General features: G+C 43.7%; 1 protein-coding gene across 1 annotated transcript; it reads right to left on the bottom strand.

The window, feature by feature from the left end:
* Window positions 1–38,056: 38,056 nt before the first annotated feature.
* Window positions 38,057–55,243, bottom strand: LOC122889700 (L-threonine 3-dehydrogenase, mitochondrial). The gene is made up of 9 exons (XM_044225053.1): window positions 54,803–55,243; window positions 46,899–47,097; window positions 44,770–44,812; window positions 44,474–44,544; window positions 42,385–42,534; window positions 42,111–42,283; window positions 40,997–41,087; window positions 39,141–39,410; window positions 38,057–38,552 (listed from the first exon to the last, which is right to left on the bottom strand). Exons 2-9 carry the CDS (start codon window positions 47,080–47,082, stop codon window positions 38,413–38,415), a joined length of 1,122 nt encoding a protein of 373 aa, XP_044080988.1. The 5' UTR covers window positions 47,083–47,097; window positions 54,803–55,243; the 3' UTR covers window positions 38,057–38,412.
* Between the last annotated feature and the right edge of the window lie 2,192 nt (window positions 55,244–57,435).

The following is a 57,435-nucleotide window of genomic DNA, read 5'->3' as shown; positions in this document are numbered from 1 at the left end:
ATCTATCAAAATCCTAGAGGAGAACACAGGCAGCAACCTCTTTGACATTGGCCACAGCAACTTCTTTCAAGACATGTCTCCAAAAGCAAAGGAAACAAAAGCAAAAATGAACTTCTGGGACTTCTTCAGGATCAAAAGCTTCTGCACAGCAAAGGAAACAGTCAAAAAAACAAAGAGGCAACCCACAGAATGGGAGAAGATATTTGTAAATGACACTATGACAAAAGGCTAATATCCAAGATCTATAAAGAACTACTCGAACTAAACACACACAAAACAGATAATCACGTCAAAAAATAGGCAGAAGACTCTTCTCCAAAGAAGACATACTAATGGCTAACAAACACATGAAAAAATGTTCATCATCATTATCCATCAGGGAGATTCAAATCAAAACCACATTGAGATACCACCTTACATCAGTTAGAATGGCCAAAATCAACAAGACAGTAACAAGTGTTGGAGAGGTTGTGGAGAAAGGGGAACCCTCTTACACTGTTGGTGGGAATGCAAGTTGGTGCAGCCATTTTGGAAAACAGTGTGGAGATTTCTTAAGAAATTAGAAATAGAGCTACCCTATGACCTTGCAATTGCACTACTGGATATTTACCCCAAAGATACATATGTAGTGAAAAGAAGGGCCATCTGTACCCCAATGTTCAAAGCAGCAAAGGTCACAGTCACCAAACTGTGGAAAGAGCCAAGATGCCCTTCAGCAGACGAATGGATAAAGAAGATATGGTCCATATATACAGCGGTGTATTATGCCTCCACCAGAAAGGATGAATAGCCAACTTTTGTATCAACGTGGATGGGACTGGAGGAGATTATGCTGAGTGAAATAAGTCAAGCAGAGAAAGTCAATTATCATATGGTTTCACTTACTTGTGGAGCATAAGGAATAACACAGAGGACATTGGGAAATGGAGAGAAGTGAGTTGGGGGAAATCGAAGGGGGAGACAAACCACTAGAGACTGTGAACACTGAGAAACAAACTGAGGGTTTTGGTGGGGGGGGTGGGGATTGGGTGAGTCTGGTGGTGGGTATTAAGGAGGGCATGTATTGCATGGAGCAGTGGGTGTGGTGCATAAACAATGAATCTTGGAACACTGAAAAAATAAAATAAAATAAAAAGAAGGATGCTGGTGATGGCCACACAACATTGTGAAATGTACTTAAAGCCACCAAATCGTGCATTTAAAATTAGTTAAAACAGTAAATTTGGCAATATCTATTTTACCATAATTTCTTAAATACTGCCTTAAAATATTATTCTTCTTGATTACTGCGGTCTTTTCGGCTCCTCCTCAAATTTTCCAGTTGTGGAGAGTACCTTATTTGTCTCACTCTAGTCCCAGGCCTGCCCTGGAACACTTGTCAGGAAAATGTAAACAGTTTTCTGGTTGTCTTATTAGTAGGATGACGCTTCTCCCCGACATGAGCGTGGCCCGTGGTTGCTGGTAACCTTCCGCTCCCAAATCTGGCAACTGGGGGATGAGGACTTAGTTTGGGGTGGGGGTTTAGAGTGGAGTGTGACAGATGGTAGATTTGGAATGCTGAGGGATGGACCGGTTTCCGAGAAGTCTTTGAGGCAGGATATAAGATGCCAAGGGGAGAGTAGGTTTATGGGAATTGGCCCGCTACAGGTAGCCGCAGGAGGGACACCTGGGTGGTTCAGTGGTCAAGCATCTGCCTTTGGCTCAGGTCATGATCCCAGGCTCCTGGGATTGATTCCCACATCAGGCTCCCTGCTCAGCGGGGAGCCTGCTTTTCCCTCTGCCTCTATCTCCTGCTCTGCCTATGTGTGCATTCTCTTTCTCTCTTTCTCTCTCAGTCAAATAAATAAATAAAATCTTTTGGAGTGTGGCTTCCCTCTCTGTCAAATAAATTAACAAAATCTCTGGAGTGTGATCAGCGTAGGATCAGTGTCTCCCCACTCTTTCAACCTGTGACACCCCAGGAAGACGAGAAAACGCACACCACATGCTGGAACCCAGGAGGCAGTGTGGCGATTGAGACAGCATATGGGCCCCGAGGGTCCTCCAGGATCACCAAGTGTCCCCAAGGGCTCCCAAGGGCCAGGGGTATCTGCACATTTGTGTTGTATTCACAGCACCCCAGTTGAAAAGCCTTTTTTTTTATGTCTTAAAAAAAAAAAAGGTGTGAGTGTGGTGGGTAAGAATCTAGTATTTGATTTTCTTGGATTTACATTTTTCAAGCTCTGGAACGATGGAATCAAGTTTACCGAGGGGGGTGTGGGAACTGGGCAGCTGGAGAGCCAGGGTGGTTATGACACTTGTCACAGTGTCCTTTATAAGTTCTCATTCTATGTAAACAGTTCTCAGAAATTCCCAGCTGCTTATGGAAAAGCAGAACTATCCCAATTGGTTATGTAATGGTCGCAAGACCTCAGAATGCCAACTCTTTCTGGCAGGGTTTACCTTGACCTGCCATTGACCACTGCCTTGTTTTTTATCTTATCTCACTTGAAACCCAGAATGGGCCCTCAGGCCAACCCCGCAGAGCACTTTCCTCTGGAAAGAGTCCCATTCCCTTGAGAGCAGTGGGGTCAGGGGGCAACGTGCCAACTCAACTGGGAACCTTCCCTTTGGGGGTGGTTCCATCATTCTCCTTGACTTTCCGTCATCTCCATGGACATTATTGGATTCAGTGATCGTGCACTGGACAGTTCACAGACCTGCTTGCCATGTTCCCCTTTATCCACTAGGAAAATTCCAGGGTCTCCCACCTCAAGTTTTACTGAGGGTTGACAGCACCAGGCGCTGTCAGGGGGCAATGAGAAGGTGAGGACGGACAGCCCCTGGGCGTGCTCCCGCTTCACTCCAAAGTAACTGCTATTTACCTCTCCCCTCATCCTTCCCTGCACAGGGGAGAGAACCCAAGGGTCTGAATCCTATCCCGCCCTGCCCACCCTCACTCCTTCTGGGGCCTGGCCCTCCAGTCCTGCCCTACGCCTCCCCCCACCCTAACCCCCGCCTCTTACACAGGAGCCCTGCCCAGTTAGCACCATCCTGCAGTCAGACCCACGCAGGAGGGTTGAATTCCAGCTGGGCTCCTTCCCAGCTGTGTTTGTCCCCAGGAGGGCTATTAACTTACCTGAGCCTGGGATTTCCCCCTTGTAAAATCCTTATAAAGTAACACCTATAGGTATAATCTCCTGCAAGGGAGTCCATGTCCCACACTCATCTCTGGGTCCCTGCATGGCTCTGCTACCTGGTGCCTACACAGGACTTGTCTTTATAATTATTCAACTACATTTTTATTTTATGCACTTTTCTGTATGTATGTTGTATTGTGCAGTTTCCTCAAAAAAGTAATAAAAAAAAAAGGCAAACCTGTAGAGGCCGCTTTTAGGCCACAGCCTTGAGCGATAGAATGGAGAAAGGGCCTGGAGTCACCACCTGGCTGAATACAGACAAAACATTATCCCAAGTGTTTGGTTCTATAGGTGATAAGAGGCAGTATCACCTGCCCTTGCATCAGAATTCCCAGGGTGCTCTTAAAGACACCCATTCCTCAGCCCCACAGTGAAGAAACTGCGAAGAAGGAAACTCTAGAAAATTCTCATCCATCAGGCACCTACTATGTCCCAAGTGCTTCCACCCATCAGCCTATTTCATTCTTCCCCCAGTCCCATGAAGCTGATGCCGTGATCGGCCTCATTCTGCAGGTGAGAAACTGAGGCTCAGAGAAGATAACATGGGCAGGAACAGTGGAGTCAGGATTTGGAACCATGACAGTGTGGCTCCCTGGGCCCTGCTCCCCCTTTTCCTACTCCCCTGGAAACCACACTTTTCCAGATTCACTAACTTAATATCTGGTAGAGCAGTATTTCTCAAAAACATGGACATGCACTTGAATCACCTGGGAATGTGCTAATTCTGACTTGGCAGGTGTGAGGTGAGACCCGAGAGTCTACATTTCTAACAAGCTCTCAGCCTAGCATGTTCTGTACACCCTGCTGTGAGCAGCAACACAAGAAAAGAGGCAGAAGTGCACATTCCTGGGACCCAGGAAATCCCTGGAGTTTCTGCTTAAGGGTTTCCAGCTAAGGTGCTATAGACTGAATGTCTCCCCCCAAAATTCATCTGTTGAAAACCTAACCCACAATGTGACAGTCTGAGGAGATGGGGCTGCTGGGAGGCAATTAGGTTAGGAAGGTGGATCCACAAGAATGCGATTAGAGCTCTTATAACCCCAGAGAGCTCCCTCACTCCATCTGCCATGTGAGAGCACAGCAAGATGACCATCAATGAACCAGGAGGAGGGCTCTCACCAGACACGGAACTTGCCTTGATCTTGTCACCTTGATCTTGACGTCCAGGCTCCAGAACTGTGAGAAATAAATGTCTGCCATTGAAGCCAGCCATTCGATGGTATTCTGTCATAGCAACCCAATCAGACTAAGACATAACGGAAACTAGATGACCCCCCCAAGCCTGGGGGTGCCCTCACCACACTGCCTCCATTCTGCCAGCATCAATCTGACACTAAGCCCAGCCCTCTGCCTGCCCTACAAGAGGATTTGAGACCTTGGACACTTCCCTACAAATATGAGAGTTGTCAGGGGCAAGCTCATCTCAGGCCACATGCCAACTTCTCCCTCAGCTCTGCTATGTCCCAGAAGGTCATGCTTGAGACCCATGGTCCCCTGGGAGGTGTGGTCAAGACCCTGCTCCAGAAGTTTCTCTCTCAGGGATCCCCTGCCCCAACTAGGTCTCTGGTGTCTTGGGGAATAAATGCTCTTTGGCACATTACCACTTTCTCAAGGAATTTGCAAAAATGAGGGCCCTTTGCAAATCCTTGTTCTTATTGTTGTTGTTGTTGTTTTAAAGATTTTATTTATTTATTTGACAGAGATCACAAGTAGACAGAGAAGCAGGCAGAGAGAGAGAGAAAGAGAGAGAGAGAGAAGCAGGCTCCCTGCTGAGCAGAGAGCCCGATGTGGGGCTCGATCCTAGGACCCTGGGATCATGACCTGAGCTGAAGGCAAAGGCTTTAACCCACTTAGCCACCCAGGTGCCCCCTTATTGTTGTTTTTAATGCAAATTCGCTCCCTACTTGGCTGGAAAAAGGGACTGAACACAGTATTTACTTGTCACAACCAGGCTTTCTCCAACTAATTGTCCTGCTCCTAAGGATTCAGGCGGACTCTTCCTTGAAGCAACTTTTGGGGTGTGGCTTCCCAGCTCAGCCTGGCATCAGTGTCTTCCCACTCTTTCCACCCTGTAGCACACCAGGAAGACAGGAATACATACGCCACCTGCTGGAGCCCAGGAGGCAGTGCCGCGGCTGAGACAGTGCTGGCCCAGAAGGTCCTGGAGTGTCCCCAGGGGTCCCAGGGGCCAAGGGTGTCCGTATCTCTGCACGTTTGTGTCGCATTCACAGCGCCCCAGCTGAGAAGCCCTGGACAGAGATTCTCTCCCTCCTTTGAGGGCATTGGTTTCCCACACATTCCACGGATGCCATCTGTCCTTGTAAGTGGCTACAGCTCACATTGTGAGGGCTTTAAGGTGATCCTCAGGTGGATCTGAGTTCCAAGCTCTGTCCTCAGAACACAAGCCTGCCCTGTATCACTAAGAAAGTGCCTTGCCCGCTCTTGTACCCCCCCCCCCCAGCATCATGGCTTCTGACAGGGAATAGTGAGTAAGCTCTCTGTCCCTCTCTCTCTACACCCTCCCCAACCAGAATTGTTCATCACTCGGTCTCCTCCCCTGGCCCCTGACCTGACATCCTGGAGAATGTTCTCTGCACCTGCTCTGAGATGCCACACAGCAATGGGCAGGAGTGTCTGCCTCTGAATCATGACAGAGCCTGCTTCTAACACTGCCCCACACAGTACAGGGCCTGCCCAAGGCCCCGGGGTGAATCTGTTCAGGGGCACATTTGCAGGCACAGTCATCCACAAAAACAGCAGACTGGCTCAGGGTTTGCATTGCCTTCAGACCACAAGTGGGGTCCTGCTGGTGCCTGCTCCCTCCATCTGACCCTGGCAAGCTGAGTGCCACCCCTTGCACCTGCCCCCATCCCATCTGAGTCAGTGCCCCCCATTCCAAAATGGTGGTTTGGCTTCATTTCCCAACCTCAACCATCATAGCCTCCCCCCTTCTTCTTATGAACTTAGTTTCACAAGGAGGGAGAAGTCAGGGGCCTCTCTGCCCTCTAAGTTCTGGAGCTAAGATTTTGCGTCAGTCACTCCTGCAGTACCGGCCCATCCAGCCCGAAGTGCTTTCCAGGATGCATAGTCGACATGCCTCCAGATGCCTTTCTAGTCACAGCTTGTTTCTTTCTTCTGGCGGTGTGAGGCAGGAGCCCTGGCCGGGAATCCTTGCGACGCTCCATAGCGTCCCCAGGGAACCTGCACCAGCCAAGCCCCTGCGACACCTGCCCCACAGAGCAATGCTTGGCTAATTGCCGTCCTTCCTGCACCTGCGGCCTGCCCCAGGTGCCCCCTTACTTGACAACAGATCCATAATCCAGGGACATGGGTCAACCGCAGGTTCCAAGTACCTACCTGGGGACCTGGGCTGCCTCCCTGCTCAGGTGTCAGAAGCACAGGGCCCACCAGCGTTCCCATGGGGGAGGAGAAATGTCCCTGGGCCAAGAGTCCAAGAGCAGTGGATCTTACTTGACACCAGATCCAAGAGAGCCCTGGGCAGGAAAGAGTTTCTGCCCTTAGATCCACTGTAGGGCCTGGTCAAAGAAAAAATGAGAGTCAAAGGACCTGTCAAGATGAAGGCCAAGCACACCTGCAGCCTTAGTCACACTGTGGTCTTCAAACACGACCCCACCCCCATCCCAGGAGCTGCCAGCAGCTTCCCGGGCCCCCCGCGGTGTTGACTCTGGCAATAAGGGAGGGTGCTAGAGCACACAAGGTCTGAGGGGCAGGGCGAGGGCAGAGCAACTGATAAGCTAAGTGGGGTTTGGGAATGGCTCCAGGCAGAGGCACATGTGCCACCACTTTGCTTTTCCCCCACCAAGAGCTGGAGCTATGAAGGACTGCCCAGCTCAGGCCTGAAACCCTGGGCAGAGGGTAGAACAAAGCGGCCAGCCGTGCCCCCAAACAAGAGCTATCTGAATTTTCTTCCAAATGTACTAGTAAGGATCCCCTAAAGCCTTGGTTCTTCACCTTCTGGGGTTGAAGGGGACCTTTGAGAAACTGATCAAAACCAACACCTTCTCCCTGAACAAATGTTGCATCTTCTGCATGGCTGAGTTTGGTGTCCGGTCCCTCATCGACCTGGTTGATCCACAGGCAGGATCAGAGGATGGGAAAGCTACTTGGAGGGTGGGGCGAGAAGCGGGGGGAGGTCACTGAGTGCCTGGAGAAGGGGGAGCAGAACTGGGACAAGTGTTAACTAAGGTTAAACCCTGAGGTGAGAGGAAAGATGGTGTTAAAGAGCTGAGTGAATTTAAAGATCTGGTTGGCTTTATTCAACAGTTCTTCAAGTGGGCAGCATCCCTTCTAACAAACAGAAGGGTGCTCTGAGGAGTTCAAAATGGAAGCCTTGTGTAGGCAGAAAGGAGGAAGATAAGCAAGTTAAGGAGCAAAAGGTAAGAAAAGATTGTTTTAGGCAGGTTGCCTTCCTTTAGGGGGAAGGGAAGAGGGTCTTATCAAGCAGATGACCTCATTTGTGCTGGTCAGGAAATTCTGGACTGTTGGGTTTAAAATTCCACTCCTGGGAGAGGCTAGGTAAGCTATGAAGTCTTTCTTCTTAACAATGGGAAGCACTCTTTCTCCAGGATGGCTGCTGAAATAAAGAAAGGATGCCATATCCTAATCTGGTGGGGTTAGGTGTTAGTGAAGCATCTTCAGCTGGTCCTGACTTGATCACCTGTCCAGGGAAGAATCCAGCAGGAGACCAAGAAGAACACAATTCATGGAAGGCTTTGGGAATAACATGGAAGTACCTCCTTCCTTCCTTTTCTCTTTGGGTCTTAGTAAATAATTTAACACCATCATGTTGAATTTTTTGTGTGGCTCTCAGGTTGCCAGACAACTTTCAAACTTGGCCATTGTAATGGGCAAACTATAAGGTTTTGCCACCCCACAAACCGTGCCTCCAGGGGGGATCCCTCTCCCCTCAGATGTAAGCAAGACCTTGCCCCTAACTATAATAGAAATCAACCAAAAGGGATGGGATGTCACTACCTTAATTAGGTTACATTATGTACTACTCCAGCTTGCTAGGGGACCTACTCTGGAGACTGTCACTGCTGGATGGATCATTTCATTCATGTTGGGAAAGCTAATAATGGCAAGACACTTCCAAAAGCCTCTACAAGGTGGGAGTAGTTTCTGGGAGCTGAGGGTCACTTTTGGCAATAGTGTATAAAACCCAGGGAGGACCCTTGGTGATATAATCTCAAGAAAATCTGCCAGCGACCTTAGTGAGCTTAGAAGCAGATTCTTTCCCAGTCAGGCTTCCAGATGAGAACCCAGCCCTGGACAGCACGTTGAAGCTTTGTGTGACCCAAAGCAGAGACCTGCTTAGCATCCATTAAGATTTTTACCTGGACTCTTGATCCACAAAAACTATGAGATAATAACAATGCCTTATTTTAAGCCACTAGGTTTGTTATGCAGCAATAGATAACTAGTATGGCCATGGGCCAAGAAAGTAGCTTAATGGCTTCTTGTCCCTGGGTGGTGGTCACTGGAAATGTCCATGCTGGTGGACAAAAGCAGAGAGGCTCCAGGATATGAATAAGTGGTCTCTCATTGTGTCTCATGTGTCTCATGTGTCCCTGTGTTGGCTTGGAGTTTAACATTTATCAAGTCTTGGACATTACGCTTTTATTTTATGAATCCATTCTATATCTAAGCCTTATCCTTGAACACTGTCACTGTGAACCACCATCAAGACTTCAAGGGCCTGGATTTGCTTCATCTGCAAAAGAACCCAAGATAGAGATAAGAGATGTGTGGTTAAAACTAATGGTTGCAAAAGCACAGCTGGCAAAACCTGTCCAGACTTCAATGAAGTCTGAGTTGTCTCGATTGAGTAACCCTACTCATTTGGAGAGTTTTGGATTACTTGTGTCAACTTGAATTCTGGTTACCAAAACTTTCTCTGATTTGGCTGGTTTCCACTTAACTTTTGATTCATGTCATTAATTGTTACATAATGCTAATGTTTGTGCAATACTCAATGATACATTTTTTTTTCTGCTCAACTAGCATGTATCAGGTGCCCACTGTGATGCCAAGGACCATGAGCATTGACAGATGATGAAAGGTGGCCCAGGTTGCTTATGTGACTTGCTCACTTACAAGGTCACAAATGAACTGGCAGAAGCTGGAATCCAGCCTTCTGGCTGCAGAATGTTTGGGTCCTAAGGTGATTTGCAGGAATATCCCCAACCGCTCTCTTACAAGGCTGCCCCTAATCTCTCAAAGAACATCCCTTCCTGCTCCTATTCAATTCAGTCCTTCAACACCTACCATCACAGTCTCAGAGACAAATACTGGGCTGAAAGGACCACCTAAGGAACCTCTGAAGTCTGAAGATCAAGGCTTTCAAGAGGCTCTGAAGATGGCAAATGTGTTCCTACACATACCCTGTCTGACTTTCAGGGGTACATGTAGGGATGGAAGACCCCATCTTTGGATGTCCTCAAGCTCTGTTGATCAAGATCAAATCCTCCATGACAAGTTCCTGAAAGCAAAGACCCTGTGACTGACTTGGTTTATACAAGAGCCAGCTGAGGAGAACTAGGTCTCTGTGCTCGGCATCAGGGGAGGGCAGGGTGATGATATTTCGACCTTTGTATCCAGCCCCTGGCCAGAGCTCCTTAAACACTTATAATTTCCCAAGTGATAAGAGGTATAGGAGCATCTTTTTGGTTATAATATTTGATTTTTGTCCTTTGCTCCTGGGACAGCTCTAGACTGATAAATATGAAAGGCACAACTTTTGTTTTTCATAACACACCCCTTTCAGCACCATCTGTGTTTATGTGCATGAGGTGACTTTTGGAAAACCGCTCAAGATAGGACTGGTGGCCAAGGGAATCAGTCTGTGTTGGAACCTTCAGCCTTACCCCAACTTCTAAGAAGGAGACAGGGACTGGAGCTTGAATTAATCACTGATAGTCAATGATTTAATCCATCATGCCTGCATAATGAAGCTTCCATTAAAAGAACCCTACCTGGAGGAGGTCAGAGAGCTTCCTGGTTGGTGAGCACATGGAGGCCCCAGAGAGTGGTGTGGCTGGAGGGGGCATGGAAGCTCTGTGATCCTTCCCCATACTTCGTTCTGTGCATCTCTTCCATTTGGCTGTTCCTTGAGTTGTATCCTTTATAATAAAGCAGTAATAGTAAGTAAAACACTTTCCTGAGTTTTGTGAGCTATTCTAGCAAATTATTAAATCCAAAGATGAGGTTGGGAGAAACCTTTGAGGTCTGGACTTGCACTTGACTTTGGAAGTGAGGGCAGGACTGTGAGAGTCTGCCCCAAGTCTGGGTAGTATTAGAATTGAATTAAATCATAGGATGCCCAACTGGTGTCTACAGAGAACTGCAGAAGCGTTTGGTGTCAGAAGTGTTGAGAGTAGTGGAAACCAGATTTCCCCTTGTTGGAGATTGTTTCTTTGAGGCAGACATTCCTCCACCATCATGACCCCAGCCAGGCCCAGCTTGCTCTCCTAGAGCTCAGTCCTAGGAGATGTCCATACACGATGGTGGCATGGGACCCTGGAAGTTTGTTCGGGGTTGAGCCCCCAGGACTAATTTTCCTTTCCCTGCTCCTGAGGCTTCTTTCCTCCATCTGCTCAGGCTGCTCACCCTGCCTGGTCCCTAGCTCCTCTGTCCATCCCCAGCTCCTCCGTGACCTCCTGATACTGATCCACACTCGGGAGTGCTCTCTCTTTTCTTTCCTGCCTGAGTACAGTACTGGCAAGGACAACATCCTTTTTGGAGTTGCTCTCCTTAAGCTGTTCGTCAGGCTATTGCCTGAACCCCGATCCCTTCTGGATGACTCCTAGAGTGCCTTTGTACAGGTCCCAAATTCTGCGGACAGATATGTAGGACTTCTCCAGGAAACTCTCTCCTTTTCCTGAATGTCCTCCTGCCTGTGTTACCTGATCCTGGCCCTCCATCACCGGCCTACTCACTGCCTGCCCCAGGCTGTCCCCTGTGCAGACACTCTAGCCAGACTGAGGAATGGGTATTCCTAAGACCACATATTCATACCTTCATGTGGACTTCCTCAGTTGGTCTGCAGCCCAGGCTCAGAGCCATGCAGGCTGCAATGGGACAGGGGAGCAGGTTTCTCCACCTCTCTTAAAGGATCCTGGTATCTTGACTCTGGCAGCATCAAGTACAAGCCAGCCATTCCCAAGCAGTGGAGAGAGAGAGAGAATCAGTACATGGCCAAGGATGAAAGCGCTCAGGGAGGCAGTAACCGGATGGACTTGTTCCCAGCGGGCAGAGGGCTGTACAGATGAGAGGTTGGCAACCTGTCTCTGAGGTGGGGTGGGAAGATGTATATCCAGACTGCCGCATCTGGTTTGGAGGGACTGGCCTCCTGGGCTCGGAATGCATCCTCTTAATTCCGGCTGTAGCAGCTTCCTTGAGAGGCAAGCGTTTTGAAATGCCATTTTTGGATCTCGCCTGAGAATTTTACTGGTTTCACTCGGGGGCTGGTGAATGTCCAGGCTTCAGAAGAATGAACCCTTACTTACAGGCATCTGCTCTGTTGTAGGTACTGTGTTTTTGCAACACTGTTTCATTTCTTTCGCACAGCAACCCTCTCAAACAAGTATGATTTTGTGCAGTTGTCGCCTAGCATGCTTGTTTTCCTGGAATCTAGTTCAGTAATGTGGAAATGTGTTTTGGGTGCAGTGAGAACACTAATGGAGCTAACGGAGAGCTCACAGCTAAGAGGAGGCAGACGTGTGAACAATTACAACACGGTGTTCTTGGGAAGAGGGGCGCATGGTAGTCTGGGTCCTCTGAGCATCTGACCTTGAGATGCAATTAGAGGTGTAAGAGATGTCTTTGGCGGAGTGTCTGTGAGGAAAACAGGGTCTCTTGCTTGGTGGTCTCAAGGAATGCCCAAGAGCTTTGCGAATCACTGGTTCAGGGGTGAAAATACACTTTCCTTGAAAAAACAAGAACCAAGCACAGTTGTATTTCTCCGTCACTACTTCTCCAGTATAGCCTCAACTGTTATATTAATTTTTGTAACTTTAACTGATGTGCCTTCGATTTCACAGAGAAAACTGGCTGGCTGCAGGGGGGAAAATGGGTGAGGGAGAATTGTTCATCTTACACAAGCATCTGAGCAGAATGACAAAGCTCACAACCCCACATAATGTACTTCTAGAGACACATGTGTCCCTTTTACAACTTAAAATAGCAAAAATGAACTCAGTCATTAACAAAACCCCAAGATACCACCTCCCTATACCATAAAAATAAGAAACAATAGCACATAAAGTTAAGATTATGTCAGTATCAATGTTTTGGTATTTTACAGTATTTAGACATTCTCTAGATACCCAATGATTATCACTAAACTCACTCAACAATATCAGTCCACCTTGGAAGTGATCTATCAGCTACACAAAGTTAATTATAGTTGGAAGAAAAAGTTTTTCAGAATAATGACTAAATTTCGTCGAACACCAATTTATATAGTTAATAATCCTATGAGTTAAGTTACATTAAGTGTTAGCTTATGTAATAAGTAAGCCTGTCGGGACACCTGGGTAACTCAGTTGGTTAAAGTTTGCCTTCAGCTCAGGTCCTGATTGGGATTGAACCCTGCCTGGAGCCCCGTGTGGGGCTCCCTGCTCAGTAGGGAGTCTGCTTCTCCTGCCTCTGCCCCTCCCCAACTTGTGCTCTCTCTTTGACAAATAAATAAAATAAAATCTAATAAATAAATAAATAAGCCTGTCTACATTTGGGAAGAAAAAGATTTTCAGAATAATGACTGAATTTAGTCGAACACCGATTTACATAATCCTAATGTTAAGTAACATTAAGTGTGAGCTTATTTAATAAGTAAGCCTGGGACACCTGGGTTGCTCAGATGGTTAAGCATCTGCCTTCAGCCCAGGTGATGATACCCAAGTCCTGGGAGTGAGTCCCATATTGGGCTCCTTGTTCAACAGGGAGTCTGCTTCTCCCGCTGCCTGCTGCTCCTTCTGCTTCTGCTCACTTGCTCGCTTGCACTCTCTCTGACAAATAAATAAATAAATCTTAAAAAAAGAATAAGTAAGCCTGTCCACATTTGGGAAAGATAAGGCAAATAAAGTAAAATAAAATATATGCTTGTGTGACATACTGAAAAATAAGACAAGTAATAGACTATTTTTAAAAGATTTTATTTATTTTTTAAATTTATTTATTTGACACAGAGAGAAAGATCACAAGTAGGCAGAGAGGCAGGCAGAGACAGAGAGGGGGAAGCGGGCTCCTCGCTGAGCAGAGAGCCCGATGTGGGGCTCAATCCCAGGACCCTGAGATCATGACCCAAGCCAAAGGCAGAGGCTTAACCCACTGAGACACTCAGGCACCCCTATTTTTTAAATAAAAATGATCGAACTAGTCTCATTTGCTAAACATGAATTTCAACAGGGATTATTAACATGGACAAGCATGGATTCTAAAATGCTTCCGAATTGGTATCAGATATTCAATTCCTTTATTTGCAACAATAACAGGCAGAGACAGCTTGCCATTTTTTTTGTTTGCTCCCACAATTTCAGCTACAGGTCAAAAACAAATCGCAGAATCACACAGAAGTCCGAGTTACCCGGTACAATGTGTTAAAGAGCAGTTCGTCCCAACGGCCACAGAAGTCTTCATTGATTTGAGCTAAAAAGAGACAAAAAGAAAAACTAAAAGAGACAAACGAACCAGATTATCTGTTGTCTCTTACTCACTAGAGAACGGACTCAAAAAACTCACAAAAAGAAAATTCCTCACTGCTGCTGCCTGGGTGCAGTGCTTACAGGCCATGTGGGAACCAGAAATCAAAACAAAACACAAAATCAATACAGAGGGAAGAAGAAAACTAAAGAAACAAAGAATCAGTAAAGTTAAAGTGCTATTGCTCCTGGGATTTCTTCTTGAAATTTGGAGAAGAGTTGGCCAGGCTTCCTTCAGAAGAGAGGTACCCTCCCCTGGCAACACAGTTTACCTTGTTCTGTCACAGGGATCCATTGGACATCTAGGTGGATGACCTCCAATACTACTAAAAGATTTTTTGGGGAAAAAGATTGAGTTATGACTCTCACAACAAATATAAAATAAACAAAGCTTATGTTTAACTGATTAGTGAATGAGGGAACCAGTAAAGTGTTACAGTTGACTCAAAGAAGAATTACACAAACACACAAACACACCCCTCTGTGCACACACAATGAAGAAGGCCAAAATGAATTTAATAGATGCACAACTCACTCCTTGGTGACGGGAATCAATTGTAACTTCACCAAATAAAATCCATTTGCCTTTCTACAGACAAGAATCATCTGCATGGCTTTCAGTTAACATACAGGGTGCTCAATAACACCACAATCATGAAAGGCACAGATATCCCAAAAAAGTGTGCTGACAATCTTTTTGTTCATTTCAAATTCTTTTGCAAATTGTCTTGACAGTAACAAGAGATCTATTGTGGACTAGCCAAGTTTGAGATTCCCTTTAGATGTCCAGTTGGAGATGTTAAAATTCCCCTAGATGGAACAAGTCTTTCCTTTTGAAGTTAATGCTTTTGACCAACATCCCCCTGGCCCCCACTTCCCCACAAGACTACATGCTCCTTCTTATAAATCATATGTTAACTTTTTTTAAAAAGCTATTATTTAGGGCGCCTGGGTGGCTCAGTGGGTTAAGCCGCTGCCTTCGGCTCAGGTCATGATCTCAGGGTCCTGGGATCGAGTCCCACATCGGGCTCTCTGCTCGGCGGGGAGCCTGCTTCCTCCTCTCTCTCTCTGCCTGCCTCTCTGCCTGCTTGTGATCTCTCTCTGTCAAATAAATAAATAAAATATTAAAAAAAAAAGCTATTATTTACATCTACCACAATTGACTGTAACTGCCTTTTGACTTGTTCTTGGTTCTCTCCAGTAGACTCTCAGCCACTTAAAAGACAACCTATTTCTTTTTTAAGTGTAGGACCCCCACCACCCAAGAGAAACCTTTGCCAGGGAAACAAGATAGATAGGGTTGCAACCACACTGTTCTACGGTTCTGAGATCTACCTAAGTGTTTGATAAAGAACTTGATAATCCCATATGGACGTCATGGTCCTGTGTGTGGTATGGTGGAAGTCAGAGAAACAGGTTGGAGTTGACAAGGGAGTAGAAGGCTAGCAGAGGACGAACCATAAGCTGACAACCTGCAAACCCTGCCCGCACTCCTGGGTGGGACCTGTGTGACATTCCTCCAGGAAGTTCCCAACTGTCTTAAGGCCCCCAGTATCCTGCGACTCTTTAGCATATGAGAATCCTTCTGAAACCTCCCTCTCCCTCACCTGCCCAACTCCCAAGTATACAATCAGTCACCCCTCACAACCCCGGTACAGCAGCTCTTTCTGCCAACAGAACCCGTCCCCTGTGCTTTAAAAAAAAAAACCTTCTTGGTGTGCCTGGGTGGCTCATTCGATTAAGCATCTGCCTTTAGCACAGGTCATGATCACAAGGCCCTGGGATTGAGCCTCACGTAGGGCTCCCTGCTCAGTGGGGAGCCTGTTTCTCTCTCTCTCTCTCTGCTTGTGCTCTCTCTCTTTCTCTCTATGCATATGTGTCAAACAAATAAATAACATCTTTAAAAATAAATAAATAAATAAGAAATAAATAAATAATAAAATAAAAATAAATAAATAAATAAAAATAAATAAATAAGACACCTTCTTGCACGTCTCAATTTTTTCTTGGCTGTCAGTTCCAGACCGCACCCCACCAAATCTTGATGTAGGAAAGACGCTAAGGTTCAAAGCCAAGGATCAAGAAAGAATTCTTGTGATGTCTTTGGTGCAAAAAAGTGATTTTATTAAGACAAGGGGACAGGGCCCATGGGCAGAAAGAGTTTCTGTGGAGTCATGAGAGGTGGAGGTTATATATCTATGAGTTGGGAGGGATTTAGGGATCCCATAAGTCTCTATGGAATTTTGGAAAACAAGGTCTTCAGGACCTTAAGGGGACTAAGCTGTTGTTGGGAAAAGGTTATTTATTACTGTCTAGTAAAACTGTAGTCATAGGACCCCTCAGATGTACATTGGTGGGCCATAGGTTTGGAGATGATTGCCAATGTGTATCTTGGGGGCAGTTAGGGATAAAGAAAATTTCCAGAGAAATTTTTATATGCTAAAGTAGACTTATAGAGTCCTGAGGGAAGTGGGGGCTCAGGCTAGGATTGCCTTTTGCCCTTAGCAAAGTGTTAACATTGAGGCAGCAGAGTCCCTGGAGGAATGTTACTCTGCCTGTTTCAAGGACTTGTCAGTGGGCTCTAGTTAGTAAGGAAATTTAATAATTTTCTCTTTTGGCGTTGTTTCTCACATCAACCTCACTTATATTCCAAAACCACATAATCCAAGTGATCCAAGAATGTAACGAACTGGAACCACTCCAGTTATAAATGGATTAATTAACTAACTAAATTAACTAATTAGTTATTTGGGAACTCAATGAAGCATTGACTGAGAGGACTAAGGTCACAGAAGAAGTAGGAATGGGCAATGCAAGAAAAGATGCCGCAGGAAAAGGAGAACCCCATAGAGGTTGTGAAGCAAAAGAACAGGAAATGTTTATGGAACCGCAAACTGGTCAGCGTTACTTGAGCTGAAGGCCAGGGAGCAGGTAGGAAGAAATCAGGCTGGCTAGTAGACAGGAGAGGAAGCCTGCAGGGGCCCGTAGCCCTGCATGAGATGTTAGATTTTACACTGCAGGCAGTAAGCAGTTACCTGAAGAATTCTAATCAAGAATTCTTACACTTACCAGTACAGAGCTTTGATGAGCAGGAGTGGAGTGACGGAGGTGATGACAGAAAAGGAGGCAAGCTGAAGACAAAGCAGAAGCTAATGCCCCACCACCATCCCACCCCCACCCCATCCCCTGCACTCCCCCACCCCTTCATGGGATATATGTGACATCCCTCATGCACTTGTGGCTGCCCTTAAGTGAAGGGAAGGAAAAACAAATACTTAACTTGTAGAGATTACAATCCTGCAAGACCTAAGTCTCCCTCCCTTTACAAATGTCTTAGCAAGGAACAAGAACAAAGCATTTCTAACAATGATTTAGCTTTCAGAAGGAAATGTAGATACAGTTAAATGTCCTTATAACCTGCAGCCCATTGACAGATACTTGAAAGGGGCAGAGTGTAAGTTCCTCTAGGAAGCTCCCAACTATCTTCATGTCAATGCCTTGCTAGAGGGAAAACAACTTTAACTTGGTGATGGCTAATCCTCCAGTATCCTGTGAATCTTCCTCAACATATGAAAGTTCTCCCTTGAAACCCCCCATTTTCTTTACCTCCCCCAACCCCATAGTATATAATCAGCCATCCCTCAAGACCCCTGTGCAGCAGCTCTTTCTGCACACAAGTCCTGTCCCCATGCTTTAATAAATCACCATTTTGCACCAAAGACATCTCAAGAATTCTTTCTTGGTCATTGGGTCTGAACCTCACCCCACCAAACTTCATCTATATTCCAAAATCCCATCAAAAGCAGCTTGAGGAGTCTCATACCCTGCCTCCTTGCCAAAGTCACTCATTAGTTCTTAATAGTAGCTGTTTTCCATGATCTATACAATTTTTTACATAGCCTAACATGTGGTCTGCCAATAAAGACAATGTTACATCTTTATTTCTGAGTTCCTCAGTGCTAGCTAGAAACTCCAGTACAGTGTGGAATAATAGTGGTAAGAATAGTCCTCCTTGTCTGTGTCCTGATTTTGGGGGGAAAACATCCAGTTTTCCTCCATTAAGTATAATATTAGCTGTAGCTTTCTTTTGAATTTTATTTATTTATTTGAGAGAGAGGGAAAGAGAGAACAGGAGCAGGAGTGATGAAGGTCTAGAACCTAGGTGAGGTTCGGTGGGCTGAGGTCTGGAGCCGATGACCAAGAAAGAATTCTTGAGACATCTTTGGTGCAAAATGGTGGTTTATCAAAGCACGGGGACAGGATCCCTGGGCAGGAAGAGCTGCTGCCCCGGATTGTGAGGGATGGCAGGTTATGTACCTTGCGGTTGGGGGAAGGTGAGGGGAAAGGAGGTTTCAATGGAGCTTTCATATGCTAAAGAGGGCCTACAGTGGGGATACCAGAGGTGCTGGATTCCAGAGGCCTCGTGTCTTGATCAATGTTGTCTTTTGGCCAGCCATTAACATCAAAATAGTTGGGAGATTCCTGGTGGGATGTCACAATCCTGCTATCAAGCGTCTTTGTTAGTGAGATTTAGGTTCAGAGGAGATTTAACTATATTTACATTTCCTTCTACCTCACCTCCTTCAGTTTTGTTTAAGGAGGGGAGGGTGACAGTAGGGTTTGAGGAACTGAGTTATTTGCCTCTGGAAATTGTGCTATTGATAAGGTAACTTCTTTGTTTGTAGCTCTCTAGGACATTTGTAAACCAAGGGAGACTCCTGTCTTGTAGGATTGTGATTTCTGCAAGTTAGCTGTTTGTTTCTGCTTATGGCAGTCAAGGGGGCCTGAGGAATGTCACACACATTACCTAGGGGAGCAGGTGGGGGGGGGTGCAAGGTGGCAGCTTTTGATTTGTCCTCAGCCAGCCTCCTGCTCCCTCATCAGGAGCTGGAGCGGAGGGAGAGAAGCAGACTCCCCACTGAGTGTGGAGCCTGATGCAGGGCTTGATCCTAGGACCTGAGCAGAAGGCAGACACTTAACCAAGTGAGCCACCCAAGCACCCCAGCTTGTAGGATATACTCAGTTGCTCCTCACTACCCTCAGGTAGCAGATCTTTCTACCCATAGGACTTTAATAGGATCAGCTTTTTGCATCGAAGACTTTTTTCTTGGCTGTCAAGAAAAAAGTCTCTCTCCATTCCTTTTTTCTCTTTTGCGGAGGTGTTATCATGAGTGGGTGTTGAATTCTGTTAAAAGGTTTTTTTTGTTTGTTTTTTGTTTTTTGTTTTTTCATTTTGCATGGATTGATATGATTATGTAATTTTTATTTTTAGGCTGTTAATAGTATGGATTACATTGACTTGAATATTGAAAAAACCTTGTCCTTTTGGGCAAACACTTGTAATGGTATATGATTCTTTTTATATATTGCTTAATTCTATCTATTCTATTCTATTTTGTTAGGGACCTTGGTGTCTACATTCATGAGAAATACTGGTCTGCAGTTTTCTTTCTTTGCACTTTCTTTCATGCCACTCTTCGGTCCATGGATTATTTTTAAGTATGTTGTTTGGTTTCAAAGTGTTCAGATATTTTCCTGCTATCTTTCCATTACAGATTTCTACTTTGCCTCCATTGTGGTTGGAGAACACATTCTGCATGATTTCAGTCCATTTGAATATGTTGAGGTTTGCTTTATGGCCCAGAGTTATGAGCCCACTATGAAGGTGCACACATGCGGAGGGTCTTTCTGATGTGGGAAACAAAGGCAGGAGAAAAATTATTAAATTTGCTTACTACCCAGAGCCCACTGACAAGTCCTCAAAACAGGCAGAGTGACATGCCTGTAGGGACTCAGCTGCCTCCATGTTAATACTTTGCTAAGGGCAAAAGGCATTCCTAGCTGATTCTCCCCTACTCCCCATCCAGGATCCTATAAGTCTACTTTAACATATAAAAATTCCTTTGGAAGCTTCCTTTATCTCTAAGCCCTGCAAGATACATGTTGGCAATCATCCCTGAGCATATGGCCCACCAAAATACATCTGAAGGGTCTCATGACTAAGGTTTTATTGCATGGTAATAAATGACCTTTTCCCAACAATAGCTAGCCCCTCAAGGTCCTGGAAACCTTGCTTCCAAAATTCCTTAGGGACTTATGTTATCCCTAATCCCCTCCCAACCTGAAAGTATATAATAGCCACTCCTCATGACCCCAGCACAGCTCCTTCTGCCCACAGGTCCTGTCCCCATGCTTTAATAAAATCACTTTTTGCACCAAAGATGTCTCGAGAATTCTTTCTGGGCCATCAGCTTTATTCACTCATAAAGCAAAGTTAAATCACAATTATAAAGCAGGTTCAGGATTCCAAGCTCAATTACAATTCCCTAAGTGATTACACTTGGCTTCTTACATAGCACACAGAGCAGGACAGAAGACAAGCCACACAACACACAAGGTAGCAGAAGAGCGTAGGAAGTTAATGAACTAAAAGCAATGTCACTTTATGAGTGAATAAAGGTGACATTGTGGAAAAGATGTAGGAAAGACAATGTTAGGGTTTGAAGCTGATGGCCAGGAAAGAATTCTTGAGACATCTTTGATGCCAAAAGGTGACTTTATTAAAGCACAGGGTCAGGACCAGTGAACAGAAAGAGTTGCAGTGAGGTCATGGGGAGTGGCCCATTATATAGTTTTTTTAAATTTTTTTATTTATTTATTTGACAGACAGGGATCATAAATAGGCAGAGAGGCAGGCGGGGGTGGGAGGGGAAGCAGGCTCCCTGCTGAGCAGAGCGCCTGATGTGGGGCTCGATCCCAGGACCCTGAGATCATGACCTGAGCCGAAGGCAGAGGCTTTAACCCACTGAGCCACCCAGGCACCCCCCCATTATATACTTTTTAAAAAATATTTTATTTATTTATTTGAGAGAGAGAGAACATGAGTGGAGGGAGGGGCAGAGGGAGAGAGAGAAACAGACTACTCACTGGGCATGGAGCCCTATGTGGGGCTCAATCCCAGGACTCTGAGATCATGACCTGAGCTGAAGTCAGAAGTTAACTGACTGAGTCACCCAGGTGACCCTATACTTTCAAGTAGGGAGGGTGCTAGGGATAGCAGAAGTCTCTAAGGAATTTTAGGAGCACAGTTTTCAGGACTTTGAAGGGGCTAACCATTGTTGGGAAAAGGTTATTTATTACTGTCTAGTAATACCTGAGTCATGAGACCCTACAGATGTATATCAGTGGGTCATATGCTTGGGGGATGTTTGCCAACAGGTATCTGGGGGGTAGAGATAAAGGAAATTTCCAAAAGAATTTCTATATTTAAAATAGACTTACAGGATCCTGGGGGTTGGGCTTAAGATTGCCTTTTGCCCTTAGCATAGTATCAACATCAAGGCAGTTGTGTCCCTAGAGGAATGTCACCCTGCCTGTTTCAAGGACTTGTCAGTGGGTTGTAAGTAGTAAGGAAATTTAATACTTTTTCTTCTGCCTTTGTTTTCCACATCATTTGATAAATCAAATTCACTCTTTTCCTACAACCATAAAATCTATAAGTTCAGAATTTTTTTTATACCATTATCTGAACTTCTCTAATAAGTTTACCTTTAGAGCTTTAATAGGAGAAAAACAAACTTTTTCACAGAAAACCATGTGACACATATTTAAAGGAAAAAGAAAATAGAACATTCTTTGTTTCAATGATTGGAAGAATACTGACTTGCTTTTTTAAAATTTCCTTTTTTTTAATTTTTTTTTCCAATTTATTTATTTTCAGAAAAACAGTATTCATTATTTTTTCACCACACCCAGTGCTCCATGCAAGCCGTGCCCTCTATAATACCCACCATCTGGTACCCCAACCTCCTACCCCCCCGCCACTTCAAACCCCTCAGACTGTTTTTCAGAGTCCATAGTCTCTCATGGTTCACCTCCCCTTCCAATTTACCCAAATTCCCTACTACTCTCTAACGCCCCTTGTCCTCCATGCTATTTGTTATGCTCCACAAATAAGTGAAACCATATGATAATTGACTCTCTCTGCTTGACTTATTTCACTCAGCATAATCTCTTCCAGTTCCGTCCATGTTGCTACAAAAGTTGGGTATTCATCCTTTCTGATGGAGGCATAATACTCCATAGTGTATATGGACCACATCTTCCTTATCCATTCATCCGTTGAAGGGCATCTTGGTTCTTTCCATAGTTTGGCGACCGTGGCCATTGCTGCTATAAACATTGGGGTACAGATGGCCCTTCTTTTCACGAAATCTGTATCTTTGGGGTAAATACCCAGGAGTGCAATTGCAGGGTCATAGGGAAGCTCTATTTTTAATTTCTTGAGGAATCTCCACACTGTTCTCCAAAGAGGCTGCACCAACTTGCATTCCCACCAACAGTGGAAGAGGGTTCCCCTTTCTCCACATCCTCTCCAACACATGTTGTTTCCTGTTTTGTTAATTTTGGCCATTCTAACTGGTGTAAGGTGATATCTCAATGTGGTTTTAATTTGAATCTCCCTGAGGGCTAATGATGATGAGCATTTTTTCATGTGTCTGATAGCCATTTGTATGTCTTGATTGGAGAAGTGTCTGTTCATATCTTCTGCCCATTTTTTGATGTGTTTGTCTGTTTCGTGTGGGTTGAGTTTGAGGAGTTCATTATAGATCCTGGATATCAACCTTTTGTCTGTACTGTCATTTGCAAATATCTTCTCCCATTCCGTGGGTTGCCTCTTTGTTTTTTTGACTGTTTCCTTTGCTGTGCAGAAGCTTTTGATTTTGATGAAGTCCCAGAAGTTTATTTTCGCTTTTGTTTCCTTTGCCTTTGGAGACGTATCTTGAAAGAAGTTGCTGTGGCTGATATCAAAGAGATTACTGCCTATGTTCTCCTCTAAGATTCTGATAGATTCCTGTCTCACGTTGAGGTCTTTTATCCATTTTGAGTTGATCTTTGTGTACGGTGTAAGAGAATGGTCGAGTTTCATTCTTCTACATATAGCTGTCCAGTTTTCCCAGCACCATTTATTGAAGAGACTGTCTTTTTTCCACTGTATATTTTTTCCTGTTTTGTCAAAGACTAAAATTTCCTTTTTTGACATCACATTAATTTTAACAAATTTCAAACCCAAGCATATGACTTCACCTTCCTCAAATCTAGGCCCATTTGTGATTTCCTTCTTTCATTATGATCTGTAATACTGTAAAATACTATCCCAGTTCTAAACAATGGAAATCAAGTTTGGCTTATTTTAGCTGAAAAGAACTTAACAGAAGAATTCCCCCACCCCCACACAAACACAGTCCCAGATGGCTTCATTGGTGAATTATTCTAATATTTAAGAAAAAAAAAGAGCAATAACATTATACAAACTGTTTCAGAGAATAGGAGAATATCAAAAAGCCCTCAATTCCTCTTATGAGGCCAACACAATTTTGACAACAAAACCTAATGAAGACATACAAAGAAGGAAAATTACAGACTAATGTCTCTCATCAACATAGATGCAAATATCCTAAACAAAATATTAACAAATCAAATCCAGCAATGTAGAAAAAACTAATGTCTCTAGAAATGCAAATTGATTTAACTTCCAAAAATTAATCTACAGAATCTGCCACATCAACAGAATAAAGGAGAAAAATCATGTGATTATTTTAATAGATGCAGAAAAAGCATTTGATAAAATTCGTAGCAAGAACACTTACAGCAAACCAGAAATGAAAGGGATTTTCTCTAATCTAAGAAAGGGTATCTATAAAAAGCCTGCAGCAAATATACTGAATGGTGATATCTTGAAAACCTTCCCGCTGAGATGGGAACATGCATATGTGCTTATGGGTATCACTTCCATTCAACCTCATGCTCAAAGTACTAAAATGCAAGATTAAAAAAAATGCATGGAGATTAGAAAGGAAGAAACAAAATTGTCAAGATTCCCAGGTGATAGGATTTTTTTAAAATACAAAATCCAAAAGAATCTATAAACTCTAAAAATTAATAAGAAATGTAGACAGGAGGAACCTGGATGGCTCAGTGGGTTAAGCCTCTGCCTTCGGCTCAGGTCATGATCCCAGGGTCCTGGGATGGAGCCCGCATCTGGACTCTCTGCTCAGCTGGGAGCCTGTTTCCTCCTCTCTCTCTTCCTGCTTCTCTGTCTACTTGTGATCTCTGTCAAATAAATAAATAAAATCTTTTTAAAAAAAATTTAGACAGGCCAAAAGGTACAAAATAAAAAAATATATTTTAGAGACACTATGTAAAGAGCATTGAAAAAAATGAAATACCTAGGAATAAATCTAACAAGATATGTGTAAGACTTCTCTGTGTGCAAGAAAAGCAGAGATTGAGTAAAACTGTAGAAAAGGCAAAGAAGTTAAGAGATGGGCCCTGTTCATGGACTTAAAGACTCAATTGTAAAGATGTCAGCTCTCCCTGAAATGAATCTATAGATGCAATGTAGTTAGTCCTAATAAAAATCCCCGCAGAGATTTTGAGGAAACTAACCAGATGTTTTTTAAAAATCTATATAAATTCAAAGGACCAAGAATAATCAAGGCACTTTCAATTTATTTATTTATCATTATTATTATTATTTTCTTTAGTAATCTCTACATCCAAAGTGGGACTCAAACTCACAACCTTGAGATCAAGAGTCACATGCTCTTTGGACTGAGCCAGTCAGGCACCCCTGGCCAAACTTTTGAAGAAGAAACATAAGGTGAGAGAGGCTTTGTCTATCAGATATTCTTTCTCAAGAATTTTTATAAAGTTAAATAATTCAGATAGTGTGGTATTAGTGTAAGAATAGACAAACAGGCTAATGAAACAAAATTCAGAGTCCAGGAACAGATCCATACATGGACAGCCACGTGATCGATGGGCATTAATGACACTATTGCATAGTGGGGAAAGAGAGGTCTTTCTGGAATGTGGTGTTGGATCAAGTGGATATCCGCACAGAACCTCTCATTGTACACACATTAATTCCAGGTAGACTGTAAGTCTAAATATGAAGGGTGAAACCCTAAAGCTTTTAATAGATAACAGAGATTATCTTCATGATCCTAAGGTAGGTAAAGAATTTCTCAAAGAGGACATGAGAGCCATATCCACATAAGGCATGTTTGAGGAACAAGAATTCATCAAATTAAGAACCTCAAGAGGTTTCATCAAGAGTAAAAAGTCAACTCACAGAGTAGGAGAAGACATTTTTAAAACACATGTCCAACAAAAGTCTTACATTCAGAATATCTAAATAGCTTCTGACAATTACGAGAAAGACAAAGACAAGTCAATAAGAAAAAAAGTGGGCAAATCCCTTGAACAGACATTTCACAAAAGAGGATCTCCCAAAAGGCCAAGACACATATGAAAAGGTATGTGACTGCATTAGGGATATAAAAGTTGAAATCACAGTGCAACAGCAGTACATAACCACTGGAATGGCTAAAATGTAAAGAGAAGAAAACACCAAATACTGACAAAAATATGGAGCACTTGCAATTCTCCAACTCTGCTGACAGGAATGTGAGTTCACACAATCACTGTTGGTGTAGAGAACACTGACACCTCCCACCCCTAACATCTGAATTGGTTTTTCATATGCACTCCTGATGTCCCAGCAATTTCACACACAGACATAGAACCATATAAATGCATTCATGTGTATTAAAAAACGCATATAAAAATATTCATCGCATTATTCATAAGGGTCCCAAATTGGAAAGACCTCAAATGTCCATCTAAAGGCAAACAGATTGTGGTATATTCTTATAATGCAGCAATAATAATTTTAAGGAGAACAGTATGTTGGGTGAAAGCAGCTGGACACAAATTTGAACATATTGCATGATTTCGTTTATGTGAGGCTGAAAAACAGACGAAACTAACCTATGATAAATCTTAGAACAGGGATTTACCCTTGTGGGTGGGGACAGAAAGGAATCTTCTGGGGCACTGGAAATATTCTATATCTTGATTTGGGTGATGTTTCCATAGGATGTGTGTGTGTGAAAATGTACTAAGCTCTAAGAAACTTAGCAAGAGTTTTTTAAAAATAAAAGATGTAAAAGCTCTGTAAAGACAACATCAAGGGAATGAGGTAACAAGCCACAAGCTAGGAAAAAATATTTTCGAGGCATCTGGTGGCTCTGACTCTTGATTTCAGTTCAGGTCATGATCTCAGAGCCATGTGCCTTAGCCCAATGTGGGACTCTTCAATGAACATGGAATCTGTTTGACATTCTCTCTCTCCCTGTTCCCTCCCCACTCTACCCACACATGGGCTCTCTATCTAAAAAGAAAAGAAAAGATTTGTAAAAGACGTATCTGGAAGAAGATTGTTATCTAAAATACACAAAGGACACTTAAAACTCATGAAGAAAATGAAAAATTCCATTTAAAAATGGGCAAAGATCTAAACAGTCACCTTACTAAAGATCTACAGATGGTAAATAAGCATATGCAAAAGATGTTTAACATCATATGTCATTGTGGAATTGAAAAACAAAATGACAGTACCACTACACACCTATTAGAATGGCCAAATTTCTAAACAGTAGCACGCTGCCAAGGGTGTGGAGCGACAGTACCCTCATTCATTGCTGGTGGGAACTCAGAGTAGTACAGTCATTTGGGAAGACAGTCTGGCAGTGTCTTACAAAACTAAACATATTCTTACCATGTGATCCAGCCATCTCACGCCTTGGTATTTACCCAAAGGCACTGAAAACTTAACATCCACACAAAACCTCCTCAAGGATGTTTATAGCATCATATTCATAATTTCCAAAGCTTAGAAGCAACCAAGATGTCCTTCAGTAGGTGATTGGATAAACTGTGGTATATCTAGACAACGGGATATTATTTACCTCAAAAAACAAAGGAGCTATCAAGCTGTGGAAAGACATGGAAGAAATGTAAGTGCGTATTCCTGAGTGAAAGAAGCCAGTCTGCCAAGGCTACACACTATATGATTCTAACTCTATGATGTTTCAGGAAAGCCCAAACTATGGAGACAATAGAAAACCAGTGGTATCTGGGCTCCCCCAGGGATTAAAAAAAAAAAAAATCAGTGTTTGTTAGGAGGGTGGGACAATTCAGTGGAACACAGGGTTTTTAGGACAATGAAACTATCCTGTATGGTACCATGATGCTGTATGCTTGTCATTATATATCTGTACAAACCCATAGAATGTACAATGCCCGGAGTGAACCTGAATGTAAACTATGGATTTTGGGTCTTTGTGACGTGTCAGTGTAGTAGGTTCATTGATTGTCCCAAATGTCCCACTGTGGGAGTGGGCAGAGTTGATAGTAGGAGGTCCTGCACGTTGGGGGCCGGGGTGTCTCGGGGAACTCTACTTTCCACTCCACTTTGTTGTGAATCTGTTAGTGCTCTAAGTAATAAATTCTATTAAAGTAATTAAAACAATGTTATTAAGCTCTGTGAAAAAAATTAGGCAAGCTCCTTGGCCTGTAGAATTTGTGCATTCTTGTGCATATATATCTCAGTAGAAATTAGACAAAGAAATAAGCACCGTAATGAGAACTTACCAGTCATTGGCCAGAAAAATTGAAATTGAAGACCCTTGGGGCACCTGGGTGGCTCAGTCATTAATCATCTGCCTTCAGCTTAGATCATAGTCCTAGGGTTCTGAGATCAAGCCCCATATCAGGCTCCTTGCTAAGTGGGAAGCCTGCTTCTCCCTCTCCCACTCCCCCTGCTTGTGTTCTCTTTCTCGCTATTTCTTTCTCTGTCAAATAAATAAATAAGTATCTTAAAATAAAAAAGGAAAGAAAGAAAGAACTTGAAGACTCTGCCAACACTTAATGTTAGCAAGGATGTGCAGAACCCAGTAACTGTTCTGGGCACTGTTAGGTAGGGTACACCAAAGGTGAGCTTACATTATGACCTAGCATATGCTACAGACCCTAGGACTACACTCAATAGAAATTCAAACTTAACATTCACCAACAGATACATAAAAGAAAGTCATGGCACCCCTATTCATAGTAGCTCCAAACTGGAGATAACCCAAATGTCCATGAGAATTAAAATAGATTTTGGGGGCGGGGGAGGTGGATTAAACCACCAGTAGTTTTAATGGTCTGGTTTTCTCTCTCCTGTTTCCTCACTGTTGTTATTGTTATTGCTATAACAATAAAGGATTCCTGAGAGCTTGTCCTCTCCTCTCCCTTGGGCGCCCCCCTTGTCAGGACTCATCCAGTCAACCCCTGTCCCTGGATTTTTGAAGGAAAAAAACAAGGGCAAAGCACAGCAGTGAGTGGGGCTCTAGCGCCAGGCAGCCTCAGGGGTGGTGCCTGGCCAGGGCAGGCCCGCCAGGAAATGTCTCCTAGGAGAGTGCTTCCTCCTACCCCCAGACCCACTCTTGGGTCTGCAGCATAAGGATAATTGCTGTTAGGCTCAGAAAGGAGGAATGGAGGACCCACTCCACTAGGGTGTCAAGGACCACACCCGAACGGGGTCCGGGATGGGGGTGGTGCTGCAAATCACTATATTCCTCAAAAGTCTGTTATCTTTGGGGAAAATTGATTTTTTTTTTAATGCTGATTTTGTCATACGCCGCAATACTATGCAGCAGTGAAACATGTGAAACAAACTTTGTCTTACACAATGGCATGGAGAGGCCTCATGTGTACCATGTTGAACAAAAGAAGCCAGGCACCGAAAAAAGGACTCTATGGTTTTATTTATGTTATTCTAAAGGAACAAACTTATTTATAAGAACTAACTTATTTATAAGTGTTAGAATCAAGGGTGCTGTTACCTTTGCGACAAGATTGGTAGTGACAACAAAGGCGTTTGAGAGGGGTTCTGAGAACTTACATATTTTATATCCTGATTCTAGGTAGTAGTTGCATAGATGTACGTATCTCTAAAAATGCATTCATCGGTATACGTAAGATTTGTATACCACATTATGTTACACTCTGGTAAGAAATGTTTAAGGATTTGGGGATCTAGTAAGATTACACATGCACTTACCCTCACTAGAGTCAATGGCAACATGTGGCACACAAAAGTGAGTAAAATAAAGGGAAACAAGATTGTAAATATGCATACATCTTTTAAGTAGAAAGGGGGAAAATAACCAAATAATATTTTAAAATTTCTGTGGGAATAGGAGAGGTAGAAGTGATAGATATTTAAAATATATTTTATTTATTTATTTGACATGAGAGCGAGCACAAGTAAGGGGAAAAGCAGGTAGAGGGAGAGATAGGCTTCCCACTGAGCAGGGAGCCCAATGCACAACTCGATCCCAGGACCATGACCTGAGCTGAAGGCCGATGCTGGATCAACTGAGCCACCCAGGCATTCTGGGATAGACTTTTTAATTTTTATGTTGTTATGTTATGTTATGTGTTATGTTGTTATGTTATGTTATGTTATGTTATTTCTTGGGGGATAGATTTTTTTTAAATTATGAAGTCATTCTGGGTTTCCTGATACTTGCTGTGAAAAATGATAGCAAAACAGAAGCATTTACTAAAGTGACTATTAAAACATAAAATAAATAGCATTATTTTTTGTGCAAAGGAGTCTTTCCAGGGCAATGCAAATTGTCTTTCCTGAAGGGAAGTGTTGAAAAAAGTTTCTGTACAATTATATAAACTACCTGGTGACCAGAATTCAACATTAACAGGGGCAGTTTTTAAGTCTTTTATTAAAACAGATTCTTTAAAATCATTTCTTTCTCCCCTTGAAACAGAATCCCATCTGTTTAGAGACTGACAAAACATGTCAGCACAGCAGCTCATTTCCAGAATTTAGTAAACATTGCAAAATTGGTTTTAAGGCGTATGACAGACATTTAGCGTATCTTCTTTCCCTAAATGACTCCAGGACTTCAGGAGAAAACTAGAAATTTCCAAATGTTGCCAGATAGATGCTCTACCTATTTCACGGAGTAGAAATGGTTACTTAGCAATTATATGTTCCCCAGCCAAATAATTTTGCTTTAATATGAATGTGCTAAATAATTTTTAAGAAAACTACTTTTAAAAAATAAGCTGTTTTGACACTAGTTTATTTAAAAGAAAAACAGGAATGGAAATACTGACTCATCGTCACTAGAACCTTACTGTCTCCCCGGTGAAGTGTCATCCTCAGCAGTAAGTCTGGTGCCCACCTTACTCGTCAGCCCCCTCAGCAATGTAAAAGGCAGGAAGCTGGCCACCCTTGGGCTTCCCTCTTCATGTCTTCAGCCCTTGTGGCAGCCAGAGCAGGGCGGGGGCTGCCCTTGGATTCCACGCGTACAAAGGCGACCATATCTATCCATCATAGCTATCTGTGCTAAGACTCACATTTTTTAAAAAAATTAATTTTATTTAAATTCAATTAATTAATATATAGTGTATTGTTACACTATATGTTACACTCAGTGCCTTGAGTGTTTCAGAGGCAGAGTTCAGTGATTCTTCAGTTGTATACAACACCCAGTGCCCTCCTAAATGCCCATCACCCAGTTACCCCATCCTCCCACTCCCCTCCCCTCCAGCAACCCTCATTGTGTTTCCTATGATCAAGAGTCTCTCATGGTTTGTCTCCTTCTCTGATTTCTTCTTGTTTTATTTTTCCCTCCCTTCCCCCATGCTCCTCTGTTTAGTGTCTTAAATTCCTCATACGAATGAAATCATATGGTACTTCTCTCTCTCTCTGATGAACTTAAGTCGCTTGGCGTTAATATCCTCTAGTTCCATCCACATCGTTGCAAATGGCAAGATTTCTTTTCTTTCCTTTTCTCTTTTCTTTTTGATAGCTGAGACTCACATTTTCTTCCATGCTTTAACGTCTTTGAAATCAGGCTATATCTTTTTTTTTTTTTCAAGATTTTATTTGTTTATTTGACAGAGAGAGAGAGAGAGCATGAGCAGGGGGAGTGGCAGGGCAGGAAGGAGAAGCAGACTCCCCACTGAGCAGGGAGCCCGATATGGGACTTGATCCTGGGACCCTTGGATCATGACCTGAGCCAAAGGCAGACCTTTAATCGACTGAGCAACCCAGGTGCCCCAGGCAGTATCTTTTAACTGCTACTGAATAAGTAGCAATTTTCATAGTTTTGGCATTGCCTCCATAGGAACCTTGGTGTCAGCTTCCAAGCTCTTGGGCACCAATTGTAGGTGAATCAGATACACTGAGCTACATCCCTGAACCAGGTTCACAAGGACGCTGACGTGATATGATTGTAAAGCTGATTTACAACACCAATGATTTTTGGTGTTTCTGAATTCTTTTAAGAAATGCCCTCTTTTTGGCACAGAGAGAAACACTGTATAGAAAAAAATAAAGACATCCAAGTCAATAGTGATTCAAAAAAGTCAGATCCCTGAGTCTTAAGTATACCAAATATGCATTTGACTATTTCTCATTTTATGTACACGTGAGTGATAAAAATCTATGTCTGGTAAAATTGAAAGAAGTTTTCCAGTAAGATATAAAATATTAATTCCAAGTAATGTAAAAGCCTGACTAACTGGAAAAGCTTTTTCTTAATGGAACATAAAAATGGTGTTACAAAAAATGGCATAGTCTATGACATTTTAAAATTACGTTTTTAATGATGTTTTCTCAGTGCTTTGAGTGTGAAAAAATTGGGAAAGCACAATCTTTGGGGGAGGAGGGCTTACTCTGGCCAATTCTTACACACTAGAAATTATCTTTAAACTTTTCTCAATAATCTATGTATTTTAGATTCCTGAAGTCAAATGAGAACTACATTTAAATAAAGAATGGGTCAAAATAAAAATTTTTAATTGTCTCTTGTTAATAAATTTCTTAAATCTTTTTTCCTTAAGGATTTCAAACAAATATATCAATAGAGTTTATTACATGTGCCTCAACATAGGGCAAGTTTTTCTCCTACCAAGATCTAGTATCTTTATCACATTAGTTCAAATATTTCAATAAGGATAAGATTCTCCAGCAAAAAAATGTTTATATTCCCAAAACCTTTTAAAAGATTAAATGTTTAAAGAAATGTAAACCATATTTTGGTAAATAGTATGTACCAAGAGAAGGGATGTTGATGGTAGAGCAGAATTTCTAATTAATTTCATAAATTAATTCAACTCTTGCTCAATAGCAATTTGACTATGTGAAATTAAGAGGCAAATAAAGTGGTTTATAGACTTTGGCCTAGTTAATTGTATTTCCAGGTTTCTTTTTTTTAAATTTTTTTTCATATTTCCATGTTTCTAAGAAAAGCAAATAAAATGTGGAATTGTTACATAATTATGATATTCTATTCAATGGATTATGCAGCTGTTTTTAAATGGTAAATATTAAAACTATATTTAAGTTACCTGTAACACATATGAAAAAAAAAAACAGTGAATGGAAATGTTAAAAAAAAACAAACAAACAGCTAGTATGTTAGGTGATAAAAACTGAAGGTGATCCTTTTCCAAAACTTTTGGCAATGTTGTCTTAGCACTACTTTTACAACTGAAAAGAGAAAAAAATGCTTGACCATCTGATACTATACCATATAAGCATGAGGGAAACTGTAGATATGCATTATACTATTAGCATCACTTAACTGATTGGGTTTAGAGGAGAAGACAACTTTTTTCATTACATATCTTATTTGAATTCTTAATTTTACCTACTTTTAAAGATTCTATTTATTTGTTGGAGAGAAGGCATGAGTGGAGGGTGGGGAGCAGCAGAGGGAGAAGGAGAGACAGTTTCCCCCTGAGCCAGGAACTTGATGTGGGGCTTGATCCCAGGACCCTGGGATCATGACGTAAGCCAAAGGCAGATGCTTTACCAACTGAGCTACCCAGGTACCATTGAATTGTTAGTTCTATTTTTAAAAAATTTTGTTCATTTATCTGAGAGAAGAAAAAGAGAGCATGAGCAGCAGGGATGGGCAGGGGGAGAGGGAGAAGCAGAATCCCTACTGAGTAGAGAGCCAGACACAGGACTCGATTCTAGGGCCCCAAGATCATGACCTGAGCTGAAGGCAGACCCTTAACCAACTGAGCCACCCAGGCACTCTTGAATCCTTGATATTTTTAAGTGAAAAAATTTAAAAGGTTTTTTGATGATTCATGCCCTTGCCATAAAATACAGTAGCAAATCGGCAAACCTGGCCAACGGGAGTTAAAAAATACTATGAGCATCCACTCCCTTCTATAGGAAATGTCCAAAACAATGCAATAATATTTGTTGACCAGAGCCAATTTCATGATTTTCAGTGATATTCCCAACAGCAACCACAATAGTAGTCTATGGAAATCTTTAAGATGTAAGACATGTGAGCAAAGTTTTCCTTTATATTCTTCCTTTTCTCATTTAAAATCAAAACCTATTTTTATGGTGAAACCCCCACTTTTGTCTTTGAAGCAACTATTTAGATCATTTCCAAATTAACCATAAAAAAACAAAAACAAAAACCAAAACCTCTTCTCCCAACAAGAAAGCTTTTTATAGCTGACACTGAGTCATCTCCTGGGACCCCAAGATGTGCCCCACATAGTGAATGTGTAAATAGAAAGGGCAACTATAATTCTAGTGTTAATTGGGGTGCAAATATGCCAGTGAATAAGAATACATGTATTTTGAAGTATTCATTGTTCTTTTACACTTCCTTCAGTTTTCTCCCGGAGATGTGTGTGTAGATTTAGAAAGATTTATTAAGGAAACCATACTGGAATGCCTGCACAGGGCCCCAGGTCATCCAAGGAATCTGGTCGAAACACTGGAACACTACGGTCTAAGGGACAGTGGGCCACTCAGCTCTGTTGCTTCTTCCCTTCCTATGGAAAGAATTAATTTCTGTTCCTTTAAGGTAATGAAGAATAAATTAAGAGAGCTGAAGAATTGTTCTCAAACCAATGAAAAATAAGTGAGCTCCAACAACACAATTATCTACATAAATCTTCATTAACAGTGTGATTCATAAGTAAAAAGTACCAATGAGCTAAATGTCTCCCAAATGACGGAAACAAAATGTAGTATATTAGCGATGAAGCAGTGATACACGCAATGACAGGAACTTTAAAAAGATTTTATGCTAAATTAAGAAAGCCACTCAGAGACAAGATACTGTGATTCCACTTATGTGGGCTGCCCTGGACAGGCACATCCATAGACCCAGAGAGTAAATTAGTGTTTGCCCAAGGTGGAGAGGGCTAACAGACCATTTCTTTGCAGGATGTTGAAATAGCCTACAGTTACAGTGAGGGTTGCGCAACTCTATGAATATACTGAAAAAAATCACTGAGCTAGAAACTTCAATGGATGATATCACCAAGATGCCACCACAGGTTTTTCCTGACTTTGTTCCCCTCTCATTAGAAAATCTAACAATTCTATGGGGCGCCTGGTTGGCTCAGTAGGCTAAAGCCTCTGCCTTCAGCTCAGGTCGTGATCCCAGAGTCCTGGGATCGAGGTCCACATTGAACTCTCTGCTCAGCAAGGAGGCTGCTTCCTCCTCTCTCTCTCTGCCTGCCTCTGCCTACTTGTGATCTCTGTCTGTCAAATAAATAAATAAAATCTTTAAAAAATTTAAAAAAAGAAAAAGAAAAAAGAAAAACTAACAATTCTAGGACAAGACTCTGTGGAGAGAATTCTAGAATACCAGGGTGGGGCTGAAGCACACCTCCCCTCTACCTCATGTCACAGAGACCAAGATACGCTGTGTTAGAAGGTAAGAGGGGCAGCTACATGTCATGTGAATACACTATTGCTCCCCTGGACCAGTGTAGCACCACACAGGCCTCTCCTGAACTTCCGATTCTTCCAACAGGAGGAGAACCCAAGGGTAATGACCAGCCGCCCCCCAGCACTGTGGGTCACAATCCTGACCACAGGGATTGCAGGGCTATCTGCAGGGCTCAGACACTGGGAATCTGTGACAGAAGTTTGGAGGGCCTTGCCACACGTGGGCACACCACACAAATCTTGGCTGACTGAGCACATACCCATAGTATCCAAGTAGTAATCCCAAGCAGTGGCACTGCTCACCTGCAGACCTAGGTTGGACATGCACTCAAAGGACCTTGGCAGGGTATAGATCTCCTGATCTAGATTCTCAAACAAGAAATTTTGCCAGCCTTAGATGGTTCCTTGCCCAGACCCAGGCAAGGAGTTGAATCACAGCCTTACCTGTGGAGAGTGTCTTCCAGTCCCATCTGACTAGAAGGGCTGCCCACAACTTCTGGAAGCTGTGTGGCCCAGCAGGGCTTGAAGTGAGAGGCAGGTGGGCAGAGCTCTTTGCCCTCAGAGCAAAGTACCCCTCAGGGAGAATTCCTATGCTACACACAGGGAGATTGATTCAGAGTCAAGGCTGAGGATTGTTCCTGGGCACCTCCCAACTGAAAAGCCTTGACTTGCACCTTGATAATGATTTTTTTTTTAAATTTTTTGATAGGACACCTCAAGCTCAAGCAACAAGATAAAATCATCACACTAAAAAGCTTCTGCCCAGCAAAAGAAACAATTAACAAAGTGAAAAGACAACCTACTGGATGGGAAAAAATATTTGCAAACCACACATCTGATGACAGGGTGATATCTAAAATATATAAGGAATTCATACAACTCAACAGCAAAAAACCAAATTACCCAAATAAAAAATGGGCAAAAGACCTAAGTAGACATCTCTCCAAAGAAGACCCATCGATGGCCAACACATACATGAAAAGATGCTCAATCATGCATCATCAGGGAATTGCCAATCAAAACTACAATAAAGCATTACCTCACACCTGTTAGAATGGCCATCATCAAAAAGACAAGAGAAGGGGCGCCTGAGTGGTACACTTGGGTAAGCGAATGACTCTTGGTTTCAGCTCAGATCATGATCTCCGGGTTGTAAGATGGAGCCCCACATTGGGCTCTGCACTCATCGGGGTGTCTGCTTCCTTTCTGCATCCCCACGGGCTCGTGCGTTCTTGCTCTCAAATAGATGCATCTTAATAAAAAAAGAACAAGAGAAAATAAATGCTGGCAAGGGCATGGAGAGAATGGAGCCCTTGTGCACTGTTGGGGAGATGGTAAACCAGTGTGGTCACTGTGGAAAGAGTATGGAGGATCCTCACAAATTAAAAATACAACTAACTACCCTGTGATCCAGCAATTCCACTTCTAGGAGTATATTCAAGAAAACCAAGAACACTAACTTGAAAAGACATTTGCACTCCTGTATTCATAGCAGCATTATTTAGAAGAGGCAAGACATGGAAACAATCTAACTGTCCGCTGACGGACAAATGAATAAAGAAGTTATGGTGTATATTCACAATGGACTCTTACTAAGCCACGAAAAAAGGAGGAATCCTACTGTTTGCAACAACATGAATGGATCTTAAAGGCATTATGCTAAGTGAAATCAGTCAGATCAAGAGAGGGACAAATACTGTATGATGTCACTTACATGTGTGGGGTAAAAAAGAACAGAAATCCCAACCTCACAGAAAAGATACCATAATTGTGGTTTCCAGAGATGAAGGATGGGGGGAGGGGGAATTGGAGGAAAGTGGTCAAAGGGTACAAACTTCCAGTGATTAGAAACATTAAGTCCTAGGGATATGGCATCTAGCACAATGAGTCCAGTTACCGCTTCAGGATGATCTATCTATAGGACAGCTGTTAAGAGAGCCCATCTTAAAAAAAAAAAAAAAAAAAGAGAGAGAGTCCATCTTAGGAGCTCTCATGACAAAGAGAACATTTTTTCCCCTTTATTCTTTTTTTCCTTCTTTTCTTCTTATTCTATCTCTAGGAGATGATGGATATTACCTAAACCTACTGTAGCAATCATTTCACAACTGAACAAATCATCATGCAATACACCGGGAACTTCTGCAGTGATGTACATCAATGATTTCTCAATAAAACTGGAAAAGAAAAACACCAAAACTTAGAACAGTACGTGAAATAAATCTCAGGAAAGTTGTGAAAAAAAAAAAAAACACCAAAAACCTCAGTACTGGTTTTAGAAAATAATATACATAAATATAAGCATTACATTAAGTAGGGAAAAAATGATAAACTATTAAATCATTCAATTATTTAGAAGTTCTCCAGTTAAAAGTTAAATAGATTTTTTTAACAAGATTTTATTTATTTATTTGACAGAGAGAGATCACAAGTAGGCAGAGAGGCAGGCAGAGAGAGAGGAAGGGAAGCAGGCTCCCTGCTGAGCAGAGAACCCGATGTGGGACTCAATCCCAGGACCCTGAGATCATGACCTGAGCCGAAGGCAGCAGCATAACCCACTGAGCCACCCAGGCACCCAGATTTTTTTTTTTTTAATGTAGGTGCAACACCCAGCATGGAGCCCACTGAAGGGTTTGAACTCCATGATGATCCTGAATCAAGACTTGGACTTTTAACCGACTGAGCCACCCAGGTGCCCCAAAAGTTAAATAGACTTTAAATCCCGTTAAACCTCCAAAAGAGGTCATTGTTTCCACCCCGCAGTTAAAAATTCCAAACATAGAAGCCGATCATTAATCACATAATAGAAATGCCTTTTGGTCCATGATAACTGTCCAATATGCCTGTGAGCAGTTCTACTCTAATGATTTCACAGGTCTTCGGAGGTGGCTAGAAGTAAGTACATCTCTATATATATAGGAATTATATATAGGAATTGCTTCAGAAGGGGTTAGAGCAGTTCTCCTGAAAGTTTAGTCTAAGAGTATATATTTTTAAAAAAGGCTGTCGCAAGAAAAGTTATCTTTAGAAAACTATGGACCTGCTCCATAGTATGGAACCTGTTCCAGTGGGTTGTGGCTGGAACAGAATAACCAAGTGGCGTTTGGAGATTCTCATCCCCATTTGCTGAGTCAACCTGAAAGGGAGGAGCCCAGACACCTGCATATTTACATAAGCTCCTCCAGGAGTCAGACATGGCCAGGGAAGAGAATTAAGGTCCTGGTAATTAAGACTCAGCTCACCAAAAGGAAGGTAATCCAAATAAGAGGTGCTCCCCATTACTAGCCAGATTGTCTTGATATTCTTCATTTTCTACAGATACATCTTTTTACAAAAAAGTAAATTAGAAGTAATAATTTTTGAAAAAAATGTTTTAAGATCTCTTGATCATTATGAACATGGGATTATACAATAAACATTTATGTTCTGATGGGATAGTATTTAAATTAGGAGATCATCTTTGATAGTTCTTAAAATGTAATCTTTGGTCTCTAGTCAAGAGAATAATGGAGTCTTAGGAGTGATATTTAAATTAAATTTAATTCAAGACAAACATCACATACATCCACCTTCTCCAAAATGCTTAATTCATCTGAATTAAGGAAATGTCAATTATTCTGACTGAAGTCTTTGTTCTGTGATATGTGTGTTTGGGCAAGTTTAGGCAAACAGCAAAGGTTTAGAAGTCCTACCACCAAGCCTACAGCATTTTGAAAATGCAAAAGCCAACTTGATTTTCCAATCTGGCAGTTCAATATGAGCTGCCAAAATCTCATCCAATTAGTCCTTCTATTCCAGATAATCTAGTTTCCTCGGGGTCATTATGGTTTTCCTTGGACAGCGGTCCAGTACACGTGAGCTCTCCTTTCCAATTCCCTCAGTTGGCATGGGCAACTCTAGTATCAGAACCATGGAAGTTCAACATCGTTGTCACCAACTCTGGAAGATCAAATTCGTGTTTCCACCCCCAGTCCTTCCGAGCATTGCTGTCATCAAAGTTCATCGGCCAACTATCCGCTAGGAAAAGACATGGAAGAGAAGCTTGAATTACTCAGACTGTGGACTTGCAAAAATGTCTAACACATTTTATATAAAGGTCTACCATACAAAATGCCACAAAAGAAATTCACCCTCCGAAATTCCTCCTCCAAGGAGACCAGAGTGGCCATTATGCACATATATAGCCACCCTCTTAGATCAGAAGATTCTATTACATGCCCACGATCAGGCACTGGGGATTGTGACTCACTATTAAAATCTCCCATGGACGTGTAGGGCAGTGATCTTCCACTCCAGCAGTGCTCAAGGCCACAGAGGCAATCACAGTATCAGAAAACCCATGGACGTTTTCTTATGCTGTTGGCTGGTTTTATGTTTCAACAATAAAATGGTAAAATGCTGACAAGCTATTTATTTGGAATAGGATGATTCCACCCCTTTAGATATCAGTGCCCCAAAGTGCAGCATCTGTTGTCTCAACAACAGCTTCTTCTTCAGAATGTGTCCAGAACCTCCTTATTCTCCATGCTTTATGTCCTCAAGGGACTCACAGTGCCAACTAAAGCTTCACTTGGATTTTGAGGAGAGTTGAAATGATGTACCCACCTATGGCCTGTCGAACAGAATCCACGTTGTACGTGATCTGGAATTCTGGTATGTGCTTGAGAACCTCCTGGGCCAGGTCCTCAGGGGTGAAGCTCATGGCATTGACATTGTAGGTCCTCATGGAGAGGGACTCTGCCGGAGCCTCCATGACTTCCAGAGTGGCCCTGAGGCAGTCATCAATATACATCATTGGGAGCCTCGTGCTGGGTTTCAGGTTGCACTCAAATTTGCCATTCTTTAGGGCATCGTGGAAGATCTGGACTGCATAATCTGAAAGAGAATCCTGTCTCTGAGTCGTCTTATAACAAAATGATGAATGCGTTAGGTCAATGGTTACACCTTAGGCTCTTTATGCTCCTCAGCATCACTGAGGACCCCCAAAGAGGTCTTAGGAGTGTGGGTTACATCAATATCTACTATACCAGAAAGTAACGGAGCATTTAAAAAATACTGCTACATCTTAAAATGATAATAATAAACCCATCACATAGTCATATGTATGATATTGTATATGAAGAAGAATGTATTTTTCAAACAAAAGAAGGCTTAGTGAAAAGAATGACATGTTTTACATTTTGACCATGTCCTGTTGCCTGGCTCAGTAACAGAAAGCTGGAGTCTCCGGCTGCCTTATGTGTTCAGCCCACTAGGCCGTCACACATCACACAGTCTCTAGAAAACTCCACAGTGCACTTGTAAAGGAGAATGAAAAGAAGGCAAATGACAGCTTCATATTGATACGGAAAGAGTTTTGACCTCTTGGACCCCTTGGAAAAAAACAAAGATCCTGAGGGATTCCCAGTGCATAATTGGAGAGTATTGTATTAAGGCAAAAAGCTTTTTAAAAAGTAACCCCAACAAAAATCTCCTTTAAAATCCCTCAGATTTGGGGATGCCTGGGTGGTTCAGTTGGTTAAGCATCTGTATTCAGCTGAGGTTGGTCATAAGGGTCCTGGGATCAATTCCCACATAGGGCTCTTTGCTCAGCGGGGAGCCTGTTTCTCCCTCTGCCTGTCACTCCTCCTGCTTGTGCTCTCTCTCTCTTTCAAATAAATAAATAAATAAGTAAATAAAATAAGTTTAAAATCTCTGAGATTTTGCCAAGGTTTAGCTTTTATTATTTTTTTAAAGATTTTATTCATTTATTTGTCAGAGAAAGAAAGAGCAAGCAAGCACAAGCAGGGGGAGCAGCAGGTAGAGGGAGAAGCAGGCTTCCCAATGAGCAAGAAGCCCAGCGTGGTACTCAATCCCAGGACCTTAGGATCATAACCTGAGCATAAGGCAGACGCTTAACAGACTGAGCCACCCATGTGTCCCAAGGCTTAGCTTTTATATTATTATCTCAGAGTCCCTCATATGGGAAGGATTTCTAATATGGGAGTTACTGAACATAATGCATGCTGGAGTTCAAACTCATAACAATAAAAATAACAACAACAACAATGACAAGAACAACACTTATGCTCCTTTAACAACATGCAATGCATACATATAGTCCATTTTCACGGAGTTCTCTGCATTAAGAAACGAAGGCTGGATTCAAAGAAAGAGGCCATTTCCTATTTGGTGTTCTCCTACATTACAAGTTCGACATGACAAATTTGTTCTCGAATATTACCTGTTTGATTCTAGCACTGGGGATGGCTAATCGCGGGCTGGATTTGCAACACCAGCATGAGCTGCCCTTAACACGTTCAAGTCAATGGGATTCCATGAGCTTCTCAGATGCGCTTGCCAGAGAGGGTGCAGAAATTCGGGGTCAGCACACAGCTAAAAAGATAGCTGGTCCCTTGCTGCTCTTCAGGGCACGTAGAAAACCTATCTTACTTAGGGCAAAAACGGAAAACAGCACTTACCAGTTGTTCCTCCTCCAGGCTGGGAGTCTGCTGAAATAATTCCAGGATATCTCAAGCATCGGAAATCTAACCCGTAACGGTAATGGTAATACTACAAAAAAGAGAAAAGCAACTTTAAAACAAATGCTTTAAACCAGACAGAGCAATGCAAAGAAAAGAAGAGCTCTTTCTTGGGGGGTGGGGGATGAAGCAGAATATCTTTCCATGCAGTTCTATTGAAATATTCCTAAAGGAAGCGAGACTAGAATTTCTAAGGGCCACTCACTTTTCTTTAACAAGTAACTCTTCTGCTTTCACTTTCAAAAAAATCACTCTGGTGACATATCAACACGGTCAATAACAAATCAGCCTGCGCTGATTTTCAGCTCTTCTTTGGAAGAGAGTCACTGCTCGACACCCCAAACAATCCTCCGGGAGCGTGTTCCTGTAGTGCAGAATGGCACAGAGCTCAGGGGAGGGCTGCGGGGGAGGAGGGCAATGCCTGATACCTCAGCTAAAGGAGCAGACACCACTCACACTTGTCCTAGAGGTTTTTTTTTTTTTTAAGTTTTTAAATTTTATTCTATTTGAGAGGGAGAGAGAATGAGAGAGAGAGCACGAGCAGGGGGAGCAGGAGAGGGAGAAGCAGGCTCCCCACTGAGTAGGGAGCCCAATGTGGGATTTGATCCCAGGACCCTGGGATCATGACCTGAGCCAAAGGCAGAGGCTTAACCAACTGAGTCACCCAGGCTTCCGTTAGCAAAGTTTTAAAGACAAAGAATATTTAAAAAAAAAAAAAAGAAAAGAACAAAAGTCCTTTGACCTTCTCTTTAACACAGTATAAAATCACACCCCATTACTGCCAATACTGGGAGCCTGACAGAACAGAGCAGTACCAGTAAGACAAATAGCAAATGAAGAAGAGGGTGCCATCGAGGGGCCAAGAGCTAAGGAGCTCTTCCAGAGCATTCAGTTCCTGCCACTTGGCAAACACAATCAGTCTGGGAGCACTTCTGGGGGCTGGGCTGGGGGTGGGGGTAGAGGTAAACGTCCCCTCCAAGGATGAATCAGCTAGTGTATGAGGCAAAGAGAACAGAAAAGGCAACGCTGAGTCATCTTGCCAAGCAAGGCTTACTTCTCCCATGAGCTCGGCGTGGACCTTGGACACCCCGTAGATGGTCCTGGGCCTCTGCACACAGAGATCGGGAGTTGGATTCCGGGGAGAAGTAGGGCCAAAAGCTCCGATCGTGCTAGGCACGAACAATCGCAAACTGTGCTCTGCGGCGACATCCAGGATGTTATGCAATCCTGCGAGGAACAGACATGACGACCACCGTCTCAAAAATCTCCTGCAGAAGAACTGGAAAAGCTGGCAAATCAGACATCCTGGGCAAGACCCAGAAACTTACCAGTGATATTGACGGCCCTGGCCAAGGACACATTCGCTTCCCCGACCGCACTGAGCAGAGCGCTATAATGAAACAACCAGGTAATGCGGTTGTTTACCACGATCTCCCGAAGATTCTTGTAATCCAGAATGTCGGAATAAATAAATGGGCCTACAAGGAACACAACAAAACCAGAGAAGCACAAGTTAGGGGTTTAAAAAGCCAAGGGGACCTTCCCCCCAACACCAGTTGGCTCGTGAATTCCATTAGGGTCAACTGGATGGCTGGCTCATTGGACGCTGTGCAGCATTTCGCTTAAGAAAGAACAAACCCGGGCGCCTGGATGGCTCAGTGGGTTAAGCCGCTGCCTTCAGCTCAGGTCATGATCCCAGGGTCCTGGGATCGAGTCCCGCATCAAGCTCTCTGCTGAGCGGAGAGCCTGCTTTCCTCTCTCTCTCTCTCTCTCTGCCTGCCTCTCTGCCTACTTGTGATCTCTCTCTGTCAAATAAATAAATAAAATCTTAAAAAAAAAAAAAAAAAGAAAGAACAAACCCCAACCACCCCCCAAGTAACAGGAGCTCGTGCTCATGAAGGACTTAAACTTGCCATCGCTGTCCAAGGCCTTTCTGTATACTTAGCTGTCATACAGGCTTTCAGGAAGATATATCTGACCGGGAGGGAAACTGAGGCATGGAGAAAAACTAGCCAGGATCAGAGTGAGTGGGAGACCCGGAGGGGGGGTGTGTCACAACCAGGCATCTGGCTCCTGAGTTGGTGCTATTAATAGTCCCCCTACAGGCACGGTAATTTCACTCTGTGGAAAAGTTACCCATTTTAAAAAGGCTAGAGAAGTGGGTTTCTAAAAGAACATACAACTTGGTGTAGAAGAACCACAGGCATGAGCTAGGGAGAGCCAGGCTAGTTCGGTGGCAGCTTCCCCCACTTACAGCAAAGTACCAGGAAGGACCTGGAGACCTTACAAACATGTTTCTAAGGTAGGAGAAAACTTGAGGACTTTGCAGTGTTTGTGTGTGTGCGCAGCAGTTTAAGAGCAAATATATGTTGGGGCCCAACTCTTGATTTCACCTCAGGTCATGATCTTAGAGATCAAGCCCTGTGTTCAGCTCTGTGCTTAGCACGGAGAGTCTGACTCTGTTGGGATTCTCTCTCTCTCTCTCTCTCCCTCTTGCTAAAATAAATAAATAAATCATCATCATCATCATCATCTTTTTTTAAAGAGCAAATCTATGTTGAAATAGGAGGATTAATTTCTCCAAAGTTTTAAAGATCTTTTTTCTCATTACAGAACTTGATTTTTGTTTTCCCTCTGAGCAAAGAAATTAAAGACTCAAAAAGGCAGGAATCAAAGTTTTTATTCCAAAGATACTCTCCCAAATAATGCACAAGGATATCACCCCCAAACTTTACTTCAAGTTTGAAAGAGTTCTCCTGTTCTTGTAACTCTTAACAAGAAGCAGCATTAACTGCAGACATTTCACAGAATTACGAGGGATCATATTAGGAATGTGGGTTTTTGTTTGTTTGTTTGTTTGTTTTTTTAAAGAGATAGTGAGTTGGGGGATGAGGCACAGAATGAAAGGGAGAGAGAGAATCCTAAGTCAGCTCCACGCCCAACATGGAGCCAGACGTGCGGCTCAATCTTACCACGCTGATCTCGTGACTGGAGCTGAAATCAGGAATTGGGCACTTAACCCACTGAGCCACCCAGGTGCCCCCAAATAGGGAATTTTTTTTTAAGATTTTTATTTATTTATATGACAGACAGAGATCACAAGTAGGCCTAGAGGCAGAAAGAGAGAGAGGAAGGGAAGCAGGCTCCCCGCTGAGCAGAGAGTCCGATGTGGGGCTTGATCCCAGGACCCTGGGATCATGACCTGAGCCGAAAGCAGAGGCTTTAACCCACTGAGCCACCCAGGCACCCCCCAAATAGGGAATTTTTAAAAGTCACACAACTGGGCCTCAATAACACCTTTCTTTTCATCACAAGTCTGGTTATGAGCTGCTGCACATACTGATCCCATGAGCCGTCTCTCTAACTACATTTTGAAAATCAAAGATGAAACAAAAACAAGGCATCTTGATCTCTTACCACTGTGGAAGATGTGATCGGGGGGTTTCCTTATGTCAGACAAAATCACATTGTCCTTCCCAAATCGTTTCCTGTAGGGAAGAGCAAAACACGTGACTTGGTACATCTAGGATATAACTGGCCCAATAAAAATGCGCTTTCAAATAGGGCAAAGGACCAGTGGGGGAGACGATGAGCCACAGACCTGCTACATGTCTGTGATACGAAGAACAAAATAAAATGATTACATGTTGCCAAAGACAAGTTGTACATACTAAAGCACTCAGATTTTCAATTTCAGCTTTTTGGGCTCTTACCTCAAAAAGTTAGCAAGCCCTACTCCAAGCTGGCCAAGACCCCCTAGATGAAGAAGAAAAAAGTGGAACTTTAATTCAAATCTTACCAGTTCATTTATTCCCAGAACATAGTAACAGAATAAGACTGTAGGGCAATCTCACCTAATTAGGGAAAGGCCCAGTCTGACCTGATAAAACTAAGTTACATCCTTCACACGAGGACAGAGATCGAAGCGGGTAATATTAGTCGCAGAGACAAAACTCTTTCTAGCATTGGGTGGCTGACAGGAAGCAACGGCGCAGAAAGAGAAAAAAATCACAAGAAAGCAGGATAACCTCCTAGCTCCTTAAGTCAGGAATTCCTCTCAGACCTGCCCTCATTATTTGATGGGTTCTGAAGCCTGAATGCAACAGGAGCCAAAACACTCAAAAGCCAAACAGAAAATTTGAGATCAGCCTCTGGTAGGATTATCAAGAAGCCCATCCCTCATTAGGACTGGGCTGGGGTGCAAGAGGGGAAAAGGGGGACAAACCAGGAAATCATTCAAGAAAAGGGAAGACAACTGAATTGACAAGGAGCCATGAAGAAAACTAATTTTTTTTTTAATTTTTAAAAATTAAAATTAGAGGTTCCTAATTTAGAGGCTTAAAAATGCCGCTGAGCAAGGTGCCTGGGTGACTCAGTGGGTTAAGCCTCTGCCTTCGGCTCAGGTCATGATCTTAGGGTCCTGAGATCGAGTCCTACATTGGGCTCTCTGCTCAGCAGGGAGCTGCTGCCCCGCCCCCCCCCCCCCCCCGCCTGCCTCTGCTTACTTGTGATCTCTGTCAAATAAATTAATAAAATCTTAAAAAAAAAAAAAGCCACTGAGAGGGATGCCTGGGTGGCTTAGTTGGTTAAGCGTCAGCCTTTGGCTAAAGTCATGATCCCAGGATCCTGGGATCAAGCCCCACGTCCCATTGGGCTGCTTGCTCAGCGAGGAGCCTGCTTCTTCCCCTCCTTTGTCCCTCCCCCTGCTTGTGCATGCACACGCGCGCGCTCTCTCTCTGGCAAATAAATAAAATCTTTTTTTAAAAAATGCCGCTGATTGAAATGGGTGAGCTGGGGGTTGTGAGTACAGCTGGGGGAATGAAACTGCAAATTTCATCTGAGAGAGGTAAACGAGGCAGGGAGATACAGAAAGTGGGATTTCCTGTAAGTGCTTATTACCATGGGACTGGAACCAGGCCCACTGACACCACCACAGAAGATGCTCTGCTGGTGGTGGAGGGAGGGAGCAAACTAGCACCAGATAAGTGGGGCAAACCAGGGAGGACAGTATAAGGGGGAAGTGATTACACCTGAAGTCCATTTCCAGCCAGAGAGGAGAAGGCGGAAGTGAAAGAAACACACGCACACTTTGAGGAATGTAAGAAGTCAAGGGGATGGTGGGAAGAAGGAAATAAAGTGTGTCCATCACATCAGAGGTGGGCTTGTGTTGGCTGGAAGGACCTGAGGTGCCAGGTGAAGCTTGGAGTGACGAGGGTGTAGCATCAGGGGCTGGGTGGACAGGAGGGAAGGAGCACAGGGAGCAAGTCTGGCGACAGTGAGATTAACGACTTTCCAAGATGGTGGGGATGGGTTCCTCAGGCAGGCCCTAACATGTCTCCTCTGCCTCCCACACACACACAGGCAACAGCTGCTGGGCATAGATGATGTGGAGTTTGGGTTGAGGAGGTCAGTCAAGAAAAGATGTGCCTGAGGCACCACCCCCACTGTAGCCCCTGCACATTTGCTCTCCCGCAGCCCTAGCCCCAGGCGATCTCAGCCACACAGCAGCTTCCTGGCCCCCCCATTTCCTAGAGCCAACCTTCAGACAATAAAAAAATCACAACCTGCAAAGAAAGCACTGGCAACAGTGACAGAATAAGGATTTGGGGCTTGCCATTCTGGAGGAAGCCAATCGTGGAAAAGGTTATTTCTGATGAATACATGTTAGCTGGTGGCATGGTAGCCCTTCCAAAGCCATCCAGAAAGAGCAAAGGAAAAAAAAAGGGGGGGGGGAGGAGGAGGAGGAGGAGGAGAAAGATGAGAAGGAGGAGAAGGAGGAGGAGGAGAATCATCAAGTTGCAAATGTGGAAAAAAGAAGGAAAAAAAAAAAAAAAAGCCCAACCTGTAATTAGGACACGTGGCTGGTCTGTTCCAGAGAAGGAGGCAGAGTGAAAGTTGACATCTGCTGGAATCTGCCGAGGGGAGGTGCCCAGAAACCGGAGCGGCGGGGCAGCTGTCCAGCAGCCACAGGCTGGGCTCCCCAGCATCTGGCCCATGACCTGCCGCAGCATCCTAGTGCCCAGCATTTCCCTGCAAACACCCTGCAATTTAAAAGGAGCAGAGTTCATTACACAACCTTTTATGCTCCCGACCCCTCTGAACACAAGCTCATGGGCACAACGTGGATTGGACTCCCGAACTGAACTAAAGAGACTGCTGAGTGGGCCAACGGGAAGCCTGTCAAGAGCCTCCTGCGAGCTGGGCTCTGTAAAAAGGGGATCAAACCCAGCAGGCAGACAAAAGCCGGGCAGAGATTTAGAACTGACACTGCACAATGCTGACATCGCCTGCATCTAACGGTTACTGTGGAGGGGACCGTGCATGGACCTGGAAACACCAAGTCAGTGCATCCCAACGAAGCCTTCACATACTTACAGCTGGCCGCAGTCTGTCCACGCACCATCGGAAGGCACAGACAGGTCCCAGATTAAATAACTTAGTGCCCTGTCCATCTTGTGCAAATACTCAGATATCATCCTTAGAGTGAACCAGACTAGAAAAGCAGATGGTTCAAAGAAAAAGGCGCTCGGTGACATTCGGTAAGCTGTGACCCCTTTGTTTTGCTGCCCTCTCCTTTCAAAAGGATCATCTGGAAGAGCTGTTTTCTCCTTTCCTTCCAGACCATGAACATTTTAGTCCCCCTCCTCTTCCTCACCAGTTTAATTGGTTATGGACCATGAAATCAGTTCTGGCCTTAAGAGGTCAAGACAGTCCAACTGCACAAGGGTTGCAACTGGAGGTGCAGGCAGGGCTTTCACACATGCGCCCCCACCCCCACCAACCTCCTGCCCCAGCACCCAGGCAAGTGTGTCCCAAGAGTAAATCAGAGCCACACAGCGGGCTCTGCTGCTTCCCACCCTCTAACATCAGACCTCCTGCATTCTGCACATGGCCCTGTGCCTTCCACAGTAAGATTTCCAACAGAGCTGGCAGAGGGAACTTTAGAACTTTAGACCCACGCCCTTGTAACGAGCTCACCAGATCTAACCATCTTACCTTTGTAAACTATAGTTGAAGACCCTTTAAGATCTGAACTTAGCCTTCTCCCACATTCAATTCAGTACCTTGAAGAGAGAACACTAATACACAGCATTCAAAGCCCCTACAGCCTTCTCTCCCAGCTAACTTTGCCAAACAAGCAGAAGAGAGCCTTCTGCTGGAGCATCTCTGGCTTGCTGTGGGGGATTAGGCCTGGAAAAGGGGCCCCCACTCTGGACCACATTATAGGAAAGGCCCAAGTGTCCCTCATAAGACCTTTGGGGAAGACATCTTTTCAACCATCATTGTCACCCAAGACCAGGTAAGAACTCTGATTCTTTTTTTTTGCGGGGGAGGGGGAGGGAAGAGAGTAAAGTATAATTTTTTTATTGGAAAACAAGTACATAACTTGGAATGGATTTGACGCCAATTGTGCCATAAGCAAATTTTCTTTAAGTGGCTAAACAAAGTTTAAAAAGCAAGTAACAACAAAAGAAAATGTCCTAGTACAGGACCAGCAGTACCAAAAAAAAAAATAACGTGTGAGTACATGGAGCATATACCGGCTGTGCAACAGTGCAGCTCTGAACCACATATTGCCTACGGTCCATACTCCACAGAGCAGTTATGGCTCCTCGCCTCTACAACATGCCAACACTTCCTCACAAAAACTGCTTAAAACAAAGGCATAACCCAGATCTTCCCTCATCTGACCAACTCCATCTCTGCTGAGGTGTGCAGAAGGACTGAGATTTACCCAGAGGAAGCCATGTGCACCATGTGACTGGACCGGCCTTCTCAAGGAGGGTTTCAGGACAACCACAGTAAGAGAAGGGAAGAAAACAGGGAGGAATGAGGTCCTAATCACTATCCGTGCATGTTTCTGGACAGCAAGGGGGAAACCTTTTACAGATAAGTTACAAAGAAGAGGCAGATAAATAATTTGGTACAAGACACTGAACACATTCTGCACAACACCTGCACATTGCTGTCATCGTGAGTACAAACTCCTCATAGTTCACATGCCTGTCGCTGTGAAAATCTGCATCCCTGCCCACTTCAACCTTGGCATCTGCTTACTTCTCTCTCAGGTCTGGCATCACATGGCGAAGCCCTGCACTCCTATAGCCGCGGCCATCTTTATCTAACACGCGGATGGCTCTCCAATTTCTTCCTCACTGTGTCTTTCATTTTTCTTGCCATCATTGTCAGAAATTCTGGGCTGTCAATTGCTTTACCTCAAGACAGCCATCACACCTCAACACAGAACAAGTGTATCCCTTTAACACATGACATACTAAAAAGATAGGTCCTGAAGGGTCAAGATTTAATACTACTTAACATTTTTACTGTCATATAAACGGCATTCTTAAGTAAATCTGGCAAACTTTTCAAAAAAGCTATCCTACACCAAATACTTTGGCACCAATCACTTTTGCTGCCAAGCAGTCACCAAAGATCCTAATGATTGGTTTGGTGCTGATACCAGATGAACACAAACAAAATGACAAATCCAGGCACGACTGCAAATGTTTCCATTTGTACGGCAGAATACACTTCTGTTAAGATACTAACACAGTCTTCATGTTTGCAGCTAAAATTTTAATTTGACAAGTTTCTCTATTATTAGAAGGTGACAGGACTAGGATTTCCTTCAATGCTTTTTCCTCCAAACAAGGCTTTACTGTGTTTCTCAAGCCACTGCAATTTGATAACCTATCCTGCTAGATGCTTCAGTAGTATTTTTACTGGTAGTTTGTAAAGCTATAACAAATCATTTTTGGCTTTTCAAGAGCTCATCATATCTACATTTAAGTCATTCCGTTCATTTTTCTTTAGAGGACTCTGAATGGTCGTTCTCAAAAGAATGCTACTGGCACCGTAGCATTTATACAAAAATGCTACGTAGTTTATACAAAACTTTCTACAGTGTAAGACACAGAATGTAAATGTCTAACAACTGTAAAACTGATGAAATCTGTCACATTTTTAGGTCTTATTTAGTTCTCTGGAGTAAATTCCTCCCTTTCATTATTCAGGAAACTCTGACAGATCATTTCATTTTTTTCAGCATTTATAGACACGGATGGTATAGCTCTGAGTAGAAAAATCAAGTTATCCAGTATCCCCCTGTTTAGCCAACAATACAAAAATAGATAAATATCCTTTCACTTTAGAATAATTTTATATCATTTAAAAATTTAGAAAAGTTTTCAAATCAAGATATGAAGTATAATGTTTTGACTTCTAGGACCCTACAAAATGTCTCTGGGAAGCCCAGGATTCCCCAGGTTATATTTTGAGAAGAGCTGTTCTAAAGTAAAATTTGCTTTGCCAACCTAGCTATTAAATTTATATAGGGAAGTCATCAAAGATTCTTAGTCCCTCTTTAAAGATTCGATTATAGTCCACAGACTTTCTCTCCCAAGCACCTTCTTTACTTTAACTGCACAGGGAAGAAGAAACAATTCAACAAACTCTTCCCCAGAGATAATGGAGTGCCTCCCTGACCCAGGACTCTCCAGGGTAGTTATTATACCACTGCTCCCATCATTCTCCTGGCATTTACCTCTCTGCATGAACCACAGAACTCTAAGACAGCACTGACACTATGAAGAGGGTGGGACTGATATAGATGAAGACTTCGAGCTCAAGTACCTTTGGTCATTGTATGAATATGGTAGAGCTAAATAAGGAATCAATGATGTTAATACTGAGGTCTCTAATGTATGCTGCTGTAAGAATGGGGTCCCTGGGGAAGTGGGTCAGATGAGAAGACAGAGTTTGGTTTTGGAAACATTAGTCCTTTTTTTTTTTTTTAAGATTGTATTTATTTGACAGATCACAAATAGGCAGAGAGGCAGGCAGAGAGAGAGGAGGAAGCAGGCTCTATGCTGAGCAGAGAGCCCAAAGCGGGGCTCGATCCCAAGACCCCAGGATCACGACCCAAGCCAAAGGCAGAGGCTTAACCCACTGAGCCACCCAGGCGCCCCTGGAAACATTAGTCTTAGGTGCCAGGAGACAATATGGCTATCTCTCTCATGAAGTTGTGAGCTCTTATGAGAAATTCCTACCAGTAACTGATGTATGTCAGTACTCACCAAACAGTGTGGAACAGACCAGAAGGAGAAAACAGGAAATAACAAGGGTTTGTCTACACCACACACACATACACTAAAACAGAATGCCCCTGTTTGCAGAAAAAATTACTTTGGTTTCTTAGGGGAGAAAGTTATTTCAACTGTGACTGCTCAGAAGATAGATAATTCTGTTTCGGGAATATTTTTTTTTAATGGAAAAACAAAAATGGATTTATTTTAGTTTTAAATTTCACACCACAACATTTTACTGAAAATAAGTGATTTTTATTTTTATTTTTTTTAAAGATTTTATTTATTTATTTGACAGAGAGAGATCACAGTAGACAGAGAGGCAGGCAGAGAGAGAGGAAGGGAAGCAGGCCCCCCGCTGAGCGGAGAGCCCGATGCAGGACTCGATCCCAGGACCCTGAGATCATGACCTGAGCCGAGCAGCGGCCTAACCCACTGAGCCACCCAGGCGCCCCGAAGTGATTTTTAATCTATAAATAAAGGACTCTATAAATGTCACTCAGGATGTTTTAAGACAGATTTGAATTCACAACACATCTTACACGCAACAATTTCAATCAACCAGTCACTCTGAAAACACAATGGGGATGCGTAACAAGTATGTGATGATTTCTTAATAGTCCAAGAGGATAAAGACCTTTTTCGAGTATGGAAAGAAAATTAGTCTTTCTACAGTATTAACCCCTAAAAGCTATTCTCCTTTATAGACAACAATATTCAACAATATTATTGTCAGTTTCATACACTTTTACTTTATAAAGAACTCCCAGAGGAAGAAATTTCTGGAGGCTTTCCCAGTTATACACAGCTACATTTTCTGTCCTGCTTACAACATCTGCAAAGTATGGCACATCCAGATCCAGATTCTTATGATCGAGGGGCTTCATAATTGCCTCTTCCATATACTCTTTGTGGTTGGCCAAATTCATAACCATCCCTGTAACAGGATCAATCTCTCTGTGCACTGCCACCACAATTTTATAATTGTGCCCATGGATTGTTGCATTTCCCAAACAGTTTCGAATTTTCGTCATTACTCAAGAGATTTGCTGTGGAGTCAGGGGGTCATGCTGAAGGTGACAAGGCAGGACACTAGGACCCTGGGGGCGATCGCCCTCACCTCGCCTCCTCCTGTTTCAGGAACATTAAAAGAAACTCCAATTTGAAATATTTAAGGCCAACAAAATAGGCCTTTTCCCTGAGGGCATACCATCAATTTCCCTTAATGTTCTCACTGGCTTGTGATCTCCCCAAAATCCAGGTCTAATCATTCTTGCCATGGAGACAGTAAATAATGTATTAATATCTCTGGCACTAAAGAATGAAAGTAAAAGTATCCAGCACTGACAGATGAATGGATAAAAAAAAAATGTGGTGTATACACACAACAGTGTATTATTCAGCCTTGAAGAAGGTTATCCTGCCACAGGCTACACATGGATAAACCTTCAGAACATTATGCCAAGTGAAATAAGCCAGTTACCAAAGGCCAAACACCATATGATTCCACTCTTAGGAGTTAGTTATATAAGGTATCCAAGGTGAAGAAAATCATAGAAAAAGGAAGTAGAAAGGCACCTGCCAAGAGGTGGGGGATAATGCACAAGGACTATCAGTGCTTCATTCATTGGCATACAGTTTCAGTTTTGTAAGATGAGAAAGTTTTACAGATCTGTTGCACAGTAACATGAACATACTTAACACTACTGGAGTGTTCAATTGAGTACACTTGAGTGTTAAAAATGGTTAACATGGTAAATTTTACATTATATGACTGCAACCACAATTTAAAAGAAAACATGTTCTTAAAAAAAAAAAAAGAAAGAAAACATGTAAACTCATGTTTTTAAAAAAAAAGTCTCCAGCCCCAGTGAATGGTCTGCACATACATATATTGCTGAGGAGCTAGAAAATTCACCCAACAGAGATCAATGCTGTCTCCAGAAGCCTAACAGTCCATTTGGTGCCTACCAAACCCTAGTCTCATTCAAACTCCTAAGCCCTTATCCCACTTAACTCCCCAACCTGTTCTTCCCACTCTGCTCATAAACCTGCTGAAACCTGTTCTTGTTCATCTCTTCTTCCAGTCTCAGGGGTCTGCAGGAGGGGTCAGTTGCTCTCAACCTTAATTCCCTACCCCTCAAAGTGGGGCTTCCTACCCTGCACTCTGTAAAACTGCTTTCAGGAGAGGGGTGCCATTTGCCTAGTTGATGATTTCCTGGCACCAGACCCTCCCGCACTAAGCTGCTGATTCCTGCCCTCTGTTCACTGCACCCCCAACCCCGCCCCGCTCCGCCCCGCACCCCAAGCCCACGGGTTCTCCCATCTCTTAGTTTGCTTTAAGGACCAATAACCCTTACAAAAGGCATTTGCAAGGCAGTCTCTCCTTTAAATCTTCTGGTTCATTAAATAATAAATGAATAAATGTGTACTCTTGGGGCGCCTGGGGGCTGAGTGAGTTAAAGCCTCTGCCTTCCACTCCGGTCATGATCTTAGGATCCTGGGATCGAGCCCCCCATCGGACTCCCTGCTCACTGGGGAGCGTGCTTCCTCCTCTCTCTCTGCCTGCCTCTCTGCCTACTTGTGATCTGTCAAATAAATAAATAATCTTTTAAAAAAAAAAAAATAAATAAATGTGTACTCTTAATAGAACTGGCCCAAGGAAAAATCAGGCACTTCCTAACTACCGAGCACGGGTGAACGCCTGCTTTCCTGAACCCACACCGTATTCCTGAAGCTGGGATCTTTTTCTCCCTTTTACAGGATGAACTGCCCTGCCCAAGGTCAGGCAAGTACTAAACACCAAGAGGTGTAGGAAACCGGATTCGCTGAGTCTCAAACCCTCCTTCCACCACCGCCACACTTCTCCCTCAAGAGGTACGATCAAATACCCAAGAAGACCAACGGGAAGCATCCCCGTGGCCGCGCTGAGGGCACCTTCTCCGCACCACCATCCCCGCTCCAGCGCGGTTCCTCCCGGCCTCTCCTCACGGGGTAACCCGACAAGCCCAGGGGTCTCAGGTCACCGCCACTCTCTCGCTGCGTGAGTCTGAGTACGCTCCTCTGCCAAACCTCAAGGTTCCTCAGTCTTGGGGGACTGCCCCACTAGATTGTTGAGAACATTTAATAGAGCAATAAGAAGAGCACTTAGCAAACTGCTCAACGTAAAGACTCCACCAACGAGCTGGTCAAGTCTGGACTTACCGTGGTGATGATCCGAAAGACAGAAAAAGTTTAGGGAATACCCCAGAGCTCTAAGTTGGAGATACAGAGGGCCTCGGAGGTCTGGCTCTGCGGAGCGAGAGGAGGACGCCCGGAGAGGGAACCCAAGAAGACACGGGGCATCAGCCCGGCTCTCGGTGGAAAGGGTGAAGGGTCCCATCTTCTCCGGGAGATGACTGGGTAAACCGGTTTTAGAACGGCCGCGCCTAACCTTATTCCTTGTTGGAGGGCGTCCTAGCAAAGTGGAAGCGGCCGGGTGTCGCCTCCTGTGGACCGAAGCAGCGCCCCCGACCCCGCGCCTCGCAGCTGCGTGGCGACGGCTGGAGACCGCGCTCACGCCGGGGCCAGGGGGCCCGCGACATCAGCCTCCGCTCCTAAACGGGGATCTGCTCCCGGGGACAGCGGCTGGGGTAACGTCCCGGAGCTCCGCACTTACCTTCCGACTGAGGCGCCCAGAGGTGCTGCGTTGCGGCGCCGGAATGGGAGCTGGAGCAGCGCGCGGCCCGAGATCCCAGCGCCGCTAGTGGAAACCCGAGCCCGCGCCCAGTGCGCCGCGCCTTTATCGTCTCTGCATCCGAACCCGCCCCTCCGCGCACCAATCCCTTTCTTCCGCGGGGGCCGCGGCTAAGGCGCCGGGTCACGAGGGGAGCCGGGTGGAGGGCCCCTGCTGTCTGGGCAACCCTTTCCCGGAAAGTCTAGGCCACCTCCTCTGACCGACAAAGTGGAGAATTAAGGAACGGCTGGGAGCACGTGAGAGTCCCGCACGCGCAGCGTGTCCCGCAACCGCAGTGCCAGCCTTCCCGACTTCGCGTGGGCCCCGTCAAGGTGCGCGCCCCTCTGCAGGGAGCTTCCACGACTCGGAAATCGGCCCCTCTGTGCCCCCGAGAACCGGTTCGGTCTGGCGTTGAGCGGCTCCGCAGGGACCTGGGGATAAGGGCGGGACGCAGGAGAGGAATTTGGAAGGATTGGCTGAAGAAATGGCCCAGGAACCCGAGTCTGGAGATGTGGTACAGTCATTTCTTCTTGGTTTCCCACATGGGAAACATCATTGTCAAGTGAGATGACCCCCAAGGCCACGGACCAGAAGAGTCAGCATCCCGTGAGAACCTGTTAGACGTGAAAATCTGGGGCCTCATCCCAGACCTGCAGAGTCAGGATCTCTACGGGCGGGGACCCACGAGCTCTGTTTTAACAAGCCCTCCAGGTGATGCTCATGCGCACGGAAGTTGGAGAAGCGCGGGTCTAAGGCAGGGATTCTCAGACTTCGCCGCCTGTTAGACTCACCTGGGAGTTTCGGGAAGGAATGAATCAGAATCTCATTTGGGGGCTTGGAGGGGTTAAGTATTTGTTTAAAGCCCCTCAAGTGATCCCGATGTCCTGTCAAAGCTGAGAACCATAGATTACGGAAAGTCTGGGTACAAAGCAGTCCCCACCCCATCTACTGAATCGAGGTCTACATTTTAAAAGATCTCCAAGTGATTCTCAAGCACGTCAGGATTTTGGAAAATGGCTCTAAGAAAGGTCTCCTCCAACATTTAGAATCTGTGATGTTAGACAGCATGTCGAATTTTCTGTTTAACGCGCTCTTGGAAAGCTTCATGTCTTCAACATTTTCTCATACGACATGATCCTCATTATGGCTCTTTCTCTGGTGCACTTAAAGTCCCAAATCTTAAGTATAGACTTTTTAGCCTCCCAGGAGACCTTAGAGATTATGAGGGCACTGTACCCATTTCACAGTGGAAGAGGCGAAGCCCTTTCCAGAAAAGTGAAGACATTTGTTCAAGGCCAGGGGACAGAAACCTGGCCGGGGCACTACGTCATGGCCCTAATACACCACATCATACCGTGAAGAGTTATTCTTGTTGTTGTTGTTTTCCTCAGACCTTGTGATGGCGTCAGAGATCCTGAGCTTATTCTGAGAGGGATTGCAGGTAGGGATGTTGCTGAGTGGAACAACCCACTGGCATTGCTGCCGGTCTGGATGGAGGAGGGGATTTGGGGGGAGAGGTGTGACTTAAGATTTTGTTTCTGAGGACCCTGTATGAAGAAGGATTGATTTACAAGGGATTGAAAGGTGAGTGGTTTCTGGCTACCTATCATCCATTTCCTCTCTTTCTTAGGGAAACAGTCTGGTATTAATATCATCAGCTCCCTTCCTTTCCAGCCAAGGAACAGGCACTTCCACTGGAATTGAATCCTGGTCAGAGGGAGGGAGAGGCTGAAAACAGGAGGACTGGTCCCCATCAGCTTCTCAGAGGGCCTCTCTGAGAAGGTTAATGATGCCTGGAGGCCACTGTCTACGGGTTTCCTGACTCTGGGATGCCTTGGGTTCCTACCCTTTTCCAGGCTAGTTCTCCAGCTTTGCCAAGTCTGTGTCTTCCTCCCATCCTTTGGCTTAAGTCATCAAAGTAGGTTTCTGTTACCCTAACCTAGATTCGGATAATATTCAAACTTTCCTTTCATTTTCAGGGTTGAGATTTGGGCTTTCAGATCATAAAATCAAATAATAAAAAAGCAATATAAATATCCTCTAGTCTATATTGATGTAAATAATGAATAAATAAATAAATGAGGTAGAAAGGACTTTTTCTTACAGAAGAATTCCAACTAATCAATGTGGAAGAAATGAGGGACATAGACATTCTCCATAAGTACACCACAGCAATAATTGCTGCAGGGAACAAATTCTCTCTTCATTTTATTTTTATTTATTTATTTAATTTATTTATTATTTATTTATAGATTTTATTTGAGAGAGGGAGCAGGAGCAGGGTGGGGGTGCAGCACAGAGGGAGAGGAAGAAGTAGATTCTCCACTTAACAGTGAGCCTCATGCAGGGCTTGATCCCAGGACTCTGAGATCAAGACCCAAGTGGAAGGCAGATACCTTCCCAGCTGCCACCCAGGTGCCCCCTCTGCATTTAATTCAATCCCTCAATGTATTGGATGATACCACTTTAGTATTAGCCTTAGGGTAGTCTACTAAATCCACTAATTGAAATGCTAATCTCATTCAGAAACATCCTCAAAGACACCCAAAAATCATATTTAATCATGGCACCCTATG

This window comes from Neovison vison, chromosome 11, assembly GCF_020171115.1.
Source record: "Neovison vison isolate M4711 chromosome 11, ASM_NN_V1, whole genome shotgun sequence".
NCBI lineage: Eukaryota > Metazoa > Chordata > Mammalia > Carnivora > Mustelidae > Neogale > Neogale vison.
The sequence above is the reverse complement of the archived record's forward strand: the minus strand, read 5'-3'. Positions and strand labels throughout refer to the sequence as shown.

Coding starts and splice junctions, on each gene's coding strand:
- LOC122889700 (XM_044225053.1), bottom strand. CDS start 47,082: ATGCTGGGCACTAGGATGCTGCGGCAGGTCATGGGCCAGATGCTGGGG. Junction 42,535..44,473: donor CGATCACATCTTCCACAGTG/GTAAGAGATCAA, acceptor TGTTCCTTGTAG/GCCCATTTATTTATTCCGAC. Junction 38,553..39,140: donor TTCTGTTCGACAGGCCATAG/GTGGGTACATCA, acceptor GTCTTTTCCTAG/CGGATAGTTGGCCGATGAAC.